Below are 72,089 nucleotides of genomic sequence, written 5' to 3' on the forward strand. Positions count from 1 at the left end.
AACTAGAAAATGTATTAAACTTTATGATACCTTATATATTCCTGAAATTACTCGGAATCTTGTATCAGGACCAAAGTTAGACATTGATGGTTTTTATGTTTCCCATGATCATGACAAACTTACTATTTCTTTAAATTTTCAATTGTTTGGTACTGGTTTTCTGGATAACGGTCTCTATAAGTTAGAACTAGATGATAACTTCTCCAAATCTTTGTTATCATATAATATTAATGAGAACTTAACAAAGACCAAGAGAAAACGAGACTTAGAAACTTCATCCATGTTGTGGCATCAACGTTTAGGCCACATTTCACAAGATCGCTTATCTCGACTTGTGAAGGATGAAGTCTTACCATCTCTCGATTTCACTGATTTTGGAACATGTGTCAAATGCCTCAAAGGCAAAATGACATCCACGACTAAGAAAGGTGCCACTAGGAGTTCAAAATTATTAGAACTTATTCATACTGACATTAGTGGCCCTTACAGCATCGTTGGAATAACAGGACATAATTCATTTATCACTTTTATAGATGATTATTCTCGTTACATGTACTTGTATCTCATTAAGGAAAAATATGAATCACTTACAACTTTTAAACATTATAAAAATGAAGTTGAAAAACAACTTGATCTTCAAATAAAAGTTGTGCGATCAGATAGAGGAGGTGAATACTATGGTAGACATACTGATTTGGGACAAGCCCCTGGTCCATTTTATGAATTTTGTAAAAGCCAGGGGATTGTGAACCAATACACCATGCCCGGTACTCCTCAACAAAACGGTGTTGCTGAAAGGAGAAACAAGACCCTAATGAACATGGTGCGTAGTATGTTAGCCAACTCCAATTTGCCCTTATTCCTCTGGATCGAGGCATTAAAAGCAGCAGTTCATATACTCAATAGAGTTCCTTCCAAATCTGTCCCTAAAACTCCTTATGAACTTTGGACTGGAAGGAAACCGAGTCTTAGATATATGAAAGTATGGGGCTGCCTTGCTGAAGCTAAAGTTTATAACCCTTTCTTAAAGAAGCTTGACATGAAAACAGTAACTTGTCACTTCATCGGGTATCCCGATCACTTAAAGGGTTATAGATTTTATTGTCCTTCCCACGTCACCCGCATTGTAGAAACCAAGCATGCTCATTTCCTAGAGGATTTCAAGATCAGTGGGAGCAGTGACAATCCTTACCTGGATTTACTATAAGTACAAGAGGCGGGGGGAGAGATCTACATCGACTACTAATTTGCCTCTGATCACTCCTCTTGTACCCACCCCGCGCGTCACTGCACCACCTACTCCACACTCTGAACCTGATGTTACTCTGAATCCATCCGAGAATGAAGGCACCCTGAACGACAAACATCAGTACAATGCAGAACCCGTTAATCAGCTCAGGAGGTCATCTAGAACTAAAACTGCTACTAATTTTGATGATTATGTAACCTACCTGACTAAAGCAGAAATGGATGTCAGAAGGTATACTAATCCTACCTCTTACAATGAAGCCATTACTAGTGATCAATCTTCTGAATGGAATAATGCCATGCTCGATGAGCTTGACTCCATGAAGAAAAAACAATGTTTGGGATCTAGTAGAATTACCCGACGGAGTAAAACCCGTAGGATCTAAATGGGTGTTCAAAACCAAGCTAGATCATAATGGAAACATTGAACGCTTCAAAACAAGATTGATTGCAAAAAGGTTCACTCAGAAAGAGGGAATTGATTATCAAGAGACCTTTTCACCTGTCTCTCGAAAAGATTCCTTAAGGATCATAATGGCCCTCGTAGCTCACTTTGATCTAGAGCTACATCAGATGGACGTCAAGACCGCTTTCCTTAAGGACGACTTGTATGAAGACGTGTACATGCAACAACCAGAAGGTTTTAAACCTGAAGGTCAAGAACACCTAGTCTGCAAGTTGAAGAAATCCATTTACGGGCTGAAGCAAGCCTCACGGCAGTGATACATAAAGTTTGATGAAGTCATGAAGAAACAAGGTTTTCTTAAAGAATCAAGTGGATCAATGCACCTACCTCAAGATGAGTGGGAGCAACTTTACTATATTTGTCCTTTACGTAGATGACATTCTATTGACAAGTAATAGTATAGACATGTTGCATGAGTCAAAGCGCATACTTTCGCATAACTTTGACATGAAGGATCTCGGAGAGGCCGCTTATGTTATTGACATCGAAATATACCGAGATAGAGCTAAGGGGATTTTGGGATTATCCCAAAGGGCCTACCTTGACCGTGTCCTCACTCGTTATAACATGCAACATTGCTCTCCTTCTGTGGCTCCAGTAATTAAGGGATCTCCTTCTGTGGCTCCAGTAATTAAGGGAGATGTTTTCGGTTCTTTTCAATGTCTGAAAACAGAGGCTGAAAAAGAGCAAATGGCGATGATACCTTATGCATTTGTAGTTGGAAGAATTATGTATGCTCAAGTCTGTACTCGTCCGGATATCGCGTACATTGCTGGAATGCTAGGCCGGTATCAATCTAATCCTGGTCTAGATCACTGGAAAGCAGCTAAGAAAGTACTTCGATATCTACAAGGCACAAAAGACTATAAGTTGACCTATAGGAGAAGTGACAGTTTAGAAGTGGTGGGTTATTCTGACTCTGATTTTGCAAAATGCAAAGATGACAAGAAATCCACTTCTGGGTATATCTTTATGTTAGCAGGCGGGCCTATCTCATGGAAGAGTCATAAGCAGCAATTAACAACAACCTCAACAATGATGGCAGAATATGTTGCAGTGTACAATGCAACTTGTCATGGAATGTTGTTGCGAAATCTTATCGCTGGACTCAAAGTCATTAACTCCATTTCCATGCCATTGAAGCTTTATTGTGATAACTCAGCTGCCGTTAGTTTTTCGAACAATAACAGTTCGAGTGGCGCTGGATTATATCTTGATACAAAGTACTTGTTCGTACGTGAGCGAGTTGAGGAAAATAAGCTTTGTGTTGAGTATATTAGTACTAAAAATATGCTTGTGGATCCGATGACTAAAGGTCTCCCACCTAAAGTATTCGAAGAACATGTTTCGAAGATGGAATTATCTAAAGACCTTATTTAGCATATTTGTACCTACTTATGTTTAATAAAATTTCCTCATTTACCTTGATTTGTGTGTCCTTAAATATGTTTATGCATGCCTAAATATACATAGACATTAACTGTACAAATCAAAGTCTAAAGGGCTTACTTATCAATTATAAATCAAAGTTTTAAATTTGTATTGTAGTATGATTAATGGGGGTCTTGAGTTGAATATTGATTCAAAGACTGTATTTCTCTGCTACAATTACAGTTTAGGACTAAAATGAGTATTAAAATCTGGCCAGACTTATCTAATGCTCATAATAAATAATCCTTTGGCCAAGTGGGAGAATGTAAGAATATTATGTGGCACCTCACGATTATTTATCTTATTAATTGATCAATTACCATAATTATCCTATTATATTATTGGTAATTACTTGATGGACGTAATTACTATTACCATAAATAATTAGGGTTTCCCCTTGGGTGTATTATAAATAGAGATTACCAGACAACTAAAGAGACACTCTCATATTCTAACATCACACGGCCGAAACTCATTCCCTAAAGGGATTTTCGAGCCTCTCATCTCTTTGTCTCTCTAATCACATAATTCCATTCTAAGCAATACGCCCTAAAGGGGAACCCGATCAAGATCATGTCTTCGTCCCTCAGCCATACAATCACGGACCAGGTATTATCTAATCATTATTCTCGTTTCATTATATGATTGAGGAATCCTAATCCAACAAAACATAGTAAAACTCTCTGTGTTGTTTGGTTACAAAAGTTTTCTAAAAATTCTGCTGCATATCTATGTTTTCTTTTACGTATGGGGAGCCATTTTTTTTTTCTTTATGACTATTCAGGTACGAGAGATCTGCCAATTTTTTGAAAAACAAGGTTTGAGTGAATGTGAATACATTGTATGCATGTGGGACCCGTGGCTGATTATATGCCCAAATTGATCCATTTCCATTCAATACTTGCTTTATTTGGTAAATGTTGCATACAATAGAATGATTCATGTAGCAAAGAAAAAAATGGGTTTCATGTTTTCTTTTATTATTCTTTCCCTATCACATGTGTGTCCCACGGTTTTACTTATAATTTGATGCGTGAAGGGTCGTGATATGTTGATACATACACAGTAAAAATATGTACTTGACAAATAAATATATTAATATTTTAATTATATTCGATTTATCTTTTAATATAAAATATTATTATATTATTATAATTCTTGGATGTCAATAAAATCTTTTCCAATCCATTTGGGTGTTGATATATTAATACTTTAAGAATGAAAACACACACTTCACATTATAATAAATTAATATTTTATTTTTTTTATTTTATTTAATTTAAAATATTATATTATTATTATAAACAGTATTTTTTCATTGTTTATGGGGTTAACAAAACTTTTTTCTTTGAAAAATTGGAGGAGAGTCATTAACATGAGAGAGAGCAAAACAAATGGGGCTCACTATTTATTCTTTCATGTATCCATTGTTTCTGGGTACCTCAAGTTAATATTCCAACTCCCAGCAGTTTTACTATCCACACCTCGCTTATTATATTTGCACCAAGTTTTTAAATGCCTGGGCCCATTCGGCTCGAACAGCATTTTTGTTTTTATAAACACTCCTTTTTCATATACACACTGCGTTCTTTAAAGGCCTCGGCTTATTCGGCTCGCACTAGCAAACATTTTCAAATAGTTTTAACCTTTAGAATAATGTAAACTCTAATTTTTCGTTATGAACAGAAATACGTAGGACCAATGTTTATCATTGTCGGGTCCCAAATAAAAAATCAAGAAATATTTTTCTTTTAAGCAACATTTTTCTTTTATTACACTTATTTCACGTATTTAGTTAAGGATATCATCTTTAGACAAGTGTGGTAGGGGTGCTAATTTCATATACGTAACCAACTCCTAGACCCCAAATCTAGTTCGCAGACCATCTTTTTCAAATCAATATTTTACACCTCTCTAGTTACACAAGTATTCTTACACCTCTCCAGGTCACCAAGTATTCTACAGCTCTCCAGGTAACACGAGTATTTGACACCTCCCCAAATAAACAAGTATTCTTACACCTCTTCAGGTACACTAATTTCAATCTCTCTCTGAGATCAAAACCTCTCAAATATATGAGAAAAAATCTTTATAAAGAGAATAATGAAAGCTCACAGGGTATCCTTCATTGAGTGAATGATTTACAAAAGTTAAGTAGATAACTCAATCTCAAAACGATTCAATAACAAATACAAACTGTATAAGCCCTACTTTCTCACACAATTGTATATCACTTGATAATGGAATTTATGTACACTTTGTTTGCTTATTATTGTTTTCTTCATCTTCAAGGTCTTTATATATCCTTCATAAATATGACCGTTGAATCTTCGTGTATCTTCTATCCTCACATAGCCGTTAGACACTTAATATTTGCTATGATTGATTCTTCCGCATCTTGAACGTGAGAGAGAATTTAAATATTTTCTTTTTAGTCCTCAGATACGAACATTGTAGCTTTAATCATATTAATTCAATCACCTAATGAAATTTTCCACGTTGTTCTTCATCAATGCAGTAGATGATCGAAATGGAAATATTTTATTTGATGTAATATTTTTATATTTAACCAATATTTGCACTTCAAATTGTTTCTTTATCTACAAAAATTTTGACCATTGAGGTTTGAACATTTCGGATTTTAATCTCCTCTCTCCAGTATTATTCATTGTCTTCTTCATGATAGATGCTAGAATAGGAAACATTTTCTCTGATGCAATCATCACATCTTTAACGTATATTTGCACTTTCAAATACTTTTCTTTATCTGAATAAATTTGAACATTGTAGCTTTAACAGTTCTGGAGATGATTTTTTCCTTTTCAGCATTGTTTATTTTCTTTTACGGCAAGTGCACCGCCTTGTCAAAAGTAATAATGTGTCCTTAAGGACGGATATCAACCACCAGGAACAATTGAATATTCAAGTAAAAGATTCGCTAAATATAAACAGAATAATAAAAGTTTGTTGAGAGTTGTTATGATACCTAAGAATTAACAAGAAAACAAGTCAAAGAGTTTGTTACTTCAAATGAAAAAATAAGGATTGAGTTTCATTTTTTTCACTCTTTTGTATTTTAATTAGCATGACAATATTGCGCCCTTTGATTGATATTGATGCCCCTATAAAAATCATTTACATTGATTCCTCACATATAAAATTATTAAAATATTTCCTAAATATCGATTCCTCGCATATTTATAAAAACAACTTAATTATCTTTTAAGATTATATGTTGATAGCAATTAACATTTCAAGTTTATTCCTAACACTCAAATATGTTAAGTATTATTGTTTAGGTAAGAACCCTAAAAATACTTTCCAAACAAATTTAAGATCCTAGATCAAGAATTAGAAGCAAAACAATAATAACAATAATCAATCAAGAACATAATATTATGTTAAGATATCACCTCAATACATAAGAGTTTGAATAGATTACTCCCAATCACAAAGGGTAGAATTAGCCACACATCTTCTAACACCTTTTGTTCTACCAATTGGGTTACAGGTCACTCAATGGTGTTTTCCTCTCAATCTTCCACACCAGGCTCGAGCCTCAAGCACCCTATTTAACCTAATTTGCTAGGGTTAGGTGACTTCCTACGTCATGTTGATGGGCTTATTGATTAAAACATAAAATGGCCCAATGGGTTTGGCGCTTTCTCGCTCAAGCGAGATATATCTCGCTTTAGCGAGAAAGGCGTCGATTTTTTACACTGTCACTAGAGCATTCCCGCTCAAGCAAGAATGAGCTCGCTTGAGCGAGATTCCCTGTTGCTGAGTTGGTCTTTTTGGCGCTTTTATGCGTTCTGGGACCTTCTAGCTTTCTCTTTTTAGCTTATATAATTCCTCTTAAGCTCAATCATCTCCATTTTTCCTTAAAAATATGAAATTAACACCAAATTTGGGAATAAAATGCTCTTATTCAAATAAAGATCATAAAATATGTAAAAATATATAAATTCATAAATTAGAGATTATTTTATATGTAATTTAGAAATTAATACTCATAAGTACCTATATTTTAATATGAAATATTGTTGAAATTAGACACTTATCACCTTACCGGTATCAGTGAACATAATAATCATCGTAATAAAACATATGTATCACTGAAACAATATCTTTCAATATTTTTTAAATATTGAGATCTTCTATTATAAAAAATTTTATTGTAGATGCAATTTTAAATTGTTTCCAAGTTTAACACAAGATTTGAATGTTTAAGTATAATTAGATTTTATCCAGGATATATTTCCACAAAATATATTTTAAAAACTCTTTAAAATGGAAAATGTGTACTCTATTCTTAAAAAAAAAATCAATTAAAACACTAAGGCATAGTTGTATTAGAAACAATTTATAATCAATACAAAAGTTATTTTCCATTCACAAAACATTAAAACATGTACTATTTCATATATTTTTAGTGTGCTTTGTTTTACATTTTCAATTACAAAAACTTCCCAAACTCATTCAATCATTAATCTTATTTGAAAATTGTGTTTTGTATGAATTAATATCAGCAAGTAAAATTTGAAAAAAACCACATAATGTCATAAAGTAATCTAAGAATGTAAAAGTTAAGTATACTTGATATGATAGACCATCTGACGAGTACAAACTGAAGTGATTATATATGATGTGCAAGCTCTAGTTGTTGTCTAGTGTGTCCATGAGCACTGCATTGTTAATCTTTTCTTGTGCTTTGGAAGCATTTGCCTTGATATAAAGTTAATTGTTTAGTACATTCCAGTATTGTGAGATTGTCTGGTGTGTTTCTTCAAAATTGGTGTTTCTTATTATTGGTCATGTTTTACACTTTAAATGTTTTCTTTATAACATATACTCACTCAAAGATTATCCATTATTAAGACACAAACTAGGTTGTTTGTTGTGATTTTACAAGACTGTCTAATTTTTTTTTCATTGTGTGATCGTCTAGTGAGTCTTGCTCATTTTTATTTATTAGTATAATTACAATTTTGGTCCATACATTAAGGGCAATAGTCAATTTGATCTAGTGGTTTTTAAAAAAAAAAATCAATTTCATCCTAAGTTTTCTTAAAAATGTATGCAATTTTGTCCCTTCTATTAAATTCGCAAAGACAACATTAACTTATGATGATGTGGTAGACAAGGAGGAACACATCATAGCAAATTTGAACATGTAAATGACACTTGTTAGTGGATATCCACTAATACTTGGGTCCACCACTGCTAACACCAACACTACATCCTATGGTGGAAAGACCTCCAATCTGGTTTTGTTCATCCAACCAACGATGTCCACTCCATCTCCAAACTTCCCCACTGGCTTCCTCCCTATTATCAGTTCGAATAGTACCACCCCACTAACGCTTCATTATGTTTATGTACCTTATCTTCCCCAACATTTTTATCTGAGCCCTGAACTCATAAGATCTAGGGTCTGTTGAGCTCATTTGAGTCCTACTCTTCCTGTATTCTTCTGGTCATGGCTCTAGTGGTTGGTCCATTGGTAAGGTATCTTCCACCAAGACTTGTCTTTGGCGCGGATCATCTTGGCGAAATTCCTTGTAAAATAGAATTAAGCTTTGAGAATTCTTTATGTGTATGTTAGCTTATTTTTTTTTACACTTATCGTCTGATTATCATCAATGCTTATCAGATAAAGTGGAAGATGTGCATGGTGCTTTATTGTCTGTCAGATGAAGCACTTTCCTTTTGTGTAAGCTACCCTTTTTATACAACATTTATCAAACGAAACTTCTTCATGTTTCATGCTTTGTTGGATTAAACACTTACTTAAAATCATATGGTTGTTGTAATTTTGCTTTAACAATTTTATATAGTAATACTTAATTGTCACCCTTTGAAATTGTTTATGGTTTTAATCCCTTAACTCCTTTGGATTTGTTTCCTTTTACCTAACATTTCTCATTTTAAGGATAGGTATGGGCATGATTAAGAAGAATATGTCAAGAAGTTGCAAGAGAAATTCAAGGTCCGAATTGAGAAGAAAAAGGAAAGGCATGCAAAATATTCAAAAAAAAAGGGGTCTAAATATGTGAATTTTGACTTCGTTTTGGAATCACCAATTATGAGTTTTGTAAGATCAGATACATTCATGTCTTAGTTAGGTCTGAAACTCAATGACCTAAGGTCTCACACTCATAATTGCTACCTCAAGTAGGCCACACTTTTTTTTTTCAAAATACTCATTTCTTTACCTTAATGTCATTACAATTGCCCACACCATAAAATTTTAGCACAAATAAGTTCACATAATAACATGCCGGGGGGGAGGGGGGGTGAATGAAGAATGAACTCAATCTGTAGTAAATAAATAATGTTGGGTTCAATAGTGTCAAAGTTCAAAAGAGAGGGTGAATTGAGCTTTTAAAACTTTACCACAGATTCTGTATTTTTTGCAAAACAGAGGAAAATAATCTATTTATTTAGCAATGAACAAATTTATTTTTATTCTGCTTAGTGTATTAAGACAGTTATATCAGTTATGTGATTTTCTGATATTAATCAAGTTCATTAGCAAGCAACGTTCACATTGATTTCCATAGAATAAAATGTGAGAGCAAAAACAGTAAAATACACCCTTTGAATACAGAGTCAAACTTTTGATTGAAACTTGTCAATTAATTGAGTCAACTTTCACAGAACAATGAACTGTAATTATATTCAACAACCCATACAGATTTTCACAGAAGTTTCAAACTGATTTTCCAGAAATCAAGAACAGTATGAACAAGTCCAGAAAGAACAAATTTATTCTTAATTGAACAGATTTAATTTCTGTCAGATTAACAAACGAATCAGTAAAAAAAATTGCAGAGATGAAGAGAGATGGAACACAACGAGATTATACTGGTTCACTCAAATGAGCTACATCCAGTCTCACCTAATTCAAGGTGAAATCTACTAAAACACAGTTCAAAACAATTACACAACCACTGTTCTTGAACCCTACAAGAACATGGCACACCTTGCTGAAAAACTCTATTCCAGCACACACAACTCTTCAAGAAACCCTATCAAGAAGAGTCTTACAATCACACTTTAAAAAGAAATTAAAGATGAAATGAATACACCTGGAAAGAGAATGCAGAAATATGACTTAGACCAGTAGAACAGATTGCACACACAGTCAGCACCTCCAACCAAGCTAGAACAAGCACAGCTTCTGATTTTCAAAAATCTTTTAAGAACACGTACTGATTCTTTGAAAATGCTCAATCTCAGTTATAAAACTTGTTTTTTCAACTCTCTTTAAGTTAGAACCAACTCTCCTTTTTTATAAGAAACATTTTATAACAGACCTTTAAGAAACAGTTAAAGCAGTTATAAAAAAAACATATTGAAAATAAAATGAATAGATTTATTTTCAAAAACAAAGGTAGTTTTTGAAAGGATGTAGCTTGGTTACAAGAGATTTAAGTCAAGCTTCTTGGTGCAAAGATAAAGATGTGGAAAACTCTTAAGAGTCAGGCACAAGACTAAAAACAATTTGTTCATTTAAGGAAGAACAGATTCATTTTCAAAACGATAACTAGAGATATTTGAATAGATGAAACTTAGTTGTTTTGATAGAATCAAGACTGAGTTAACCTTCAAGAACATGAACATTGAAGCTTGAATCTGCAAGACTTGAAGACTACACTGATTTTGCACTCTAGCTTCTTCATTTTTTGATTAGACACTCCAAAAGGAAACTTTTGCTATGATATATTTGTGCATCTAGAGAATCTACTTGTGAAAACATTTCAAATATGATTGACATATATAGTATTTAAAACAAAAAAATTAAGTTCGATCAAAATCAGTTAGACTTAAAATCATAATCAGTATTTGAAAACCTTCTATATTAGATTAGAAAGCTACTGGTAACATAAAAACTTATCATCTGAGTATAAATTTCAAATGTTGAAGTACACCAACCTTTTACATAGATTTAATTTAACTAAACATAATATTGAATTTGAATAATCTTTGTAAACAAGAAAATCTCTGTTTTCAAAACCTTACTATACTAACCTTACTATTTAAGTATGTGTTATTGAAAACCTTATATTTATGTTTGCATTTTTTAAAACTTTTTATTCTTTGCGTGATTTTCCAAATGTTGATACATATCCATGTTTTAAATAAGATATATTCCATTAAGAAGATATATTTCATTAAGATAGAATAAAGAATGTGAATTAACTTATATTTTCGAAAACCTCTATTAATCATTCTAGTTTCGAAAACTTTCCATAATATCTTATTGAAAACATTGAATAAAAAGTGTGGTTAAAAAGATTTAAAAGAATCAATACAAGTTTTGTAACCATCCAAAGATCTAGAAAACAGTTTCAGAGCACAATGATTGAGTTTAGAAATTCTCTAATGTGTTAGATTTTGTATCACGAAAATGAAGACTTGACCGTCTAACGTTTTGATGTCTTTGAGACTATCTAACACATTTTTCTCCTTGAGATAATCTAGTAAGTTGAACTCCACTAAGATTGTCTAGCAAATCTTATATTGTTTAACATGTTTAACATAATGAGATCGTCTAACATGTTTTGCATAATGAGATTTTCTAACAGGTTAATCATCGGGATACCGTTAAAACTATAGACTTGTCTAACTATTTGAATCTAAAGAGACTGTATAACGAGTTTAACTCTAAGAGACCTTCTAACAAGTGTAACACTACTTGATCATCTAACAACTGTAACACTACTCGACCGTCTAACATGTTTTAATCTGAATAGATAATCTAATGAGTTTATTTTAAGTTTTGCACATGAAATAGCTTTGTTATAAAATTTACACATCTTCTAGTATTTGTTTTCATCAAAACCTCATAGACTCTCTTATTATGAGACTGTCTGGTGAGGTATTAGACTATCTAACAATGATTAGACTATCTAATGTCTTAACAAAATTTAATCAATCGTAAGGTTAAGACAATCAACCCAAAGTTGATACTCCAAAATTGAAATCATATTCATATTTGTAAGTTGTCTAGCCTATGGTTTTTCATGTAAATAGTTTCTTATCACATCTACCATAGATTGCAATATAAATTGATCCTGCCTGTTGACCAAAACGCTGGAGCCTTGCCTCGTCAAACCTGGATCGACTTCTGCGCCGTGTTAGCCTCCGTCCTTCACCGCGATCCACCTCAAGAACCTGCAAAAGACAGAACGGCGCCGCTGCGGCCGATCACGCTCCGACGCCCAAGTCTAGCCTATGGTTATTCATGTAAATAGTTTCTTATCACATCTACCATAGATTGCAATATAAATTGATCCTGCCTGTTGACCAAAACGCTGGAGCCTTGCCTCGTCAAACCTGGATCGACTTCTGCGCCGTGTTAGCCTCCGTCCTTCACCGCGATCCACCTCAAGAACCTGCAAAAGACAGAACGGCGCCGCTGCGGCCGATCATGCTCCGACGCCCAAGTCAGCGACTGAACCACCAATTACTAAGAGAAAACTCAAGAACTCTAAGGAACCGTGCACAAATTCTCTCTCAGCGTACTCAAGACTTGCAAGCGTAAAGAAACAATCTAAACGCGCGTACCTCAGAAGTTCGTTGGAAACTCTTATATACCTGTGCACTTTCTCTCTCCAGACAGTTACACTTCTGGACACGTGGCTCGCATCCAGCTGTACGCGTGTCACCATCTGGAGCATCCTTGACTTGGGCGCCACTTCTTGCTCTTCAGGTTTTTTGGCTAAGTTACTTATGCATGATACAACTCAGTGCATAGCTGCCTTGGAGCGTGATCTCTTCTGGGTGACGAGTTCGGGTGCCTTCGTACACACCTTCCCTGTGGTCTCGCCGGCCGCCTTCATGATCTGCCCTACCTGCTTCACCATGTATGTTCAAGTAAGCTGTCTCCCGACCTCATCCTCTGGCCAGCTGGGAAATGACTATCTGCCTTCATCTTCGGTGATGTCCTTGTTTCGGCGATCTCTAATCACTTGGTCGCCTGGGTTCACATCTGGCGACTTCATCTTCAACCCGGTGAGCGCCGGTTTAGGTATGCTGGAGATCGGAGCACGCCAACTTAATAACTGGCGACTACACGAGCCCCCCGACTTCCTTCCCTTCCGCCAGCCAGGTGTCCCATCCAACACGCCCATATAATAGCTCGACGCCACGTCATCACTTCCGACTACCAGGGCGGTACACAAGCCCCCCAGTCTTAAGCGAAGACTTGTCCAGCGAAAAGACTAAAGAAGTCACGTCACTACCGATCTACGTGGCGCTGGCGCAGAATTACAAACGTTTGTACTTTCTGCTTTCCTGACGCTCCACCAAACATTCTCTCAATCGTTCAACACGTGGCTTCATCAACGGTCATCTTTAGTTGTCGTTTGCGCTTCCAAAAATCATTTGAAAAACCCTTAAACCCATTTCATTTCTACTGTTCCATCACCTCTTTGCCTTCCCAAACGCTCTGAGTTTCTTCTGCAAAAACCCACTACGCTCTTCAACCTTCTGAATCCTCAACTTCCTTCAGCGTTCTTCTGATCATCGAAAGGTACTCCCTTTACTTCTTCTGCTGAGTTTTTCTGCATTTTAACTGATTCGCATCATCCATTAACTGCCTGGTGCATACGCTGTGGGTTGTTTCTTCTGCTTCTCCCTTCTCGTAACTTAGGGCTTCGTCTCCATTACAACGAACTTCCGTTCGTTCGTTTTTCATCCTTCTTTCGTAATCGAGTCAGCCTCTGCAACCTTCGCTCACCTTTGCCTTTCTTTTTCCTTTGCAGTTTCCGCGATGGCTCGTTCAAAGATCACCCCAAATCCTCCTCCCTCGTCACGAAACCCTCCATCTCAAGCTCATAACCCACCGCGAGCACCTGGTGCTTCCTCCTCCCAGGCTGAGAGGCCTGCAACCTCTCATCCCAACCTTGCTCAGGCAACTCCACCCATCGCTGGAGGTGCCTCCATTCCTTCCCCAGACTACAAGAAACTGTACCCTTGGGCCACCTCGACTTTGCTGAAGGAGACCTCTTCAATAAATTCTGCTGGGGCAGTTCTTCGATTAAAGAAAGGGGACGAGCCCCACCTGTCGTTCCACAAGGAGCACGATGACAAACTGACGGTGCTGCCTTGTGCCCTCGATGTGCCGGTCTGTGCTGATGATAAAGGGAACAACGGCGAGTTGTTCTGCTTTATATACACCACCCTATTCAAGAAGGTGAAACTTAGGTTTCCCTTTACTCGTTTCGAAAGGGAGCTACTAACCGAGCTCGACATCGTCGCCGCCCAGCTCCATCCCAACAGCTGGGCATTCGTGCGGGCGTTTTAGATTATATGCGCGCACTTGGGACTACCGGCCTCGGTAGACGTGTTCCTCTTTCTATTCGAGGCCAAGAACCCTGGGGATCGCCTTTGGGTGAGCCTGAACGGGATTGCTGGGAGGTCGATCCTCTCTATCTTCCAGCAGTCCTACAAGGATTGGAAAGGCAAATTCGTCCAAGTGCGCCAGAATGATCGGGACACTTCGCTGCTCGACGGCTTTTCCTTGTACTGGGTAAACAAGGGAAATAAAGACTCCAAGGGAAGCTTTAGAAAGCAAAGAAGCCCCGACAACATGGGCGATTTGGATAAGGACCTGTGCCTTTTCTAGAAAAGCGTGGCAGACGCTAACATCACCTTCCTCACCACCGCACTCATCTCCTTCGAGTTCTTCGAAGATCAACTCGAGGCTCGCATAGGTTAGTGCTTATCTCAACGCTTAAGTCTTTGCCCCGTGTTGCACTTCTGTTAACTGTTGCTGGGCGTCTTGTCTGTTGCGCACAAAACTTGGTCTTTATTTTCCGCATCACTTGTTTGCCTCACTTGCATATCTACCCATGTATTTATCTTTCTCTTTGAGCTGACCTGTATACCTTTGTATTATGCAGATCTCATGTTGGGCAAAGGAAAACTGGCTGAATTGAGGGCGCTCGCCCGAGCTCATGGGTTAGCGTCGGGCTCCCAGACCGTGCCCAACTCGGTGGTGGAGATCGCCGCTGCCCAGGGCAGATCGCCCCCTAAAGGCCCAGCTCCTTCAGAGGCCCTGCCCGCCCCACAACGTAAAAAACTCATCCTTAGGAAGCCAAAGAGGAAAACCCCTCAGGTGGTCCATGAGGATGAAGAAGAAGACGATGAGGCGACTGAGGACGGCCTCATCACCAAGAGAAGAAGGGTGGCGCCTTCTTCACCACCTGCTCCACCTCCTCCTCCAACATCAACACCGCCCCGACCACCAGCTCCCACTCCGATACCGACTTCTCCGCCAGCTGCAACACCGCCGGTTCAAGCAGTTCCCTTGGTGGCTGCACTCCCCGTGATTGAGGCTACTGAGCCTAACTTCATGGAGAACCCCCCAAGCGCCTCCACGCCATTTGTATCTGCTGGAGGGGGTCCCCCTTCAACAGCCTCAACTGCGGAAGCTGCACCAGGCAGGGATGAAGGGGCTCGCAACTCACCCATCATCATCACCGAGTCCCCCTCGTCACCACCACGCCAAGAAGCTCCAACCCACCAACCAATTCAAGAAGGTGGTGGCGAGAACCAGCAAAAGGCTCCCCAGTGCTTCCACAAGCAAACCTTTCCCTTGCGGTCAAAAGGGTGTGGGAACCCTTCTTAGCAAAACTCAAGATGATGGCAGAGGACTTCCCCTCCATCATATCAAAAGCTGTGGAGAGTTCCAGCAAGAAACTCCAGGATGACATCTCCGTGCTCCAGGAGGAGAATCGCCTAATAAGGATTGAGGCGGAGAAGTTGTCCTGCAACCTTATGCTGGCGGAGATCGACCACTCGCGGGTGGAGGATGCTATGAGCACCGAGCTGCGGGTGGCGCGCAAGGAAGCCACCGATCTACGCCATAGGGTGCACCTCTTAGCTCAAGAGAAAATTGAGCTGGAAAGCAAGCTGGTCCCCTATCGTCTCAAGGTGGCTGACTTGGAGGCGTCGATTAAAGCAGATGCCGCCAAGGTAGAAAGCCTTGAGAAGAGGTTCGTAGATCGGGAGGTCCTCTTAGGTAAAACCGAAAAAGAGAGGGATGACACCATGGCTAAGCTCGCCGAGGCCAAAAAGGAAAAAGAAGGGATTGCTGCAGAGCTGGTCCAAGCGCAGGCGGAGAACAAGAGGGTTACTGAAGACCTTCTTCAAGCTCGGGAGAGGGCTGAAGAACTGAAACAGCAGAACGAGGGGCTCAAGAAGCAGATTGAAGAACTCGAGCTGAGCTCTGCCCAAATCCTCGCTGCTGGGTTTGACGCCGCCCTGGAGCAGTTCGCCTGTCAATACCCTGATCTGGACCTCACCATGGTGTCATTAAACAATGAAGTGGTGGATGGGAAGATCATTCCTTCTAAAGACTAGCTGATTCCCTCCATTCACTTATTCATCTGTTTTCTTTTGCACAACATTATTGTAATAACTTTCCTCCTTTGTATATGTAATTTGAACTGATACACTTTATTATAAAGTTTTTCCGCCTCTTCTTACAATTCCTCTGTTTGCCTTATCTCTTCTTGTACAACTCGCTTCAAACGAAATTGACTTAGCAATTCTGCGGGCGCAACTTGTTTACTTGCTGCTTAAACTATCAACCCGATCTGTTCCATCAAATGGGCCTTTGCTCATGCCACCGCCCGAATCTGATCGCTAGAGGGTCTTGGCGATGTAGGCCTCCTCTTGCCCTCACAACTTGGCCATTGTTCCCTCATCTGGGGGTAGAGGCGCCTTTCGGATCCTTCTCTACCTCCCTGAGCTTCAGAACAAGGAACCGGGTGACTGGGCGTTCTCTTCGAACCTACCTTAGCCACCCTCTGAACTTCTTCCACCCTTTACACCATACCTGAACTCGTTCGAGACGAGAAGGATTTTATCTTGCCTGAACTCGCTCGACGGCGAGAAGGTCTTTAACTCGCCTGAACTCGCTCATCGGCGAGAAGGTCTTTAACTCGCCTGAACTCGCTCATCGGCGAGAAGGTCTTTAACTCGTGCCTCTACATTGCCCCAGGGGCTACATCTTCTCTCCCCTAGAAACACTGAGGACTTTTCACTGGTTCCTCTACATTGCCCCAGAGGTTACATCTTCTCTCCCCTGGAAGCACTGAGGACTTCTTACTCTAACTCGCCTGCACTCGCTCGACGGCGAGGAGGTCTTTATCTCTTTCTCGCCTCAGGACGCGCGAGGGCGTTGAGGTCTTTAACTGGTGCCTCCGATCGCCTAAAAACGATGAGGACTTTAAACTTTAACTGATGCCGCCAATCGCCGAAAAGTGATGGGGACTTAGAAACTTTTTTAGAAAGCATGCGACATATCTTCAAAACTCGCCTTAAATCACATATAAGCGACAAGGTATTTTCTTCAAAACTTTCGCAATAACGACAAGCATGCAATCTAAACAACTTTAAACTTCGAAAACTCTTCTTTATTGGGTGGCCTCATTAAAAACCCTCCTTAGGGAAAAAAGAGTGCCACCTTCAAACTGTTTTAACAGAAAGCTTGCAAACTCTACGTGTTTGTTTTTACTTACAAAGCTTTTAACTGTAATATAACTTGAGGTGCGTGGCGTTCCAAGTGCGAGGAATCGTCCCTCCTTCCAACGTTTCTAAGCGGTAGGCACCGTTCCCGAGCGCCTCGGTTATCCTGAACGGTCCCGTCCACTTAGGCGACAACTTGTTCTCCATCTCGTGCTGGTGGGCCTTCCTCATCACCAAGTCGCCTTCTCTGAACTGCCTTGGTACCACCTTCGAGTTATACCTTCGTTCGATCCTTCTTTTCACCGCCTCAGCCTTTACTCTCGCCTCCTCCCTGACCTCATCCAGCAAATCCAGATTCAGCCTTCTTTCCTCATTCGAGTCTTCCACTACAAAGTTCTGGAATCTCGGCGAGCTCTCCTGGATCTCCACTGGAATCATCGCGTCGCATCCATAGACCAGGCTAAACGAGGTCTCATGGGTTCCTGACTGCTCAGTGGTGTGGTACGCCCAGACTATACGGGGTACCTCCTCAGCCCAACTTCCTTTGGCTTTCTCTAGCCTTCTCTTCAAACCTCTCAGCAATACCCGATTGGCTGACTCTACTTGGCCATTCGTCTGAGGGTGCTCGACGGATGCAAATACTTGTTGAATTCCCACCCCTTCGCACAGCTTCTTCAACAGGTGACTTACAAACTGAGTTCCGTTATCTGACACCAGGCGCTTGGGCACACCAAACCGGCACACGATGTTCTTCCACACAAAGCTCTCGATCTTGTGCGCGGTGATCTGGGCCACTGGTTCTGCTTCGATCCACTTGGTGAAATATTCAATCGCCACCACCAAGTACTTCATCTGCCTGATCGCCAATGGAAAAGGTCTCAGAATGTCGATCCCCCATGTATGAAACGGCCAAGGGCTATAAATCGACTTCAACTCCTCGGGAGGCGCCTTGTGCCAATCGGCGTGCTGCTGACATTGCTTGCAACATTGTGCATACTTCTTGCAGTCTTCTCTCATTGTTGGCCAGTAGTAACCTGCACGGAGAGTCCTTGCAGCCAGAGCTCGACCCCCGACGTGGCTTCCGCATATCCCTTCATGGAGCTCGGCCATGATTCTTGTACATTTTTCCCCGTGCACACATTCCAGGAGTGGGTGAGTGAACCCAAACCTATACAGCTCGCCATCAATCATTGTGAACTTGCTAGAACTCTTCTTTATCTTCCTAGCCTCAGTCGGATCCAGCGGGAGAAGGCCATCCGCCAGGCATCGCTTGTACTGTGTTACCCAGGTGTCTGGCTCATGGGTCGTGCAGACCTGCGTCATGTTCACCTTCTCTCCCCGACATGCTCTTATTCTTGGTGACCTCAAGGTCTCTTGAGTCAAAGACCTGTGACTCCTCGCCGTTTTCTCCGTCGATTTGCTTATCTGAAGAACCAGGTGATCTGCCACAAATGCTCTGGGTGTCTTCAGAGTTTCTTGGATCACCGTCCTCTGCCTACCCCCCTTGCCTGAACTGGCGAGCTTCGCTAGCAAGTCAGCTCGGGCATTCTGCTCCCTGGGCACATGCATCACCTCGAAGGAGACAAAGGAACTCTTCAGCTCCTGCACATACTCCAGGTAAGCCGCCATTTGTGGATCTTTAGCCTGGAACTCGCCTGTTACTTGTCCCGTGACCAACAGCGAGTCACTCTTAGCCATTAACACCCTAGCTCCCATCTCCTTGGCCAGCAAGATTCCGGCGATCAGCGCCTCATACTCTGCTTGGTTGTTGCTGGCTTTGAAGGCAAACCTCAGGGACTGTTCAATCAGCACGCCGTTGGGCCCTTCCAAGATGACTCCAACACCGCTACCTTGCTGGTTCGACGATCCGTCCACTGAAAGCACCCAACGAAAGTCATCCCCCTCAACTCGTGTTGCTTCTGACGAGAGCTCGACCACGAAATCTGCGAAAATCTGCCCCTTAATCGGACCTCGGGGCTCATACTTGATGTCGAACTCTGACAGCTCCACCGCCCACTTTACCATCCTCCCGGCGACGTCGGGCTTCTTCAGGACTTTCTGGATGGGCAAGTCGGTCATCACCAGTATTGTGAAGCTGTGAAAATAGTGGCGTAACCTTCTCGCCGAAAAAACCACTGCCAGCGCAGCTTTCTCCAAGGCCTGATATCTCACTTCGGGGCCCTGCAGCACCTTGCTGACAAAATAAATAGGCCTCTGGGCCTGATCTTGGTCTTGGGCGAGCACCGCGCTTACCGCCCTCTCAGTCACAGCGAAGTATAACCTGAGAGGGGTCCCCATCAGCGGCTTGCACAAAACCGGCGGGCTCGCCAGGTACTCTTTAAGCTTGACGAAGGCTTCTTCACACTCCTTCGTCCAGGAAAATTTGTTATTCCGCCTTAAACACTGGAAATACGGATGGCCCTTCTCTCCGCTAGCCGACACGAAACGAGACAGGGCGGCCATCCAACCCGTGAGCTGTTGTACCTCCTTCACAGTCGTCGGGCTCCTCATCGCCAAGATGGCGGCACACTTATCAGGGTTGGCTTCTATTCCTCTCTCAATTAAGAGGAACCCCAAGAACTTCCCAGCCTCCACGCCAAAGATGCACTTCTCGGGATTCAGCTTTAACCTGAACTTGGCGATCGTAGTAAACAACTCCTCCAAGTCCACAACGTGCTTGCTCTTCTCTGGCGAGGTCACGACCATGTCATCCACGTAGGCTTGCACATTCCTTCCCAGCATTGGTGCAAGTACCCGATCCATCAACCTCTGGTACGTGGCTCCCGCGTTCTTCAGCCCGAAGGGCATCACCTTATAGCAGTAGCACGACCTCTCGGTCATGAAGGCGGTCTTCTCTTCATCCCTAGGATGCATCTTTATCTGGTTATACCCCGAGAAGGCATCCAGGAAGCTCAGCAACTTACACCCCGCAGCATTGTCGACCAGGGCATCTATACTTGGCAAAGGATATGAATCCTTCGGGCAGGCCTTGTTCAGATCAATGAAGTCGACACACATGCGCCACTTCCCATTGCTCTTCTTCACCAGCACGACGTTGGCCAGCCACTCAGGGTACTGCACCTCCCTGATATGGCCTGCAGCGAGGAGCTTCTGGGTTTCGTCTCTAATCCCCTGCCTCCTCTCCTCGTTGAACTTCCTTCTCCTCTGTCGTACTGGTCTAACTTGGTTGTCCATCGCCAAATGATGGCACAAGAAGTCGGGATCGATCCCGGGCATGTCCGAAGCGGACCATGCGAACGCATCCAGATGCCGCTCTATCACCTTGGCGATCTGGTCCTGGAGCTCAGCCTCCAGAGATCTTCCCAGCTTGAAGATCTTTCCCCCGATCTCCCTTTCGAGCCACTGCTCGACGGGTTTTGGTCTGGTTTCTCTGGCGATCACCGCCCTGGCGATTCCCAGCTCCCTCGCTTCCTCAGGGCGATTCCTCGCCTCTTCTTCCTCTAGACCGGCGTTCTCCTCCCCCAACTCAGCATCCACCATCACCACGTCGCTTCCGGCGGTCTCCTCTATTACCGTCGGCCTGGGCTTCACACCGGGAGGCGGGGTGGTTGTCACGTAACTCACGGACCTCTTATTCTTCAGGCTATTCTCATAGCACTTCTTTGCTTCTTTCTGGTCGGATTTGATGGTGATCACCACCCCCTCCATAGATGGCAGCTTCACCTTCATGTGCCGGGTCGAGGGTATAGCGCCTATTCTGTTAAGCGTGGGTCTTCCCTACAGAATGTTGTATGCTGAAGGAGCGTTCACAACAAGGTACTTGATTTTCTCTATTCTGGAGCCCACCTCATCCGTAAACGTAGTCCTTAACTCAATGTACCCCCTGACCTCCACCCGGTCGCCAGCGAAACCATACAAACACCCTCCATAGGGCCTCAGCTGGTCAAGGGGTAGCTCCAACTGCGTGAAAGTCGGCCAGAACATCACGTCTGCCGAGCTTCCTTGGTCCACCAGCACCCTGTGGACCTTCCTTCCTGCCGTAATCAACGAGATGACTATGGGGTCGTTGTCATGAGGCACAACGTCCCGAAGATCTTGCTTTGTGAATGTAATGTCCACATCCGGCGAGTGGTCTTCGAACATGTCCACCGTCATCACAGACCTCGCATACTTCTTCCTCTGTGACGCGGTGCATCCACCACCCGAGAAACCTCCTGCAATGGTGTGGATCTCTCCGTGAGTGAGCATCTCGTGCTGTTGAGCCTCACCACCTGCGGGCTGGGAGCTCGACGCGCCCCCCATCCTTCTATCCAGCAAGTAGTCGTTTAGGAACCCGCTCTTGACCAGGTCGTCGAGTTGGTATCCTAAAGCCAAACATGAGTCCACGGTGTGGCCAAAGCCCTGGTGGAACTCACACCAAGCGTCTGGCTTTGGTCCCAACACCTTGTCGCCCACCTTCTCGGGCGCCTTCAGCCTAGCTGATATATTGGGAATGGCGATCAGATCCGCCAACCCCATGACAAACTTATGCTTTGGTAGGCGATTGTACTCCCGACGTGCTGGTTGAGAGCGCCCTGGGCCCCTGCCCTTGTTCTTCCTTGGATCATAAGGATGGCGAGTCCTCTGATCCCTCTTGGCCGCCACTGTCTCCAGCACCCTCTGTGGCTGGATCCTGGTCTGGGCACGTGGCCTAGCGGGGGTCACGCTTCCCCTCTTCTCGGCGACCTCACTTTCGTCGGCGATGTGGGCCATCGCAAGTCGCCTAACCTCAGCAAACGTGGCGGGGTGAGCCCTGATCAACGCCTCACAGAAGGGTCCCGGCAGCACGCCCTTCTTGAACGCGTAGACCAGCATCTCTTCGCCCTTGGCTGGCGAGCGGACCATCTGTGCCCCAAAACGATTCAAGTAGTCCCTGAGGGACTCTCCCTGGTACTGCCTTATGTCGAAAAGATCATAAGACACCCTAGGCGGCACCTTGTTCACTATGTACTGCTCGACGAAGATCTTCGAAAACTGTTGGAAGTTGGTTATGTGGCCTGTAGGCAGGCTCACAAACCATTCCAGCGTCGTTCCCTGGAGTGTGCTCACGAACATCTTGCAGTACACGGCATCCGATCCTCCTGACAGCATCATTTGCGTGTGAAACGTGGTGAGATGTGCCTCAGGATCCTCCACGCCGGTAAAAACAGCCTTCACAGGTACCACACTCGCAGGGATAGGCGTGTCTGTAATCGCCTGAGCGAAAGGCATGGGAAAAACACGAGGCGGCGTTGACGGCGCAACCTCTTCAGCGACTGGGCGCCCTCGCTGCTCCTGAAGAGCTTGGCGCAATTCCTCAGTAACTCTGCTGAGCTCTTCATTCCTGGCCTGAGAGGCGACCAGGTCCTCGTGCATTTTTGCCTGCTCTATGCGTGAGGCTTCCACATTCGCCTGCAGCGAACGCATGATTTCCACCATCTGCGCCATAGTCATGGCGCCTTCAGCAGCAACGGGCGCAGCTGGACTTGAACGGTTGCTCCTCATCTTTCTCATGAAAACTTGACAGACCACAAAGAGCGATGAACAACACCTTCTTCAGCAACGATCGATTCAGCGATCAATCGGTCAGAACTTCGCAGAACTCTGAAGAACTCCAAGAACACAACCTCAACAGCAAACCTTCACAGGAACTCACGACTCCACCTCAAACCTCCGCTTCCTCCGCGAAAATCCAAACGAGCGGCGAAACTTAGATCTTCACCGAACAAGAAGTCAAACGAACGGTAGAAAACGCGAAACTACCGAACAAAACTTAGATGAACAGCGGAAAATGGTTGCACCAGCACACAACCACACAGAAACCGCAGAAACTTCCAAGAACTCACGCTGTGGATGGGAACAGGTTTTACACGGCCCCACGGTGGGCGCCTGATGATCCTGCCTGTTGACCAAAACGCTGGAGCCTTGCCTCGTCAAACCTGGATCGACTTCTGCGCCATGTTAGCCTTCGTCCTTCACCGCGATCCACCTCAAGAACCTGCAAAAGACAGAACGGCGCCGCTGCGGCCGATCACGCTCCGACGCCCAAGTCAGCGACTGAACCACCAATTACTAAGAGAAAACTCAAGAACTCTAAGGAACCGTGCACAAATTCTCTCTCAGCGTACTCAAGACTTGCAAGCGTAAAGAAACAATCTAAACGCGCGTACCTCAGAAGTTCGTTGGAAACTCTTATATACCTGTGCACTTTCTCTCTCCAGACAGTTACACTTCTGGACACGTGGCTCGCATCCAGCTGTACGCGTGTCACCATCTGGAGCATCCTTGACTTGGGCGCCACTTCTTGCTCTTCAGGTTTTTTGGCTAAGTTACTTATGCATGATACAACTCAGTGCATAGCTGCCTTGGAGCGTGATCTCTTCTGGGTGGCGAGTTCGGGTGCCTTCGTACACACCTTCCCTGTGGTCTCGCCGGCCGCCTTCATGATCTGCCCTACCTACTTCACCATGTATGTTCAAGTAAGCTGTCTTTCGACCTCATCCTCTGGCCAGCTGGGAAATGACTATCTGCCTTCATCTTCGGCGATGTCCTTGTTTCGGCGATCTCTAATCACTTGGTCGCCTGGGTTCACATCTGGCGACTTCATCTTCAACCCGGTGAGCGCCGGTTTAGGTATGCTGGAGATCGGAGCACGCCAACTTAATAACTGGCGACTACACGAGCCCCCCGACTTCCTTCCCTTCCGCCAGCCAGATGTCCCATCCAACACGTCCATATAATAGCTCGACGCCACGTCATCACTTCCGACTACCAGGACGGTACATAAATAAAAGGTTCATCTGATTAAATCAAATAGGGGACGTCTTGGATTTTTCAACAACTCTCACTTTTTCAACATATTCTTTTATAATTTTTGGTACACGACTCCACTTTAAGTGATTTTTTTAACTTAACCTAGATTCTCATATCAAGGAATCCATTTCTTAAAATCTACGTTACCAAATTCTAAGTATACAGAACTATGTAAGTGCAGGGCTGCTAAAAATTAATTAATATAAGTTAATGATTTTAATGATGATAGAAAGTTCCTCTTACCTCAAAGAATTCTTCAATAAAAAAAAAGCAAGATGCAAAGATGTCAAAAAATTATCTCACTATGAAAATGGAAATGTAGAAACTCCAGGAATAACAAAATGAAATTATTAAATTATAGCAAATAGAAGAAAGAAGAAGAACAAAAATTCTTTTAACCCTCACAACTCAATCATAAACCTATACACTAAAAAAAAAACCATGAAATAGAAATCAATTTTTAAAACTAAAATAATTAGTTGCAATAGTAACTAAATTAGAGATCATTTTAAAAACTAAAAAAAAATTAGTTTCTAAATTAATTTTTATTATTGTTAAATAGTTTATAAATTGGTATCTAATTAGTAACCGAGGTTTTTGCCACCAAATTTAGAAACTAAATAATTGGTAGTTAAAACTTTGATTGTTAATTAGATACCAATTTAGAAACTATTTAACAATAATAGAAACTAATTTAGAAATCAATTTTTTTAGTTTCTAAAATGGTCTCTAATTTAGTTATTATTGCAACTAATTATTTTAGTATCAAATATTGGTTTCTATTTTATGATTTTCTTGTAGTGATATGATACTCAACCCTAGACAAAGAAGAAAAGATGAAGTGAAAAAAAGAAAGAGTAAAACTATTCTGAGACATGAGATCCTAAAGGACAACAATAACTGAGAAAAAAAAAAATACTCACCAAAAGGGCATTCATGCATACTCTCACATTGATGACTATTATTTTGGTTGAATATTTTTTCTCTCCTTCTCTCTTAGATTGGCCAAGAATCACACAACAACATCGGGATGTTATGGTTGCTTTTCCTTTTTCTAATAGTGGTCCAAATGGTCCAACTAGTGATCTAGCTTGTTCTACAAATGTCATGACTTATTTCATTTATAAATTAATTTTTAGAAAATTTTAAGAAACTAATATTTTTATTTGTCACTTTTGTGCTCGTAATTATTATTATAATCTATTTTTCATTTTTAAATAAATTTTTTACTTAATTATACTTAGACTTCAAGATTTGCTCTAAAAAGAAAGAAGAATATATTTCAAGACAATAAGAAAGTTAACCACACCATTGAAACGATTAAAATAAAATAAAATTATATTACTAAAAAAAATTAATTAAATAATAACTAAATTTAGAGACAAAAAATAATTTCTCACTATATTGATTAAATTAGATAATAATTTAAAGACTACAAAATTATTCATATTTAAAATAGTTTTTATTATTAATAAAAAAATTAAAATAATTTTTTCTAAATTAGCTACCTATGTTTTAGCTACCTAAATTAATATTTTAGATTCTAAATTAATTTCTAAAAGACTAATAGAGATTAATTTAATATATAAAATAATAAGTAGTTAAAATTTTAATAATTAATAATTAGATACTAATTTAAAAATTATTTTAGAATTTTTTATTAATAATAAAAATTATTTTAAGATATTAATAATTTTTTTAGTTTATAAAATAATTTTAATTTAATCAAATAATAACTAATTATTTTAGTTTCTAAAATTAATTTTTATTTAATAAATTTTTTTACTGTATATTATAATTCAATACTAAATGATACAAGTTCCGGAGAGAGAGACAATGATCTACAAGGTTATACTTCAAACACACTTCCATCACATCTGAAATAGTGCTTATGTTGAGTAATTTTTCTCACTTGCTCTCGCTTTGTGTGTTGGCTATTTTCCAACAGTAATGGACCTAGCCAAGTTGTTTTCCATTTGCTAAAACACTTAATACAAACATTTATCATTATTATCACATCACTTAATAAAAACGTTTATAATTCTATTAGTGACAGATTTAACAACCAAATTACCAACACAATCTAGAGATATAGTGGCAAAACTTTAGTTATTATATATGTATTTATCAAATTCATGCTAGAATCACTCAAACAATGTTTATTGCAAGTTTGGTAGTTATAAATCAAATAATTAATTTACATTGAGATTTTAGTATGTTTACAAAGATTAACTTAATTAGTTTCCAAACACATAACTGTAGTTATTAAATATTTAGGATTTAGTTAATTATTTTTTTATTTACAATTATTAATAAACTTTTTTGTTATTATTTTACTATTATTTTAACCGCTAATTTAAATTATTATATCCAAATTCAGGTGTTACAAGTAATGTTTATTTTTACAAGTCCAGAGTTGTGATTATTATTAAAATATAAAAAAAAAAGTTTGAAGACATGCTTTTGTCGGGTCAATATTTTCGAAAATTATCTTTCTCACATAGAAGTTGCAAAGAGAAGAAAACTCATTAATGTATTTTATTTGGACCTGATGGAATTCCTATAATATTAATTACTTAATTTTGATTTTATTATAATAATAAAAACTATTTATTGGTTTATACGTGGAATAACATATTATGATAGCGGGTGGTCTGATAAGACCACCAAACACTCATTAGGATAAGGTTTAAATGACTCTAATACTATATTACGAAGTAAATTTTAAACTTAACTCAATCTTATAAAACCGGCTCATGGAGTGAGGTTTGCACCCACTTATATACAATGAAATGTCATAATCTCTAGTCGAGGTGGGATCTCCAACATTATTATTTTTTTATAGTTAATTCTCCTATCAACATATTGTTTTCTACTTAATTTGGATTTTATTTTAATTGGAAAATGTTTTTAAATTTAACTTTTTTTATTAATAAAAAATTAAATAAATAAAACCGAACATTTCATAAATGTTTCGACCATTATAAAAAATAGACAAAAAAATTTACAATATCAAATACAATTCCCCTACTAGATTATATGCTTTTCAACCAAAGCTTGTAATTTAATGCCCAGCATAAGCTAGAAAAGCAAAAACGTAAATCTGCTAGATAATGCATAGGCACTAACTTTATCTAATTCATTTTGTGGCACTCAGAGCTGCAATATAAGGTGTTGGAAAATCACAACATTTACACAAGAATGGGGAACAGAGCAGCTGGGAAAAGATCATCTGCATTGATTGTTAGAACTTTCACATCACTTGCAACTCCTCTGCCAATTCTGCTGTATATTTGTCATTGAAAACTGTCATTGAAACACTCCTCTGCTTTTAAATCTATAATGTTGGGATAAACAACAAATTATAATTAATTAGAATCTACCAACTTAGAGATTCAATTGTTTAAATAATTAAAAATTGAATAATTTTATGAGTTCATGAGACATATTAGTATTTAATAAGTAACTAATATTATAGCTAGTTTTGAGAAATTTGGCTGTAAGACTGCCTTCCACCTATCATGTCTCTTTAATCTACAATCCAACATTCAATAATCTTTTCAATGTTTTATTATCTTTTTGTATTTACTTTTTCTATTCTCATTTTTGTGTGTGTGATATCTCCTTTTTTTTTATCTTTTAAAATTTATTTTCATATCTTTATTTTATATAATATACGAAAAGATAAAATAAAGAAAGGTGAAAAAAATATGAGATATAATTAGTGATCTGACTTAGAAAAATAAAAAAAATATATCATTTAATAAGTTATTATATATGATTTGATATTATAACAACTCTTTTGAAATCTAATTACAAGAAAATAATTAAATATAAATTAGATACTATTTTTAAATACTAAAAAAAATATATTAGTATTTAAACTAGTTCTATTATTAACCAAATTTATAAACTAACTTCCACTACAAGAAATAATAATATTAGTCTCTCCAAAAATTTTACACAAAAAGTAAAAGGGGAACACTAAATGATACTTAGAGTGAGTTTAGTGTCCCATTAGAAGTTGACACTAATCCAAAGGTTGCTAATGAATTAGTGAGAACTAGGGGGACACAACTATTTTTTTTTTTATAATTTTAGTGTCCGTTTAAAACATCTTTGTCCACACTATAATTAATATTTAATTTTGTGTCTCAATTGTATAGGATTTGGGGACACTAATAATGTCCTTTACTTGACCCTCACTTTTTTTGGCAGCTAATTATAACTTTTTTTTGAAGTAATTCTAAGTTGGTTCTAAATAGATATATAATTAACTATTAATATTTTAGTTACCAATACCAATTTTAAAATTTAAAGTAGTTAATAACTAAAATCTTGATACTTAATTAGATATATCAATTTAAAAATTACTTAATTTATAAATTTTATTAATAATAAAAATTATTTTATATACCAATAATTTTTTTAATCTATAAAATAGTATATAATATAATCAATATATAATAATTAATTATTTTTTATTTTTAAAATTAATTTTTATTTAATAATTTTCTTCCTGTTTATACATAACAGAACTTGAAAGTATTCACTTAACATTCTTTGAGAATTTTCTTATTTTGCAATTTATGTCTACTCTAATTCATGAAACACATCACCGAAAGAATTAATGAAACCGCATTAAATTTGATAAGCTAGTGTTCACAAAGGAACAACCATAAGTTCATGAAGGTAGATGCACATTAACTAGAATACTTTAAAGACCGACTTTTTAGATATACTATAGGTTATATCTTTATACCATAACTTTATTTATAAGTATTTTTTACAAGTTAATTTATTTACAAGTTAGTTTTAGTTTATAGAGAAATTTACGTCTTTTTTTTATACAAAATATTTATAGATAATTTTCTTTTATTTTATGAGTGAGTATATAATAATAAATTGTTTATATTTTTTTGAGTTTTTAGTTATATATTATAAATTATAGATTTTTATATACTTGTGTTATTGTTCGTTCTCGTATGCCTGTTTGATTTATATTTGAACATGTGAAAAATATTGTTTTTATTTTTTTTTATGTGAAGTGTGTTATTATAAGTGTTAGGGAAAAATATTAGTGTTTTAAATCGAAAAATTAAAAAATAAAAAGAGTTTATTGCAGTTATAATTAAAAGGTGTAATTAATTTAAAAATTCATATCATGACATTATTATAGTTAGTTGTCAAGTTATTAAAGTGAAAAGATGGATTAATTTGAAATCATAACAAAAACAATATTTTTATAAAAAAGAGATTTCAACTTATTAAATAACAAGTTTTAATAGATTAAAGATACATCCTACACAAAGTTATGAATAGTTAGAAACTATTTTAAAACATAATTTTTGGAGTTTCATATATTATTTACCTTAATAGACAAAAATAAATAGACAAAAAAGCACAAAGACACATTTAAGGACAACTTCAAAAAATTTGATCTTCATTCTTTAATTGGGTTGGATTCATCAATTACAAGCTTCAACTTCACCTATCTTCAACAAACTCCTCTTGTGTACTAGAGTTTACTAGGTCCGCTTGTTGAGAAGTAACCAAAGAACAACTTTGTGTTCACTATAGCAAACTAGAAAATAATTTTTTATCCTTATAAACGTTGAAAGATGCAACCCCGCTCTAGTGAGCAATCTTCGTGATCCTTTTATCATAACCTTTTTTTTTCTTTCTCTTAGTCAGGAGTGTCTTGTTCTTAAAATGTATTTGTGTTATCCAAAAGTGGTTTGTTATCAAACAATACTCATATTATCTAGAAGCAACTTGTTGTAAATGTTGTAAACAATACTTATACGTGTTAGTCAAGAGTGACTACAAGCCAAAATAATACTCTTGTATTTTACAACGTTAATATGCTAGTAGAACTTAAACAGTTGTTTGAGAACTCGACATAGTTTGTGTTATTAGATGAACCAATATGAAAATTTCTTAAGTTATTTCTTCTCTTCTTTATCTTGTTACATTGCATGTTATAACTATCAATCTAACTTAAGAAGGAGATGTTTTAAAATTTAGTTTATGAAAATATTTGTTAGTTCATCTAACTAACAAAATATATTATTTGACTGCACTTATTCAGGCAATATTAATTGCGAAAAATTTAAAAACACAATTCAACCATCCCTTGTGTATTTTCTTTTTTTCATAGAAGATATAAAGAATTGTAGATTGTAGTAGTGTATTCTTCTGATTTGTTTGGAGTCCTTTATATAGACTTCATTAATTCAGATTACTTAGATATAGTGATTCTACAATTGTGTAATTTCTTAACTGCTTGTCATATTAAAGCTTTCCAAACTCATATATGTAAATGTTGAAGTTATAGTTCAAAAAATTTGAAAACATTTGTCTTTATGTATATAAAGCTTTGATTGTTATGACTTGGTTATGGATTTAATTCAAATTAAAAACATATAAGGAATGTTAGACTGTTTGTCATGAATTTGGTGATACAATTGGATGGTCTAGATCTCATTCAACTAGCACAAAATGCACATTGTAATGTTTAGATAGTAAATTCATAATTAGACAACTAGGTCACATTAAGTGTTTGTTATCATCAAAACTTAATGATTTGTTGATATTAGACCGACTACTTGGGCTTTATGGATTAGACGTCTAAGGTCTCCACAATTGCATGTTCAAAGAATACTTGAACTGAGTGATTGTGTTCTAAATAATACTTAATGTTTAGCTAAGAATGACTATAGTCCAAAGATTACTCATTTTGTATCTTGAAACATTAGTCTGGTAGTGGAACTTGATTGTGTTGACGAAGAACTTAACATAGTCTTTTAGACGAACTAGTATAGAAATGCCTAGTGTAAATCTATCTTTACCTTTATCTCTTTTGAATTGCATAGTATTGATATTCAGCTAACTGAAGAAGAAGAGTTTTTACTTAAATGAGACTTAAAAAGTATTTTTGACAATATATTTGTCAACTTGAAATTGTGTCTGATGATATATTTCATCAAACGTTACTCTTACGAAAATTTCTTCAATGTGTCTATCAAGTTAAAAATTTGATTCATCGCTTTTTCTCGGATGTTGATTTGTTAAAGCTTTGAAAAGTTTTTAAACACACAATTAATCCTACTTTCCTTTATATTTTTCCCTTTTTTTTCAGATCTTTGATCTAATTGGAAAAGTTCTACTTGTTTGTTTGAATCTAATCTATTTGATATGATATTAAGCTTGTCAAGGACTCAATGACATTCACAATGTGTTTTGCTAAGAAGATTTTTTTCTCAACCAAAAGGGAAATGGTTGATATTTGGTCAATAAACAAGTATATTGAAAGTTGCTTTAATTTCTATTTATGGAACATGTCTAATAAAAAACGTCTGATGCATTTATTCGTGAAAATCATATAGTGTAGACCGTCTGATGCATACTATATATACTACCAACCACAAGCATAATCTATATTTTAAATAATTCAATTAGTGTGAAAAAGATGTCATATGCCACGTATATTTGGTTGAAGTCATTCATAAAGTTAGTTATAATTATTTCTTATATATAGGTACCTTGTATAACATGCAATTTGATGTTGATCAATTGCCACAATTAAAAATATGCAGAGTTGAAATTCTTCTACAATCAAAAGACTCTCGTCAAAGCTAATCCCACCATAAATAGTCATTCAATTATTTATTAAGCCTCCTTTCTTTTTTTTTATAATGCATTGTAAAAGTATTGATTAATGACAACTGTACTCTACTTATAACCCAACAAATATTAATATTTTAATTATTTATAAAAATTTATAACTTTTTGTTAATTTTAAAAAATATTCTAACTTCTTACGTTTTATATGTATTTTTATTAAAAGATTTTTTTTATATAAATATTAATATTTATTATGGTTATATTTTGACTGATAAACGCAGTCTTCACCGTTTGAATTTTCTTGACCGTGTCCATCATATGTAGCATTCCTAGGAACAGTTTGTTTCCTTTTTAATTGTTTTTTAAAATTACCAACTAGCCATCACCCAGTTCAGACCCAACCACTTGGTTTATGATAGAAACCGTACCAAAATCAATGGAGAGCTTTGACATGCTTGGTGTGTGCGTTTTGTTCCTCTCTTTGATAACCATGTCCTCCACTTTGGAGATGATTACTCCGACCCAACCCCTCAGAGATCCTGTGAATGAGAATGTAACTCTTGTCTCAACAAACGGAACCTTCGAAGCAGGATTCTTCAGCCTTGAAAATTCCGGTAGCCGTTACCTAGGAATTTGGTACAGAAACATATCCCCCAGAACAGTTGTTTGGGTGGCCAACAAAGAAACACCACTTCAAGACCACTCTGGAGTCTTGGAAGTAGACGGTGATGAAGGGTTTCTCAGTATCAAAGATGGGACAGGAGCCAAAATTTGGTTCTCAAATGCATCATCACACACACCAAGAAAACCAGTTGCGGTGGAGTTGTTGGAATCAGGAAACATGGTTGTGAAAGATGGTGACAACAACTTTTTATGGCAAAGCTTTGATTACCCTGATGATACTTTTCTTCCGGGAATGAAACTTGGAATGAACTTCAAAACTGGTCATCATCGAGCTCTAAGATCATGGAAATCCTTCACAGATCCTACTCCAGGTGAATTTGCATTTGGTGTTGATACTCGTGGCCTTCCTCAGCTAGTCATCACAAAGGAGCCTAGTGATTACATAGTTTATAGACCAGGTTCTTGGAATGGTCTTAGTATCACAGGACTACCTGGAGAGATAACTGACCCATTAATCAAATCCCTTTTTGTTATGAATGAAGATGAAATCTTCTATCAGATTCAGCTCTTGAACAGTTCAACTAAGCTGAGAAGCAGATTGATCCCAGAAGGGTATCAAGTGCGTTTAATATGGTCAGATGAGACAAAAAGATGGGACACGAAATACCCTGGTTCATTTGATGAGTGTGAGAGATATGGCATGTGTGGTGCAAATACTATATGCAATGTGAGTGGAGCACATCAACACTGTGAATGCTTGAGTGGGTTTCAATCCAACTTTGCAGATTCAACTTGTGATCGAACTAGACCTCTGGGTTGTAACAAGGGAGATAAATTTCAGAAGTACGAGGGAATGAAATTGCCAGACACATCATCGTCTTGGTATGATAAGAGTATTAGTCTTGGGGAATGCGAGAAATTGTGCTTGAGCAACTGCTCTTGTACTGCATATGCTCAACTGAATATCAGTGTCCAGGGAAGTGGCTGCTTGCATTGGTTTCATGAGATTGTTGACATCAGGGTACTAGCGCAGGGTGGACAAGATTTTTATCTGCGAATTACAACTTCAAAACTTCAAGGTACTTTTAATTTTACAATTCATTCTTAACAAAAATCTATCGTCTTTTCGTGAAGATCTACCGTGCTTGTAGTGGTATTTAATTGGTTTATCAGGTTACTTCACTGAAATACAAAACGAAAAATGATATTTTGAACGAAAAATATATTTTGAACATTGCTTCATCAACATCTCATTAAATATTAATATTTTTATTATTTTTATTTTTTTAATTTTAAAAATTATTTTAATATTTTGTATTTTATTTATATTTTCATTAAGAATATATATTTTTTAATTTTTTTATTATAAATATTAATATTTTGTTGGGATAAAGTAAAGCAAAATATCAAAACAATAGTCACCAATACAAAGCTATGTATGTCGGTGCAGTAAGCGTACGGCAATTTTTTTTAAATGAAAAGATATACAGAGTGGGTACGTTACAAGATATACAGAGGGTGTGCTAATTTAATATTTTAGCAGTATATGCAAATGAGAAATATCAAATATTTGTAGATTTTATTGAAACTAATTATTTATTTATCTATAACAATATAAACAAAGGGATTTCCTTTATTTTGGTGTATATATTTCGTTTTTTAAATTATCCTTTATAATATTAAAATAGAATAAATTTAATAATTATTTATTTAAATTGAAAATTTGAATTTTAAATTTTTTTCAAAAGTTTAAATTTGAAAAAAAAAACAAAGAATTCAATTTCTTACAATTTTATACTTTAAATATTTTTTTTTTAAAATTCAAATAATCCTTTCCAATAAAAAATCACCTACACAATAAAATATTTGCATACAACAAAATTAAAAAAATATTTATTTTATAATAATTTTAAAAAAATATTTTTATAATAACATGATAACAAATATAATAATATATTTTTATTTCAATAGTTATTATAATAATAATAATAATATATTTTTTCAAAAGAAAAAAAGGTGTAGTTATTCATCTTTAAATAAAAAAATATTTATTCATTTATTTAATAAAATAAATAATTTATTTTATTTTAAACTAATTAATCTCTTTTTAAAAATAACGGTTATAAGATTATTAACTTTAAATTTAAGTCATATATTAATTCTATAATAAAATTAGAATTATTATAAACTTCTAAGGACAATAAGCCTTTTAAAATATATTTAAGACATTTCACGTTGGTAAATAAGTTTCAATTAAATTGAGAAACACATCCGCTGAAATCGAACAAGGGACACAAAAAAATCTAAAATAACTATAAAAAAGGAAGAAGAAAAGTAGAGGAGTAGAAAAATAATAGAAATTAAGTGTGATGATTTTGAAATTATTTTCTAAGAAAACAAAACAAAATAAAATATACATGTAAATAAAACAAATATATTAAATAAAAATTATAAACAGCTTAAATCGGTATATTTCTATCATTTTCTTTTAAAACTCTTTTTTTTTTCTTTCAATTTGGAAGGACACATATCCCTTAAAAAGGTTTCACTTCCACAAAGGAGGAAATATATATATATATATATATATATATATATATATATATATATATATTTTAAATGTAAACCTATTTCTGCAAAATGGGTAGATCCCACAATCCGAAAAGTTTATCACTCGTAACCCAATTTCTTAAAAAAAATAATTAAATAAGTAATACCCCCAATATACAATAGAGAATAGGTTTGACAAAAATAAGTATTTTCCATTAAGATACAAATAATATTGTTATTACCAAAAATGATTTGGAATCGTGAATGTACAAGCTATACTATTTTGTTGACCTTTCGTTGAAGCGCTACATAGCTTCAATGATGAAGTCGAACGATAGTTTAATGATAGAAAATTCTCTAATGCTCAAGTCACTAAGAGCTTAGAGATAGATAATAAAGTGAATAATAAGTGTTGAGAATCTCTTCGTCATAATTAATAAATCTTGGTAATTGATTTATTGAATATATTCAATGATGACATTCCAATGTCTAGAAATTATATATGTGAGAAGCATTAACTATCTATTATCTCTTTGTGATGAAGCTTTTTTCTCCTTCTCTATATAAAGGGAACTTGTGAGGAAGAGAAATGCAAGCAAGTGAGAAGAGCAACATAGATATTAAATGAGAGAATTGATATCCACCATAGCGTGAGATTAAAAATCCTAGTGAGAGCCTAGAGAGATATTATATTCCATCCTTGTTGGGTGAGATTAAGTGTTACCCTCATAGAGTGAGAGAAACCCACTGACGACATTTTTTGGACTAGGTCTCGTGGGTTTTTACTTCTCAAGTTGAGGAGGTTTTCCCACATTACAAATACTTGTTATTACTATATTTTGTTCTATTTTCTTATTTTTTGCTTATTGTTTTTGCAAGTGCCGATTTTGTATCTACACAAAGGAGGGATAATTACTTATGATTTTCCCAACAAGTCACTAGTACAAAAGTTTAAAACAACGACCCATTATTTAATGCGTTTTTGAAACTAACTTGATTTAAGAAGGCATCTATTTGTAATAGCCTCATTCTTAAAACTTTTTTTACCCTAATTCAGAAGCGTGCCACTTACGTTTTCATACTCTCCTTTCTCTCGAGCTTCGTTTCTCTTTTGTGCTTCCTCCATTAACTGTGCTTCCTCTTTTCTTTCTCTCTTCTTTGCATTGTCTTCATGCCATTAGTAAGCATTGTCTTCCTCTCTTCCTCTTCACCATTGATTTTTGTATGTTTTCCGTTTCTCTTATGTTTTCTCTTATGCCATTGCTAAGGTCACTATTTCATTGGGAAGGTTTTTGTTTGCTCTCTACTATGCCTTCCTCGTCGTCGTTGTCGCCTTGCTCCGTCGTGTATTTGCGTTTCATTTGGGAAATTTTTATTTGCATTTTTTGGACTTCTATTTATGTTCCTGGTTATCAAGCCTTCCAATATCAATCCATTATTTGTATTTTTTTTATTTAGAACATGTCAGATTTAGATTCAGATTGGGATGAAACACTAAGAATGTGAAGAGGTATGATATGGATGCACCAAGAGATCAAAATAAATACTAAAATAATGACCTGTTCTTCGGAAAAGATCAAAGTTGAGAACTTTGATTAGAAACCCAAATAACAGCAAAAAAGAAAAGAAACCCTAAATGTCATTCGTAAATGTGATTTATAAATTCAACTATGGTAAATGGCCGCATTTATAAATCAAATTTATGAATGCGGCTAAATAGTCGCCTTCTCATCTCTTCGATTTAAGACTACGTGTACATCAAATGCGGCTATATAGCCGCCGTTTTAAATTGAAAATAGTCGTCGTTGTTTTTCCTTTCTGCACCCATGAGTGGTATCAGAGGTCTGATACAAGATGGAAGGATTCTTTACTAATGGATACATGTTCAAGTTGACAACAAACAACTATTCCTATTGGAAGCCCATGATGGAGGATCATTTACACCGTAAGGATATGCACGAGTCCATTTCTTGAAAAGACAAGCCAGAAGGTAAGAATGACAAAGTTTAAGAACTTTTGAATCGAAAATATGTTGCAATGATTCGAAAGTATATTGATAGAAGTTTGTTTGAGCATGTGTCCACATACACAAATGCTTATTAGTTGTGGTCAAAACTTGAATGTATGATTCAAAAGAAACTCCAAGAAATAAAGTATCTCTTATCAGAAGATTGATGAAACTTGACTACAAGGATGGTCAAAGTATGATGGAGCACTTAAATTCATTAAAGGATCTTGCTAATCAATTTACAACGATAGATATAGAGATTGATGATGAGTTGCAAGTACTTTTGTTACTTAGTTCGTTGCCTCAAATTTGGGACACGCTAGTGGTCACGCTCAACAACTCAGTCCCAGATGGGAAAATCTCAATGGACACTATTTCAGACAATCTGTTGAATGAAGAATCTAGAAGGAAAGAAAGAAGTACAAATTTCCAATTTGAAGCAAATGTTATAGAGAAACAAGGAAGAAGTGAAACCCAAAGAAATCTCATGTAAGAAATAAAAACAAAGTCAAATGTCGATCACAATCTCACAAGAACAATAATATGTTATTATTGTAACAAAGAAGGTCACAAGAGACCTGCAAAAGACAACAAACATAAGAAGAATGCAAATGAATATAAGTGGATAGATGTAGAAACCGAAAACAAAAAATAGTATTTTGTATGGTACCTTTATGATAGTTCTTATTACCTAAAGCAGGTAAGGGAACACCATATGAAAAGGAGAAAATAATGTAGAAGAAGAAGAACTAGAGTAGGAAGAAGAATTTCCTCGATTAAGGGACACAAACATGCAAAATATTGTCTGGGTTGAGGTAATATGGTCATCTGATTTATGTGGTTTTTGAATTTTAATATTTTCTTGATCAAGTTTTGTTTTTCGTTTAATAGTATCCTCTCAAATTTATTTGTGGTTAAGAGATATAAAGTAAAAATTTGTTGTTTTGTCTAGGGTTAAAAATGTCCCTATAAAAACAATAAAAAATTAACATGAAAGAAATATGACAATAAAAGGAAGAAGAAAAATGGAAAACATGTCCTTTGGTTCAATGGTAAGGTACTTCTTTCTTGATAGGTTGATAGAATAGATGTAAGGAGTACTTTTTTTTTATTTTGATTTTTCAGTTTTGCTATCTCATGAAATTGCCTAAACTTTTGATCGTCTTATTTTATTACTAGCAAGTCTTCACAAGATGTTTGAACAAAATATTGGCTAGCTTTAGACAAAAGATTTTCAAAAGGAAAACTAGTCACAAAGATATTTCATTTGTTAGTGAAAGTAATTTTAGGAAAACAACCCTTGTAAAAAAAATTGTACTTGAAAAATTCCCAGGGTTGTCTAATAAAAACTCACAAGCTTCTATAAGGATAATGGGACTTAAAACATTTTTATCATAATGTCTTAAAGAAGGTTTGACTTTCACTTGTTGAGTCACAACGAAATCCCCATCATTTTGAAAGGCCAATATCAATGGAATTGTTATCATCATGATGTGTGGAACAAACTGTGTCAGTGGAAGAACATTCAAAAAATTGTTGTTCCCGGCTGTAATCAGAAAAATTCAAAGGATATGGAGATATAGGTAAAATATCTTTATTAGATATAAGAGAGGGAGAAGGAAAAGAAGTTTCAAGTGTTTAAGATGGTACAATAGGATCAACAAAAGAAACATTTTGAGAAGTCTTCTCCCTAAAGTGTGATTTGGGTGATTAACCTTCCCTTTTGTAATTCGTCCTAGAGTAGGAGGAGTTAGAATATTGATTCACGATATAAGAATTATAGGATACCTCTTTACATGGAGAATAGGGTTGCTTAAAGGTTTAGTGTTTGGATAATACCCTTCCCCGTGTCCACTCCTAGGTCGATGTGAAGTGTCTCCATATATACTCCTAGACCTATGTGTTTGACTTTCTTGAGGTTGTTTATATTGTATAAGGAGTTCTGTTATCTCAGAAAGATTTTGAGTTTGTTGGTTTAGTCGTGAACGGATATCTATTGGAGTTTGAGCATTTATAGTGCCATGAACACCAAATTGATAAAATGGTCTAGTCATGGTTGATTGTAAATAAAATTTTCACAACTGTTTGAAAGAAATCAATTAGAGTGATTTTGTTTAAAACAATTTTATGGGTGAAGTTTAGTAAAGGAAGCAAAAGTGATAAAGATTCAAGTTCATTCACAGGAAAGCGAGGTAAGTCATCTGGACTTCTTAAGTACCAAGGCTTTCCTTGCCCGAGCTTACCTTAAAGGTATCTCACAAAAGTTTCCAAAAGAAAACTTCAAAACAATTTTGGAAAACAGGAAAAAAAATATGTAGATATGGAAATGCTCTTAAAAACCAAAGAAAGGTATATCTAGTCACAAGAAAAGAAAACCCTATAGTATCACAGAGACGTAGAAAACAAGAAAAGAAAAAAAAGAAGGAAATTGTAAAGATAGCAAGAATAAATGCAAATGCTAGTCAAGACCTATGGTGATAATGCAGAGAACACTGAGAGTTCACTAACACACTACCACACTAATGCACGAATACTATTACAAAGTTTAGTGAGATTGCTTAATAAAGCATTTTCCCAAACAAAGAAATGAAAACTAATACTCGAGGCAAAAAGTAAATGCAACATAAAATTAGGTGATACACAAGTTACAAGGAAAAGTAAAAGTGTATAGTAAAACGGTAAATGACATGTTTTGATTTGTGTCCTTTGAACTGAAGTATGCTGAAAATTTCTCTGGGATCCATCTTTCTCTTCTTGATAGTAAGTCTAGATAACAAAGGTGAAGCCTCAAGGGATTGGGGTCACCCCACTTCTTGAAGCACCTTTCAAGCATCACCAACTTACCAAACACAAAAGTAGGAATCCAAGAAAGAAAGCAAGAAAAACTAAATTTTTGGAAAAGCTAAACTCAAAGGAGATCAGTTGTAACAAACCAGAACAGAGATCCAAGAGAAGACAATAGAAAAATTAAGCCAACCAAGAAAAGGGAGCACCATCAAAAGGACCTAAGAAAAATTCTAGAAAAGATTAAAATCCAAAAATCTAGAGGAATTGACAGGGACAGTTCCAAAATTTATATAAATTGATTTACAAAGCAGTTGTCTGAAATTTTTATGGTAAAACTACACTCAATGATGAACAATATGACACAAACTTGAGGCCAATTGGTTCAGTAATCACGGAGAAATAAATGCAACAAGGGCGCACAAATCGCAAGCAAAGTGGACTAAAAGTGAAAGTAGGTTTTAGGACTGGCCACCAAAAGTGTAAGAATTATGGTAATTTTGATACAATGAATTTGAAGTTGAAAATTTAACTGGAGATTGGTAACATAGGAAACAAGATATTGTAAAAGGTTCAGGCTAAATCATCAAGGGAATTAGGTGCAAAAAATTTAAAACCAAGAGCAAAACTAGCACTCAAACAGGTTGTCAAACAGAAAAACATCCTAACTTTTGAAATTTATAATTTTTTTGTAGGTACAATTTGGACGTTCCTTTTTTACTGAATACAGGTAACATGTTAATGGTGTTACACAAAAAATTTCACAAGTTTTGGTGATAATATTAGATCAAGATAAATTGTGCAAACTGAAAGTAAATCATAAAATTCTGGAAAACTGAATGAAAACCGAAAGGAAGCAAGAATACATGACAAAATTGCAAGAAATAGTAGGAAACAATGCAAAGAATTACCAAGGAATCAATGGCAAGGTATGACACTTAGATGTAGGCAACACAAACAGATTACACACAAAAAATTGATGCAAAAAGCAACAAAACTTTGAGCAAACAGTTGATGTGCACTAAACCAAATATCAAACAACTTGCATGCAACAACAATACATAATGAAATTTGACAAGATTAAACAAAATTGGAATGTGACAGTGGGCATGCGACTAGTAGAAACACAAGAGAACACCTAAGTGTGCACAAAAATGGATTAAAACACAAGATTTATCAAGAAATACAAGTATAAGTAAAGAAAACAACAAGAACACCCCTGGTTTTGACAGATTTTGGTGCAGATGGTGTGTGAACAAATTGGCCCAAATTGAACCGAACAAACAATAAGGAAATCAAAGGAAAGGCACACAAGAATGAGATAAACGATGTAACACAACAATGAGACAAAACTAACCAATTAAAACAAAGAAATCAACTAGAAAACGGAAGAACAATAAACAACACATTAGGTTATGCAACGAAACAACAAAGGAAACTTTGGATGCAAGTTGTACTCAAATTAAACGGTGAAAAATGGATTTTAATCGGTGGAAACTGTAAATAAAACAATGGAAACAAAAGTAAACGGTAGAAGATAAAGATACAAAGACAAACAATCAATAACAAATGGAAACTGTGACAAACAGAAAGTTGAACAAATTTTTTTTTGCAAAAACTTGGCTTAGCTTGGCCAGATCTTGGTGTGCTTTGATCCACCTGATGCAATCCAAGTTCTTAACTATTGATTGGAATGGAATGAGGCAGCGAAAGGCTTTGGAAAAGGAAGAGAACCGTGAGGCAATGGTGAGGCTAGGGTTTCGGCAATGATGAGTGCAATGGAGGGGAAAAAGGTGTGACCAACCTTCCAAGGTTCACTAGGCCTTCTAGGCTCACTAGCAAAGAGAGATTTAGGAGATAATGAGTTTTTTAATTAAGAATACTTCATTCAATATATGTCAAATTTGCATACAAAAGTTTTATGTAAGGTATTATAAATGACAAGAGTGAGGGTAGCTTGCTCCTTAAGCTACCATAACCCTAGTTAAGTAAGCTTAAATATGGTGAGATTTGGTGGCTTAAGGAGAGGCGTGTATGTCCTCTTAAGATGCTCTAGGGACCCTTGCTTGTGTGATAAGTGAGGGCTTTTAGAGTGTCTTTAATTCATCTACAAAATACTTTTGAAAGTAATTGAAAATACAAGTCCTATACATGAGTATTCTACTATTTACATAGATAGTTCTTTTGCCTTTATTCTTGTGTAAAGTGCCTTGGATGGTCCTCCATCACCTTGGGTCTCCAAAAGATGAATTTGGGTACAGACTGTGGGATCCTATAAATAAGCAAAAATGTTGTGTTCTTTGAGGATCACACGGTCAAAGATATTCAAAAGACAAAGTAGTGCACGTCCAAAGTTCACATTTATTTAAGGGGGGAAATTCATTAACATATAGATCCTGATCAGATTGACCAATAGACAAATTCTTCTCAGCGAGTTCCTGACCAGACTGATGAACAACCAGATCATGATTAGATAATTTCAGACCCTCAAATACAACAAGAACTCGAGCCATTAGAGCAACAAATGCAAGTTAAATTGAGACGCTATGAAAGAAGAAGAATGCCATCATCAAAGTATCCTGAAGAAGATTATATTACTTTTAACATATAATGGTGAACCTCAAAACTTCTCAGAGGCTTGGAGTCAACTGAGAGAGGAGATTGGATTAAAGTCATGGAAGAAGAGATGAACTCTTTACATAAGAACCATACTTATGATCTGGTCTAGCTACCTAAAGGAAGAAAAGCCTTGAATAACAAGTGGGTGTACAAGCTTAAAATGAAGAAGGAAGCTCGAGATCAAGGTACAAAGCTCAAATTGTTGTGAAAGGGTGCAATCCACCTAGCTAAGAATCCTACATTTCATTCTCAGATAAAACACATTGATTATCGTTATCATTGGATATGAAATGCTTTGGAGGATGGAGAGTTCCAATTAGAGAAGGATCATACAAATGACAACTGGTCTGACATGTTGACCAAGGCAATTTCAGTTAAAAAGATAACAAACTGTTGTAGGAGAGCTGAATTAGTGATACCCTTAAATTAAGTCATGAAAGGGGAGATTTTTAGGGAATCCATCCTTAATTAAATTGGAGACAATGACCAATGAATCTTGGTAATTAATCCATTGAATATATTCAATGATGGACATTCCAATGTCTTGGAATTATATACTTCTTGAAGACTATGAAGTTCAACCTAGAAAGTTGAAGATAGTTTTTCAAGGTAACTTGAAAATGTGAGAAACATTAATTATCATTATCTCTTTTTGGTGAAACCTTTCTCTCATTCTCTATATAAAGGGAACTTGTGAGGAAGAGAAATGTAATAGCAAGTAAGAAGAGAAACATAGAGAATAAATGAGAGAATTGATATCCACCATAGTGTGAGATTATAAATCCTAGTGAGAGGCTACAAAGACATTGTATTTCATCATTGTTGGGTGAGATTAGGTGTTACCTTCATAGAGTGAGAGAGAAAAAAATATTGTAATTCTACTTTCAGAGTGAAAACATTTTATGAACTAAGTCCCATGGTTTATAGTTCTCAAGTTGAGAAGGTTTTCTCACGTAAAAAATTCTATATGTTATTACTATGTTTTTTTTCTATTTTCTTTTGTCCACTTAAGTGCCCATTTTGTTTTTTTTGTCAGCAATGAATAAAATAAATAAAAAGAAACACTTTAAAGGTGTCCCAACCCTTTATAAACTTTTGTTTTCCTACTCTTACACATACCAGACTAGGCAATGCCTATATTACTTAGCTTAAACAAAAGCTACAACTGCATAAATCATATAAACAGACCCCTTCACAAGACTATGCACAACAAGTAATGCAAAGCATTGGTTTGCATCGTTATAACACCACAAAACTAAAAACAGAATTTGAATTCTCTTTAATAAGAAGAATTTGACAAAAAAACGCATTCCTACAACCACATATAAACTTTTGCAGCATTAGAAAAAAGATGTGACAACTTACTGGTATATGTTGCCTCCCACTATTTTTTCTTTTTTGCAGAATAACCTTCCAACTTCTATGTTACCATCACCTTGTCAACATGGCTGCTTTGTTGGCTTTGTTTCCCATTCCTTGCTCTCCCATATACACATATTCTCCCCATATGGATGTCTTGCTTTCTTACAAAGTAACTTCTTTCATATCTTTTTGGCCTTTCTTCTTTCTGCACCACTGAAAATTTGTTCTGCATAACATCACATTTGGTCTTCTGCTGCATAAAACCTAGCTTCTCCATCACATGACTAAACCATTCTCATACTTTCAAACAATACTTCCTCTATTTCAGCTGCTTATAGTGTGCCTTCATACTTTCCTTCATAGCAATTCCAATTTGCTCCCTACCCATACCACAAGCCCATCCCCTCTATAGCTTTAGAACATTTTTCCTCAACCTATTAAAACCAAACAATAACCACCAAAACAGAAAAAACAACCTTGGCCTTATTGTTAGACAAATAGATTACAAACAACAAAGCTATTTGGTTTTTATATTGATACAAGTGATGGGAGGTTGAATCCAAGCCCAATAGGAGAAGCTAGCCTTATTTACCTTATGTTTCAACCAAGTCCAAGACTTCACCTGTGTCATAGTTAAAATCTCCATTGCGTTAATCCTATCTTGATTAAAAACTGAACCATTCCTATGTTTCCATATGCACCAAATGATGGAAGCCCACACACATTTCCATAATCTGTTACCTTCTTTATTAAAACACATACAAGAAAAATGGTCAAAATTATTAATCATATCGTTTTGATTCACAAAACTTACCCCAAGCCATTTGTAACACATATTCCAAACAACATTTGATATGTTACAAGATATAAGGATGTCGGATGTTGTTTCCTCTTTCCTCCCACAAAGAGCACACAAAGTATCCCCCAACTGAACACCTCTTTTAAACAGTTTTTGCTTGGTTGCTATCCTTTTCAACATAGCCCTCCATGCAAAGAACTGGGCTGAAGGCATCACCTTTTAACCCCATAGTGAATCTATAGCTTCAGATGGTTGTCCATAATCATTATTAGCTAACATTTTATCCTTACTGTCACGGTGCAATGTTTCTAGTGATAAACATTCCATGAAATCTGTTAGCATTGACCTTTTTCCCATTCAAATCAAACCCTTCTCCAGCTAAACACCCATTCCCAACCCTTTGATGACCATCTTCCAAAATTCTCTATTGTTTTGTCTTTGATCAAAGAGTTATTAAAAATTCTAGGATATTTTTCTTTTAGCTTAATATTATCTATCCACTCGTCTTCCCACCATTTAAACTTTGACCCAAACCCACTTCCATACCACATTTGAGTCAAACCACAAGTCCCCTTGTTCAGGGTGCAAACTTTGCTTAAATTAGACCACCACCTTGTGTAAGACTATTTAGGCCAAAATTGTTTACATTCAACATCATCCATGACCCATACTTTGATTCTACTACACCTTCCAAAGACTTTCCTTTGAGGACCTCATCCTCCATTTTCATTTTGTATCTACACAAAGGAAGAAGGGAAAATTAGTTTTGATTTTTTCAATGATAAGTATTGAGTTAAGATGAGTATTCTCTTATGTTGTATTTATAGACCTTTGAGCTTGCTAAAATATTCAATTATCTGATATCGGTTAATAAGTATAAAGTTGATTTACACGATAATCAAAGTTAATTTTTAAAATATTTGTGTAAGTTGTTAAGGTCCACTATCTCAATTGAGTACTTAGTATTACTGAATAGTATAAGTAGAATTTATCGCTACTAACTATGCTGCAAACAAAATAGTTTCTTTATGTACTTCTATACATATTTGGTCAGATTCACTAGAACTAATCTGTGATTCGTTTCAATTCATTACTTAAACAAAGAAGATGGTGCCTATTGAATACTTCCCCCTCCCATATTATGCCCTGTTTCCTTTTTCCCTTTTCTGCCCTAATTTATTGATTTTTAATTCAACTATAAAATATTGACATTTATTATGTTTCCAAGGTTAAGTTGTACTAAAATTTCTGCATATTTATGTTTTTATGTTTTGTAAATGATCCAAAGTTTGATTGTGTGACTGTTGATTATTACTTGATTGAGTTCTTAATCTTTTAGATCACGCCTTCAATAGAAAGATAGGAGGAATTGTAGTTGGCTGCACTATATTCATCATTGCCGTTGCAGTATTTGGAATCATATTTTGTATTAAGAGGAAGAATCTCAAGAATTCAGGTGAGCTCATGATAATTAAATATTGCTGCACTAATTTGTGTTATATTTTACTTTAAACTGAGCAATAATGAACCAATCTTCATTTCAATGTTCTGATTCTTGTTACAATTTCCACAATTATTTTCTATTGTATTTTTGTTTTGCATAGCATCTGATAGATTTTTAAGTAGCAGAAACAAATAACTGGAAGGAGAAGAATGAGAAGGATGACATTGATTTACCCATATTCGACTTTTTATCCATCTCCAATGCCACAAATAACTTTTCTGAGAGTAACATATTGGGACAAGGGGGATTTGGACCAGTGTACAAGGTATGAAAATAGATTTTACTTACCATTCATCTTCTTCACAGAAATAACTTCAATGTTTTCAAAATTATTGGCAGGGTATATTATCAGATGGGCAAGAAATTGCAGTTAAGAGGCTTTCCAAAACCTCGGGACAAGGTTTAGAAGAGTTCAAAAATGAAGTAATGTTGATTGCAAAACTTCAACACCGCAATCTTGTAAAGCTTCTTGGTTGTTCTATTCAGCAAGATGAAAAGATGCTAATTTATGAATTCATGCCAAATAGAAGCTTGGATTATTTTATTTTTGGTGGGGCTTTTGTCAGAATCTAGTTTTTCCAATTTTGTGAAATTTTCCATCAAACTGTCATGCTAACTTGGTAGTGAACTTTCTCATCAGATTCAACAAGAAGTACATTAATTGGTTGGGCTACGAGATTTGAAATTATTGGTGGAATTGCTAAAGGACTTCTTTATCTTCATCAAGATTCTAGACTAAAAATCATTCATAGGGATCTAAAGACCAGTAACATTCTTCTTGACAGTAATATGAAACCAAAAATATCAGATTTTGGTATGGCTAGAACTTTTGGCCTGGATCAAGATGAAGCAAACACAAATAAAGTGATGGGAACATAGTAAGTTTTCTATACTTAGTTTTTTTCTTTCTCCTAACAATTCTAAATTCTCATGTTGACTCATGTTTTTGTTTTCAGTGGCTATATGCCTCCTGAATATGCTGTGCATGGTTCATTTTCAGTCAAATCAGACGTATTCAGCTTTGGGGTGATTGTATTGGAGATAATCAGTGGGAGGAAGAATAGAGGATTTCGTGACCCAAACAATCAGCTAAATCTTCTTGGACATGTAAGTTAAGAATCGAAATATGTAAGTGAATAATAAAACTCTGATCCTTCTTGAAAAAATGAACATTCTTGGAGTCGCAAAACACACTCTATACCTATATTTATTTTCTTTCTGTAATTTTCTTATTTTTGTCTTCCTATTAAAGACTAAACCTTTCTGGTGTAATTTTTGCAATGAATTTTGAAACAATGAACATTATTTGGTTAGTAGTTTCCAATATGGAAAATGAAATGATCTATTAATGGGTTTTATGCATTTGTCTTTTCATAGGCATGGAGACTATGGATTGAAAAAAGGCCAATGGAACTAATGGATGACTCAGTGGACACTGCAGTTGTTCCATCTGAAATATTAAGACATATTCATATTGGTTTGTTATGCGTACAACAAAGACCAGAGGATAGGCCAAACATGTCTTCAGTAGTTTTCATGTTGAACAGTGAAAATTTATTGCCTGAGCCAACTCAACCTGGATTTTACACAGGAAGAAATAATTCGACCACGACAGATTCTTCCTCAAGAAATTGTGATGCGTATTCCCTCAACGAAATGTCTGAGACATTGGTTGAGGCAAGATAGATGATTTAAAACAAAATAAATGATATGGGAAATACAAAAGATTTTCGAACCATAAATCTCTGCAAGTACTACCATATATCTGGAAGATTATTCAACTTGAGTGTGAGATAAGAATTTTAGAATCATGCCATGCTACTATTTGTTGATAATTTTCATAATCAGTGTGTATGATATTTGGACAAATACTTCTGCTACATTATATTTTTCAGAGTCAAGAGCTTCCTTATTAGTTGCTTATTTTGGAATATAAAAATTAATTTTCTCAGTATTCTTATTTTAATTCAGAGTATATATATTCGTACCTATTTACAGTGTAAACAGTTACTTGTGGATAAGTATGTATAATTGTTGGACACTCCCTCTTAGGAAATGGAAATGTATAAGAAAAAGGAGGAAGGAAATATATCTTTAGAGAAAAAATATGAGAAATTGAAAAAAAGAGAAAAATGAAAATGAAAAAAGAAATCGAAAAATGAAAATAGCAAGTGAAATGTGTTCCGTGATTATTATTTTTTTATCACTACTTGTTCTATAATGGTACATTCTCTTAATTGTTTTATGATTGCCATGTTTTTAAAAAAAGTTAATTTTAGTATTATTATAACTCTAATAAAGCACATATAAGTAGAGGTTTTTAAAAGCTCTGTTAAGTGTCAATGATTTTTTCCTAAATGAATCTGTCAAGTACTAGAGTATGTGAATGTGAACCTTATATATAACACCACATATACTTTGATTGTATATATCTCTGTCGAAAATTGCATACTCTTATTTGGCAGAAAGGATAGATCATGCAGATAAACTTGGTGGCAATTGTCAAGTTGCCAATCTAAATTATTATATTTTTTTATTCATTTTCTCATGTTATGTAACTGAGTAAAACTGTTTGGCTCTATTACTTTAATAAACTTCTATAATGTATTTAAAGAAATGCATCAAGTTATTAATGATGCTATCCATGCCTTTTTACTTTTGGGGGTTTCCTTAAATAAATGATAATTAAAATTGTTCTTTCCCAGGAGGTCCTGGTAGTGGGAAAGGTACACAATGTGCAAAAATTGTTGAAACCTTTGGATTTAAGCATCTGAGTGCTGGAGACCTTTTGAGAAGGAAGATATGGATGATGTTGTCTTATTCTATTTTTTTTTTTGTTGGTGCATCTTTGTGATTTTAGCATTAAAAATAAGAACTCCAAAGCAATTATGATTCTGAATACAATTAGTGAAGGAAAATTATTTGTGATAGGGAATAGGTGACGTTGTCTTATCCCAGAATTTTTTATTGATGGTTTCCCTACAAGCAAGCGAACCGTATAGCTTTTAAACAAATTGTAAGTTTGACTTTTAACCATGCTCCTCTTCAGTTTGAGCTTAAGGAAGTTTAGTCCCCCTCCTTCTACCTCTTCTTTCTAGTTATAATTGATATATATGCATTGCCTCATATCTTGTGCATTGAATATATTTCCAAATGGCAATATCTATGGATGAACAAAGTAAATTGTCATAGTTGTAAACTGTATTAGAGGGTATTAGAAAATCTTGAAGTTATGCATCTTTCTTGATCAAAAAGAAAAGGGGCAAGATGGAGAAGGTGAGAAATGGTGCACAAAAATCAATTAGAAAAGTGGAAAAACATAATTTTATTTCATATGCTGATGCCATAGTTTTATATTACAAAAGGGAAAAAAGCTCTAATGGACTTTGGTAAATAAAAACCAACAAAGCCCAAACTAAGAAAAAAAACAAAAGGACAAAAACACTTAAATCCCCCCTCAAGTTGGTGGATGAATATTGCAGACACCAAGCTTGGAGAGTAGTTTATGAAACCTTTCTTTGTCAAGTGCTTTCGTAAGAAGGCCCGCTGGTTGATTTTCAGAACTGATTGGAAGTAACCGGAAGAGACCTTGTTGTAGCTACTCCCTCTCCACATGACAATCAATGTCTATGTGTTTAGTTCTTTCATGAAAACTATTGTTGTGTGCAATGTGACGTGCAAATTGGCTATCACAGAAAAGGCTTGCATTGTTGTTGGTTACCACATGAAGATCTTCAAGAAGATAGCTGAGCCATTGTACTTCACAACAGGTAGTTGCAAGAGCTCTATATTCAGCTTCAGAAGAAGATCTTGACATTGTACTTTGCTTCTTGGTTCTCCATGACAACAACGATTCCCCAAGGTAAACAAGGAATCCAGTGGTGGATCGATGTGTTGTAATGCATGAGGCCTAGTCAGAATCATAAAAAGCTTTAATCTGAATATTATTATTTTTTGGGATAGTAAATACCTTGCGCTGGCGATGCCTTTATATATCTGAGTATCCTTTGAACAACTTGGTGATGCAATTTTGAAGATGCTTGAACAAACTGACTTAAGAATTGTACAGAAAAACTGATATTTGGTTTGTATGAACCAAATATAGTAGCCTTCCAATAATCCTTCGGTATGTACCAATGTCATGCACGGTTGAATTTTGATAAAAAAAACTTTTCATTATTTTTAGTCATGGGTGTGACTGCTAGCTTTGCATTCAACATACCTGCATCAGCTAAAATTTCGAGTGCATATTTCCTTTGACAGATATGGATGCCATTCTTGGTTCTAGCAATTTCTAATCCTAAGAAAAACTTTGAATGACCAAGATCTTTTATTTTAAAAGCCATATTTAAGGAATTTTTAACATCCTCTATATCTTTCTTGTTGTTACCAGCAACTAATATATCATCAACATACATGAGAAGAGCAATTAAAGATGTTCCAACAACTTTAATAAAAAGAATTATCTGCCTTTGAACAAGCAAAATTAATACTAAGAAAAGTAGCGAGTTTGTCATACCTTTGCTTACTTGTCTACTTTAACCCATATAAGGATTTGGTTAGGTGACAGATTGGTTGGGTTCTTTTACTGGTTACACCATGGAGCAACTCCATATAGACCTCCACTTGCAAATCACCATGCAAGAATGCATTATTCACATCCAGTTGTTCAAGGTGTCAGTCCATGGCAACAACTACAACAATGATAGTTCGAATAGTAGTGAGCCTGGCCACAGGTGAATAAGTTTCCATGTAATCTATGCCTTCGCGCTGTGTATACCCTTTGGCAACAAGTCTTGCCTTGTACCTCTTGATTTCTCCATCAGCTTTGCGTTTACTCTTATAAACCCACTTACAGCCGATAGGTACTTTGTTAGGAGGAAGATCCATTATTTCCCAAGTTTTGTTGACTTCAAGAGCTTTTATTTCTGCCTTCATGGCTTCTACCCATTCAGGAATTGTTTTGCTTCTTCGTAACTTTGTGGCTCAGTTTGCGAGTAGTTTTGTTGTTTTTCCAAAAGATTTTTGTAGGATAAAACAGAGCTAAGTGGATAACGCCCCTTTCTATTTTCTTTTAGTTTCTTGCTACATGGTGACATCATGATCTGGTGATGATAGTCCTCCAAGAATGCTGGTGTTTTCCTGATTCTAGTTGAATGTCTCAATTCTTCATGTTGAGTACAAGTTTCAGCTTCATTTTGTAGAGGAAGATCATCATATATTTGTCCCGTGAAGTCACTGTTTTCTTGGATAGTTTCCTGCTCATCTCTATCACTTATGTTATAAAAGAAAGTTTCATAATAAACTACATTTCTATATACAAAAATCTCTCTAGAGTTAACATCTAAAACAACATACCCCTTAGTACCTTGTTTGAAGCCAAGGAAAATGCACTTTCGTGCTCTAGGATCAAGCTTGTGTCTGTTTTGTTCAAGAGTAGAAGCAAAACATAAACACCCAAAAATTCTCATATCAGAGATGTCAAACATACATTCATACAGTAGCTCATAAGGACATTTGTTTTGTATAAAAGGAGTTTTGCTGATCATTCTTGGAGGAACTTTCTTGTGTCGCAGCCATGAAGAAGAAGAAGCCAAAAAAGGGGAAAAGAAAACGAGGAGAAGTTCGTAGGAGGAGAAAAAAAATAGAGGCAGCGGAGGAGAGCGAATATCTGATACCATCTTGAAGTTTTGCATCTTTCTTGATCAAAAGGGACAAGATGGAGAAAGTGAGAAGCGGTGCACAGATATCAATTAGAAAAGTGGAAAAACGGAATTTTATTTCATATGATCTGCGCATCTGCTAATGCCATGATTTTATATTACAAAAGGGAAAAAAAACTTAATGGGCTTTGGTAAACAAAAATCAACAAAGCCCAAACTAAGAAAAAAACAAAAGCAAAAAAACACTAAAAGAAAAAATAGTAATTCCATGTAAATTCTTTCGTGTATTCTTTTGACTAAATAAACACGCTCTTCATTATGCAGATTGGAGCATAACCACGTTTTGTACTTTTCTTTGATTACCCTGAAGAAGATTGCTATTAAATCCGTGGAGATTTAACTTCAGCACCTTATTACAAACTATTGTCTTACATATTTTTATTGCATGGTCGAATTGATAACAACATAGAAACAATGAGGAATCGTCTTAAAGTGTTTAAGGCGTTAAATCTTCCAGTTATTGATTATTATGCTAAGAAGGGGAATATTTACAGGGTAACTATATTTAGTTTCAATGTTCAATTGAATCTAGGAGAACTGGCCTTATTTAGAGAATTGCACCATGACAACTTACACACAAAAATTGCCTCTTTATGGTCATGCTTACACATTATGCTTCTTAGTTCAAGAAACCATATAAAATTATAGTGGTAATCATAACATCTCACAATGTTATCTCTGTATCGTGGAAATTTCAATGTACCTTGTTCGTGTTTTTTATCCTAATCTTAGAAGAGAAGGAACTACATCATGTGGGGGAATGTTTACTATAAATCTAATAACAAGGTCTCCAATTCGCTGAATGTTTACTAGTAAATTTGTTAGAAAGGTGTTTTTTCTAATCACAACATATAATTTGTTAGTAAATTTGTTATTTTATTTATATTTTTAAAAGAATGTCATTAAAATATAATGAGAAAAAGCTCACGTTGGAAGCCGCCAGATATACAAAGGGTTTACAAACCTCCAAAAATACCAGAGATTTGAGTCGCTCAACTCCATGAGATAAGCAAGATGATGATTTCATACTTGTGACCTAGCCTGCGGAAGAAGAATCAAGAATGATAAGAATTATGAATAACCTTCAAGCACTCGACTCTATGACATAAGAATGTATGGAGAATTTTCACTTGTGACCTAACTCACAATATAAGAAACCCTAAGGGAGAAAATTCTCTAATTCACGAACTTTGGTTAACTCTAATGCGCTACACAGGAAATAAGCTAAGAAACACCACTCTAGGATAAAAAAAAGGGGAGAATGGTGTTGGACTTCAAGAGTAGACACAAGCTTCCAGTGAAGTTATTTTGATGTTGATTTTTTGTATATGTAGAAGTTGAACCTATTTTAAGAATGTCAAACTTTCATCATATGTGGTTGAGAGTCTTTAGTACAAGTTATTCACAAGGTTTAGAGTTCATCACACAACCTATACTAAAATTAATTAAAAGAAAATTGTTTTTGAAAAGTTAAAAATAAGAGAAAAGGATTTTATGGTTATGTTAATAGATTAAGTTGTTAAGTAATCGATAAAATTGTCCTTAAGAAGTTTCAAAATAGGATATTTATCACCAATTTAGTTAACCGATTAAAAATAGAGAGTAGATTTATGTGTTTTCAATATTCTTAGAAATTAATCAATTAAAAATCTTGCATAATTGATTAACATTGTTTTTGTTAAGTCGTTAGACGGTCTATGACCAGCTAGACATTTTAATATCAGACAGTCTCGTAATAAAAGAGATAATAAGTTTTGATGATAACAAACACTATAAGGTATCCTAAGTTAACTAATGAAGTTACTAAGTATGCAAATTTAGTAAAAGACTTAGTAGACGCTTTAAGTTGATCAAGTAATCCAGTAGTATTATAAGTATCAAATGCTTATGATAAATACGACAGACCAGACAATCTATTAAGTTATTCCTATAAAGTCAACATTTTAAATAATGTATCTTGGTAAATATACTGGATGGATTCAATTCTGTCAACAAGATGTTTCAATAGTAAAAGATAAAGACAAAAGATCTCATCAGACGATCTCTGAAGAGTTTACTGTTGGGTTTAATAGTGCCAAAGTTCAAGAGGGGGGGTGAATTGACCTTTTAAAACTTTCTCGCAGAAACAGTGTTTAACACAGTTTACAGAAAATAAATCGATTTATGTGAAAATGAACAGATTTATTTCAGCACTATTTTTGTTTGAAAAGCGTTTATACAGCAAGGTTAATCACAAGATTATGCAGATAGATTTTCCAGAAGCACACACACTGATATTAGATTTGAAAAACAGTGAAACACAAAACAACAAACTTCAATTTCAAGCAAGTGATTAAGGTTCGATTGATAGCATGCCAATTAATTGAGTAACCTTTACAAACAACCTGTTCCAGTGACTTTTAACAAATTATAAGTGTTCTTCTTGAAACACACAGTTTTCCAGAAATTAAGAACAGTGAATCACAGAACAGCAAGCTTCAATTTTAAGCAATTGTTTAAGGTTCAATTAATAGCTTTGACAATTTCTTGAGCAACCTATCACAATCAATCTGTTCCAGTGGCTTTTAACAAATTTTATATGTTCTTATCTGACTCAAACAACTTTTCCAGAAATTAAGAACAGGATGAAACGAGCCCAGAAAAAACAGATTTTTTAATGAATGAACATATTTATTTCTTTGCTGTTTTATCAATTATGCAGAAACTTAATTGCAGAGTTTGAGAGAGAATGAACACAGGGCAGTTATACTGGTTCACCCAACTGAGCTACATCCAGTCTTCACCTAAAACCAAGGTGAAATTCACTAAATCACAATACAAACAAACACAATTCCCACTGTTCTTGAAAGCTACAAGAACTTAGGTACTCTTGCTGAAAAAACCTATTTCAGCTCACACACACTCTTCAAGAAAACCTATCAAGAAGAGTGTTCAACCAAACTGTTACAAGAAATGAAAAGTGAAACGACTACACCTGATTGAGGTTACAAAGATCTGCCTTAAACCAGTAGGCAAGATTGCTAGAACAGTAGCAGAACCTCACACCAAGCTTTTGGAACCAAACCAAGAACAAACACTTTGTGATTTTCGAAATCTTTGAAGAACAAATGTTAATCCTTTGTAAACTCTTAATTCTCTGTTGTCAAAACTTGTTTTTGCAAATGTATGAACGATGTTTAAACTCAGAAACAAGTTTTCGTTTTATAGAAAACCAACTTATAACAGAATTTTGAAAAACAGTTAAAGCTGTTATAAAATGAACAGATTGAAAATAAAATGAACAGATTTATTTTCAAAAGCAGTTAGAGAATTTGTTAAGTGAGGAGACTTAGTCAACCATTCTGGTGCTGAGATAAAACTGAAAATCGTTTAAGCTGACATGGCACCAGAGACAAAAAGAATCTATTCATTTACAGATGAACAAATTTATTTTTCAAAACGAAAACAGAAAAGCTTAACTGTTTGAAACACAATCGTTTTGAAAGATAAAAGGCTTAGTAAAAATACATGATGCACAAAATCTAATTTTCACAAGACTTAGCCAAGGCATCAGTGTAAAAATGAATTTGTTTATTTAGAAAAGAACAGATTTATTTGTATGCAGTAAACGTGTTTTTTGTAAAACATGTGAAAAACAGTTTAAGAAAACTTATGCTTGTTCTTATCACATGGCCAGTGGTTATGAGGTGAGTTACTCAACAAAAAGCCCTCTTAAACAACCTCTAAGCACTACCTAAGACACACTTAAGGCAAAACAAAAATACACATGAAATGTACATAAAAGTCTTCATCAAACACAATCTTGAAGGGGCAACAACCATCTTCAACATTTACTACAGATAATCCCGTGTTACATGTTAGAAGTTCTAAAGTACATATCATATCATTAAAGAAGATGAACAAGACTCACCAAATAAGTCAAGAGTGGAAAGTCTCATTAGAAGATCTTAATGAAGAAGATGAGCAAGACTCACTAGATGATCTTACAATGAAAAGATCCATTGAGATAATCTAGTAAAGATACATCAGATGGTGCAAACACTTTGTCTTAGCATTGGAAAATTGTTAAAGTGATAAGGATAACATTCAAAATGAGGAACAATGTCCAAAATGATAATTCAATGATGTAGCGACGTGTTAGACGGTCTTATAGGATTGTGTTAGAATGTATGGCCAAAATAAGAGGGGGTGGGATGAATTGTTTTTACAAAATTTCCGCAAAGATTGGAAGTAGAGTGAAAAGATTTGTAAAATTAATCAATTAATTTTCTGTTCAACTGGATGAGTTATTAAATTAATAGTTCTTTATGAAAAATCAATCAGTTGTTTTATCAAAACAACTGTCTGTTTAATGCAGTAGAATAAAGAATAAAATATAAAGCAGTATATCATAGTAGAGAAAGAGAGATTCACATAGAGAGGTTTATACTGGTTCACTCTTAATCAAAAGTTATATTTAGTCCTCAGCTAACCACTGAGAATTCATTATGCAATCAAAACTAGATTACTAAACACACACCAAGAATGATGATCTTAAACCCCTCAAGAACACACAACACTTCTTGACAACATCACAGTTTCTAGAAACCCTTTCTGAAATTAACTTACACACAATTACAGTATTCAAAGAAGGAAATAGAATACACTTGGGTTTTCAAAGCAGTAGCACAATTGAATAGAAAACCCAGATCTTACTTCACACACAAGCAATGATCCAAAAGCTTTTGATCTTCTCTTGAAAATGTTTTTGACGAAACTCTCTTTCTTGTTATTTTTCAAATGATTACAAAACAATCTTTATATAGACTTAAAGAAGTGGTTAAAATTGTTAGATCATTAATTGAAAAAAATTAGAAACATTTAAAATCAGTTTGGAATTCATAACAGAATTCTATTAGAAAAACAATTGATTGATTTTAAAATGAACTGATTGAATTCTTTTTCTGTTAAAGATTTCACACAAAACAACCAATTCCTTTATCGAAATAACCGACTGTTTTGCCTCACAGAAAAGACTAAATATTTTCACATCCTTTTGAAAAATATTAAGTGCAATTCAATCGGTTGTCACGATAAATCAACTAGATGAACAATTTGTTGTAATCACCAGACTTTGAACAAAAACTTTTTTAACTAATTGAAAGTTCAAAACAAATGACTAAAATTCACATAGCGTTTTAGAAAACACTTCTTTCAAAAGAGAGTAAGAATTAAGTGAACTTGGATCAATACTAGATGTGAATTGACAACTCAAAATCTACTAAATAACACACACAAACATAGCAGTAGATTCTTCAAGTCTTCAAAGCACATTTGGAAGCATCAAAGCACCTTGTTCAACTGACCGGATCATACATTCTTGCTAGAAGGTCTTGTCAGACGATCCTATTTCTCATGGATACATAAGAAGATCTTGTCACACAGTCTCCAAAGGAAAATTAGTAAGACGATCTCAAGGCACATGAAAGCTCAATCATACAGTGCATGATAATCTCATCAGATGGTCACTAAAGATTACACGCGAGAGATGATCATCACGTCTTGTACACATTAGATGATCTGCTATATCAATGAGTGTTTATATTTAACTCATACATTCTTGAAATAATTTATGACACTACTCTTATGTTTTTAAATCTTATTTGACATTCTTAAATCATATAAAACAAAGTTTTCAAATAAGATTAATGATAAAATGATTTTGGAAAGTTTTCGTACTTGAGAATGTAACACAAAGCTTACTAAAAATCTCAAATATTATATGCTTCAATGATTTTTGAAGGAAAAACTATTTTCATATTAATTATATACGCTTTTCAAAATAATTGTGTATTTATGATTTTGTTTAAAACTATATTGGAAATATTTTTAATGAACAATATTATTACTGGAAAGTTTTCGAAAAATAAAACATGTGCATATTCCATATCAAAGAGTTTTTCCAAATATATTTTGTGAAAAGATATCCAAGTTAAAATTTGATTATACTTCAACCTTCAAATTTTGTATTAACTTTGAAAGTATTTGAAAAAGGATTTACAGTTAAATATCTGAGAAAAGAAAGTCTTGATAATTCGTAGAATATAAAAGATATTGTTTCAATGATGTCCATGATTTATTATATTGATTATAATGTTCACGAATACTTATATTGTTTCAATAAATTATCAAAGGATCATAAATACGCATATAAAGCCAATAGCCAAAGTTTCCTTATCAAATGTCTTACAGGAAAACGATGAAGTCAGAGAGCAAGATTCGCTTAGATGAAGATTAAAGAGATGTCAAGTCACTCTGAATGAAGATATACAAAGAGAAGGAATATTCAAAGTATAAACAAGTGATATGATGCAATGAAGGCTCATACCTGAACATTCCATTTAGAGCGTCTTATACGAAGAAGACAATGAACAGTGCAGTAAAGGAAAGATTCGTGCACAAAGATAAATCAAGCTTCAACGTTCGACTTTATAAAGATAAAAAAAAAACTATTTGAAGAGTAAGTAATTGTTCAAAGATGTGAAGAAAGCATCAAAGCTAAAGTTCCATTTCTAGCATCCAATGCATTGAAGATGAAGATGAAAGTGGCAGATTTTTGAAGTTAAGAGGATTAAAGTTATAACGTTCATATATGAGGAATATAAACAAAGAATTCAAAATGCTTCACACGTAAAGAACACGCAAAGATCAATTAGAGCAAAAGTTTATATATTAAGCATCTAATGGCTATAATGAGGAATGAAGAATACAAAACTTCAACGTTCATATTTTGAAGGCTATTTAAAGACCTTAAAGATGAAGAGCACAATAATGAATGTGCATAGAATGAAAAAGAAACATTGTCATCAAGTGATATTCAATTGCGTGTTGGAATAGAACTTATGCAATTTACTTATGCTTTGAAAAGTGATTGTGAGATTGAGTTGTGTGCTTAACCTTTGTAAAGTCTTCAAACTATGAAGTATACCCTTGGAGCTTTCATTGTTCTCTCTATAAAGAGGTTTATCATATTGTGGTCTTGATCTCAGGGGGAGATTAGGATTGGTTTCTTGGAGAGGTAAAGATGATCTGAAGAGGTGTAAGAGTACTTGTGTGTACCTAGAGATGTAGAGAATACTTGGTATACATGGAGAGGTAGATAATACTTGGTGACCTGAAGAGGTGTAAGAATACTTGTGTACCTGGAGAGGTGGAGAATGTTAAAGATAGATGAAGCTTCTTATCTGCTGTCCTAGTGTGTGTTTGATGAAGAAAATAGCAAGTTTGTTTTGAAGGTTGTTGTGATGTAATTAGGTGATCTTGTATATATGTTAGAGTGAGTTTAAGGTAGCTGTTTGCTTCATGACCTACCTTATATGCCTAATCAAGATGGTAAGATCAAACACAAGAAGTGATTCAATGTTTTTCCTAAAAACCTCTTTAAGTTTTCTTAAATTTAGGTTACTTCACAAAAATAAATCTGTTGATTTGTAAAACAATAGATTTATTTCTGAACTGCTTAAATGTTTTTTCAAAATTCTGTTAGGGCACCAAAAATTTTGTTCCAGCTCGTTATTACTGTTAAGATGAGCTGGAAGTGTTTTCAGAAAAACAATCTGTTTATTTTGGATTTAACCTGTTCTTTTTATAACAGCTTTTAACTATTTTTTGAAAAGTTGTTATAAACTGTTTTCTATATAAAGAGAGGAACATCTCACATGAAAAAGTTGTTGAGCAATCACGTTTTTAACAGAGTGCTTGATCTTTGTGTGCCTTGATCTTGGTGGAGGTGTTGTTACTGTTGTGCTACAATCTAGGCTATTGGTTTTCAGTTTCTTGCATCTTCTTTTAGGTTTTTTCCTTCCTTAATTCATTCTTGTGTAAAGGTGTTTGTGTAAGACACTTCTTGATAGGGTTTCTTGAAGTGCAAGTAGTGCTGAAATAGGGTTTTTCAACTTTGAGTGCCTTGTTCTTGTAGGGTTCAAGAACTGCAAGTTGTTGTATTTGTTTTGAACAGTTTTTAGTGAATTTCACCTTGATGTGAGGTGAAACTGGATGTAGCTCTTTATGAGTGAACCAATATAAATTGTGTTTGCATCATTCTTCTCAATCCCTACACTCTTTTCTACTTAATTGGATAATCTGTCAGGAAATAAATTTGTTCATTTAAAATTGAATCTGTTATTTCTGGGCTTGTTCATACTGTTCTTCTTTGTTTTGGAACAATCTTTTAATCACAAATAAACTTTCTCAATCTGAGTGTTGACTAGTTTAAGAACAAACAAATTCTTTATAATAACTTTGTTAAAGATTCACTTTCTTTAAAGAATTGTATCAAAAGAACTTGTGTTGATCTCTTTATGTAAACCTTGTTCTTATTGTTGCTGTAAAGATAACTCATCTTGTTCTAGAAAATTTCTCTGTTTGATCTCAATGCTAATCTGAAATGCTCTAGTTTTGATAAAGTGTGTTGAAAAATAACTTTGTTCTTTTCAAAATCAATTTGTTCATTTTCTAAACCAGTTTGCGTTTGCGAAAATTTTATAACTTCAATTCACCCTTCCCTTCTTGAACTTGGACATTATTAGACCCAACAGAGAATACTTAGTGAAAGGTTATTAAGAAACTTGCTTGAGGGGACTAGATGTGACCCTTGTTGTTTGATGAACTAGTATAAATCTATGTCTACTTTTCTCACTCTATTGTTATTTAGACACTTCTTTCAATTGGTTGATACTCGACGAATTGAGTTTAGGCTCCACTCAACACCCTACCCCTCTTCCAGTGCCAATTGCACTTTCAATTGATATCAAAGCTAACCTCAGGATTAGTCTTAACAGGATGATGGAGTACTATCCAACCACTACAACTTGGATTGAGAAGATTGGAGACTTCATTCGGGAGGGTCCTCTTGTTGACAAATATTTTCATTCTTCTTACCTTTAAAATGTAAATATTAGAGGTAGAAAAAAAATGTATAAGATTAGGATTTTCTTTGTGTAAAAAAAATAAATGCATGCGCGGGGTCAATTTGGAACTAATAAGGGTTGACTTGGGAAGTAAAAGTCCAAGTAAAGGTCAACTTTGAGGTCAGCACACTACCCTCTGCATTAGAGAAGTCAAACCTTAATTGAAGAGGCATGGAGAGAGTTAACCATCACCTCCCACAAGTCCATATGGTTATGCATTCATCTAAAGAGCATTGGAGTTTGTTGCAACCAGGGTCACGACGGCGGGATGACAAACCAGAAAGAATAAATTTATAAATGAAAAAATAGATTATTGGAGTCACCACCATAGTTTATTGCGAAAAACTATGGAAAACCGAAAATATGGTCTACAAACAAAATTTGAGGTTTGGGAGTGGGTTACGTGTACGAAAGGTATTAGCACCCCTACAACACTCGTTTGAAGACGACCCTTAATTAAATATACAAAATGAGTGTGGTTTTTTCATAATGTTTATTTTCCCCAAAATTAGAAACAGAAAATGTTTAAAAATAAACAAAATAATTTTGAAATTTTTTATTTGGGGTTCGACAAGGATAAACCTTGATCTTACATATTTTCGTTCATAATAGGAAATAAGGGTTTATGTAATTCTAAAGGTTAAACTATTTAAAAAAAAGTTGTTCTGGTGTGAGCTGGACTTTTGAGAAAAAGTGAAACTGAAATTTTGAAAAAGTGAACCTAAGAAAGATGGACCTTTGATACGACCCAAATCCATAAAAAGATGACCATGAATGCCAACCTTGAAGGGTCATCTAAACAAGAAAAAGAAAATGCAATCAATAGGAAGAATGGTCAAGGACCAAAACACTTGAAGTTCTTCCTATTAGTGTTCTTAACATTGAGGCCCAAGTCCAACAAAAGCCCAAGCCCATACTGAGGCCCAAGCCCAACACATGTTTTTCATCATCCAACATGCCTCAAAAGATTACTAAGAGCAAAGGCACAAGAATTAATATATGAGCATCAATTGGTGTCTCTTTTTTGTAATTTCTTTAGAGTAGATTTAAATAGAACATAAAAGGGAGGTGTGGATAGGAGTTTTAGGGCTTATGAAAAGAAGTAGTAAAGTCACACTTCCCATGTGACTAGTTTTGGGCGGCATTTTCAAATGGTTTCCATTTGAATTTTCCACCTATTTCCTTCATGAAAATCGAACCTATGTCACTCTAAATAGGGATGCATGGTTCATATAAAGATACATTGAAATTGAAGTAAAGTTACTATACTCAAATTGAGTGAGAATTTGTGAGACTTGTTTCTCCTTTCCTAATCTTATCTTGTGAGTCTTTGGGAGCTTTCAAGTGGCGGCAACCTCACTCATCTTGGAGTCTATTCACCTTCCAAGTGGCGTGAAACATCTCCCTAGCTTCAACCACATAAGTTCTTCCTATCATTCATCTTTTAATTCCATTTCCATTCCATTTGAATTCCAGAATATGTTGTGTTGCTTTGTTCTTCATTCCAATCGGTTCATATGCCTTCTTTGTTCATTCTAATCGATTTAATTGTGATGTTTGCTGTTTTAATTGGTTAATTTGTTCTTGTTATTGTGTTCTTGATTCCGCACCATGTTTAACATTTATTCATCACCTATACTTGTGTTTTTCCTTTAATCTCTGGAAATGAACATTCACATCTACTTAACACCTGTTAAGTTAATATCTAGTGGGGATTTTCCTTAGGTTTCTCACCTTAATTGCTTAAGAATTTTGATCCTAATTCTAAAAAGTGTCATCTAATGAATCAACCTAAAATCAACTCACATCATGTGGTATCATGAGCTATGGTTGTGTTCATCTTTTTGAGTTGATTTGGCACTTTTAATTCAAGCAATTTCAATTCAAGTACTTTTACTTTCTTGTCATTACAGTCTTGTTTTTAATTTTTCCAGCACCTTTAATTCATTGCAGAATTTTTTTTAGCCTTGTTATATTCATTGCATTTTTCGTTTTGAATATGCTCCTTGTTATGCCTTTCTTTGATCTTGTTTTTTACTTTGAGTCATGTGTTCTTTAGTGTTCTAGGTGTCCTTTACTTTAATTCTTCTTGCTTACTTTTAATTGTGAAATTTACATTTCAATTAGAAACTTGTTTTAGTACAAGTTGATGTTAAGTTCCAACATATGATTGCAAGTGTTCAATTATATTGAATCCACCAATTTTTTTTTGTGGAAAAATGAATGTTCTTGACACTTCGCATGATGCAATTAGGATATAAAAAAAAACAGCAAGCTATTGTTTTAGTAATTCCAAAACAGTACCTCTTTATCTAAAACAGTACCTATTGACATTAAAAAAACAGTGAGCAATTGTTTCTAAAGGCATCTTGCTTATCAATTGGTTTAGAAATTCATTTTTCACACCTTTGGATTCAACTTTGCGGAATTTTGTATCATTTTGCTTTAGCAATTTTCTAGTTCAAAAAGTTTCATAGTAAAAAGTTTAGTAAGGTTCTTTGAGTTTTCTTTTGTGCCTTTTCTTGATTGTCTTCTATTCAAAGTTCTGTCATATCTCTTTTCTAACTTTGGTTTAGCCTTTCTTGTTTTAAACTTTTCTTGGTTGTCTTTTATTCTTTCCTAAAGTTTTGTGGTGATATTACTTTGGGCAAGTGTTGTTTACTTTGGCATCTTTCACTTGAGAGTTATCCAATCCACAAGTGAGACTTTGGTTAAGGAAAGAAATATTTTGTTTTGAGTGATTACTTCTTTTTCTGCCTATTGTCGTTAGCAATTGTTTCCTTCTAACTTGTTTTCTCTAGTTGTTTGTTTTTTGTGTTTTGTGTTTGCTTGTTGATATGGATCATCTTTCTAGTGGTGAATCATCTAAACCTCATTTTCCTCAAAAAGCTTTTATAATTGGAGAATTGAAGGAAGATAAAAGAACCATTGCACAAAAAGAGGAAGAAATGATACAAATGGAGGAAAGACTCCAAAGATGGGAAATGATTAATGAAAGACCCCAAAGACAAAGGAGGCACCATCATAGATATGAATCAAGAAGTTCTCAAAATTATCAAGGATATGAAGAAGAAGCCGAATGGAGGAGACAACCATATGAAGATAGGCGCCAAAATGTGGCAAAACCTTTTCTACCTTATGTAAAATTTCCTAGTTTTAGTGGAGAAGATGATCCTAATGTGTATTTAGGTTGGAAGGCTAAAGTAGAGAAAATTTTTAATGTACATGAGGTCCAAAAGGACCAAAAAGAAGGTTAGCCTCCTTAGAATTTATGGACTATGCCATGCAATGATGGCACAAAACTCTCATGGACATTGGTTTAAACAAGAGACCAACTGTGGTCTCTTGGGAGGATTTAAAAGAATGCATGCGCGCTAGATTTGTGCCTCCACACTATAAGAAATACCTTTTGTTGAAACTCCAAATGTTTCATCAAGACACGCTAAATGTGGATGCTTATTTTAAGGAACTTGAAACTCTTTTAACTAATATTAACATGCATGAAAGTGAGGAGTACAAAATGGCTCGCTTTGTAAGTGGTCTAAAGAGGGACGTCCAAGATGTGGTAGAATTATATGAGTATACTTCTTTAGAAAAATTGGTTCACCTTGCCATCAAGGTAGAATCCCAACTTTCCAAGAGAAACTCTTTTAAAAATTCTCATAATGATAGCTTTTACCACACATCTTGGACAAATAAACAAAAATCTACTTCAACTTTTCCCTCTAATTTTAAAAAGGAGTCCACTTACAAAACAAAGGATTCAAAACCCTCACCTTCAACTCCTATATCACCCACCAAAACCTCAAGTAAAAAATGTTTTAAATGTTTAGGTTTTGGTCATATAGCCGCAATTTGTCCAACCAAACGTACCATGATGCTAAAGGGGGATCAAGTAGTAAGTGAACATAGTGATAACTCTTCTACATTTTGTTGAACCAAGTGGTGTTCAAACTTTGAAGAATCCAAACCCTTTGAAGGATGTTGAAGGTTTGGCTGTGCTTGTTGTTGCTGAGCTGTCTTAGATAGGATCTGAGGTAGATTGTTTATGTAATCCACTCTTGATTGAATCCAAAGCATAGGCATTCTCAATCTTTTAAAAAGAAAAGTGTTTTTCTAAGTGAAAAACAACCGATTGTTTTATACTTAGATGCTTTTAGAAAAGACTGAAAACTGTTTTTCAAATGGTTGAGCTGTTAAAACCAAAACAACCGATTGATTCGAGGAAACAACTGATTGTTTGTTTTGGTACCATAACAGAAAAGTGGTTTTATCAGTTTTCTTTTTGCTGCTTTTGTTGTTTAATTTTGATGTATTCAAAACAATTATCTTGTTTTATCTCTTCTCTTTGTCTATTTGTGAAGACAAATAAGGGGAGATATATGCTGTGTTTGATTTCAGTTTTTATTGTTTTCTGCAAATTAGTTTGGATGAGTGAAACCTTATAGGTTTTTGCTCCTATATTTGTTTGTTGATTACTCTGATATTATGCTCTGAATTTCTATACTTGTTTCTGTGCTAACCAAATATCAGAAGTTCTATGCTTTGCTTAAAACTGTGCTATGCAGGAACTGCTTCAAATTCAATCAAGTACAACACAAGCATCAGGGATTTGTCTTCATCAAATAGGGGGAGATTGTTGAACCAAGTGGTGTTCAAGCTTTGAAGAATCCAAACTCTTTGAAGGATGTTGAAGGCTTGGTTGTGCTTGCTATTGCTGAGCTGTCTTAGATAAGATATGGGGTAGATTGTTTATGTAATCCACTCTTGATTGAATCCAAAGCATAAGCATTCTCAATCTTTTTAAAAAGAAAAGTATTTTTCAAACTAAGTGAAAAACAACCGATTGTTTTGTCGAAACAACCGATTGTTTTATACTTAGAAGCTTTTAGAAAAGACTGAAAACTGTTTTTCAAATGGTTGAGCTGTTAAAACCCAAACAACCGATTGATTCGAGGAAACAATCGATTGTTTGTTTTGGTACCATAACAGAAAAGTAGTTTTTGTCTTTGACTGAACTTTAAATGTTTTAACTGATTACGCTTCAGTCTTTAATGCTTTGACCAATCTATTAAATGCAATGAATAAGTTTGTTAAGATTTGATAACAAACAACATCTTTGAATATATTCAGAAAAACAGATTTGAGTATTAAGAATTAACACAAGTTTTTAAGTTTTTCAAAGAGTTGAGATTGCTTAGAGATTGAGATTGATTAAAGAGTGTGAGATAGGATTTCTGCTTGTATTGATTTCAGATTTGCTTCTGTAACAAGTGTAATCCTTGTATCTGTTGAACAAGTTTCTTCTATGTGTTTGCTGAGAAGTGTTGTGTGTTCTTGAGGGGATCAAGATCAGCATTCTTAATGTTGGTGTGTTGGCCAAGAGAAGTGTGTGTCTTGAGGGGATCAAGGTCACTTTCTTGGTTGTGTTGTAAGTGATCTAGGTTTGATTGCTTAGTGGAATTCCTCAGTGGTCTCTGAGAAGACTGGATGTAGCTCTGGGTTTAGAGTGAACCAGTATAAACATCTGTGTGCATTCTCTCTATCTTTAACTCTTTAAATTCAGTTTTGATATTTGTAAACTGGTATAAACAACCGATTGTTTCTGCGAAACAACCGATTGTTTTTCTGGTGCTGTTGTTTTTGCTTATTGTTTTGGCAAACTGGATTCCTTATCAACTATTTCTTGAGATAATTTCATTCTTGACTTAAAAGTTTTTGAAATCTCTCTTTAAACCATTCACCCTCCCTCTAGTTTAAAGTCATCCATTCTAACAGTTTTAACTCCCCTTCCCCTTCAAAAACCCTTAGTGATAATGAATGTGAAATACATTGTGAAGGTGACTTATTGATGATAAGGTGAATGTTGGGAACAATTCCAAAACCTTCCGATGATACCCAAAGAGAAAATATTTTCCACACTCGCTGTCTTATCACCAACAAGTTATGTTCCTTGATTATAGATGGGGGTAGTTGTACTAATGTGGCTAGTACAAGAGTTTTGGAGAAGTTAGCCTTACCCACTATCTATCATACCATGCCCTATAAATTACAATGGCTTAGTGCCGAAGGTGAAATCATGGTAAATAAACAATTCCTCATAAACTTTACCATAGGAAAGTATAAAGATGAGGTTTTATGTGATGTTGTGCCCATGGAAGCAACTCATCTTCTTTTATGAAGGCCTTGGCAATATGATCGCCACGTTTTACGTGATGGCCTCACAAATATAATGTCTTTTTCCTTCCAAGCCCATACTGAGGCCCAAGCCCAACACATGTTTTTCATCATCCAACATGCCTCAAGAGATTATTAAGAGCAAGGGCACAAGAATTAATAGATGAGCATCAATTGGTGTCTCTTTTTTGTAATTTCTTTAGAGTAGATTTCAATAGAACATAAAAGGGAGGTGTGGATAGGAGTTTTAGGGCTTATGAAAACAAGTAGCAAAGTCACACCTTCAATGTGACTAGTTTTGGGCGGCATTTTCAAATGGTTTCCATTTGAATTTTCCACCTATTTCCTTCATGAAAATTGAACCTATGTCACTCTAAATAAGGATGCTTGGTTCATGTAAAGATACATTGAAATTGAAGTAAAGTTACTATACTCAAATTGAGTGAGAATTTGTGAGACTTGTCTCCTTTCCTAATCTTATCTTGTGAGTCTTTGGGAGCTTTCAAGTGGCGGCAACCTCACTCATCTTGGAGTCTATTCACCTTCCATGTGGCGTGAAACATAGCTTCAACCACATAAGTTTTTCCTATCATTCATCTTTTAATTCCATTTCCATTCCATTTGAATTCCAAAATGTATTGTGTTGCTTTGTTCTTCATTCCAATCGGTTCATATGCCTTCCTTGTTCATTCTAATCGGTTTATTTGTGATGTTTGCTGTTTTAATTGGTTAATTTGTTCTTGTTATTGTGTTCTTGATTTCGCACCATGTTTAGCATTCATTCATCACCTATACTTGTGTTTTTCCTTTGATCTTTGGAAATGAACCTTCACATCTACTTAACACTTGTTAAGTTAATGTCCAGTGGGGATTTTTCTTAGGTTTCTCACCTTAATTGCTTAAGAATTTCGATCCTAGTTCTAAAAGGTGGCATCTAATGAATCAACCTAAAATCAACTCAAATCAACCTTGCTCCTACATATTCTAGAGGTTAAAACTGTTTGTTTTTTTAGAATTGAAAGTCAAGAGATCACATAGTTCTGAAAGTCAAGAAAGGTCATATAGTTAATTTTTTAAATTTATATATATATATATATATATATATATATATATATATATATATATATATGAAATAAGAGTTGGTGGGTTATAAAATTAAAAAGGAGTAGCAGATAGCCAAAGTATTGCGCCAGCTGAATGGGTCCAGGCTTTCTAACGCAATGTAGATATAAATCGCATGCTGGAAATAGTAAAATGTTGGGGTTAACATGAGGGCTCTAAAAGCAATTGATACATGAAGGAATAAAGCCCAATTCTCCATGCACCTCCATACATTCTTCCTACACCTCCATGTATTATTTTTTAATTCCAATCCTATCCTATTGAGTATATGTTAAGTTTTTCCGCTTATTTTCTTTAATTTCTCTTTGTGTATAACATATTGTAAAGTTTGTAACACCCTCTACCACAATATGTATTTTGAATTATACAATATGCAAGATATTATTAGATTTGGAAATACCTTCTAAATTATACAATCCATAATACATTTTAAAATTATATTTTAGATTATAGAATTTAAAAGATATTTTCATATCCAAAAATACTTTTTGAATTGTACAATCCGTAGCACGTCTTACCATAATATGTATTTTGTAATGTAGAATCCAGAAAAAAAAATTAAATCCAAAAAATACCTTCCAGATTTTATAATCTAATAGGTGTAAAAGAAAAAATAAAATTTCTTAAGAAAAAATACTGTTTAAAGACAATATGATCTTTTTCTTCTAACATGTACGTCTAAAAAAAACTATGGAGGTGGAAGAAGAAACAGACAAATAAAAAGAGAGGAATAAAACGTACCCAAAACTGTGGGCCTCGTTTTTGCTCTTTGGCCCTTTTGTATGATGTGTACTTCCTTTCCATTTTGCATGCAATTTCAATGTAGCAATTTCAATGTACCAATTCACGCACAACGATGGGCCCCACCTCCTTTTCCAAAATTGGTAACAAATGGTGCCCCACATGTAAACCAAATATCTGAACATGATATTTTCTGTTTGCTTTCCGTAGCCTCATTTTTTCAAATCTCATGCACACTTTAATTCACCAACAAAAGAAGAGTGTCCCATCAACACTTTAATTTCTGTTTGCTTTCATGTAATATTCAAATGAAAATTTGTCTCTCTCATCAAGAGTGGCCCGCACCTGAATCGAAATATAAAACCAACAACACAGTATGCAAAAAAACGTGAATGGACTAGCAAGTAAACCAAAAAAAAAAAAAAACTACACTAGTATAAAAATACTGACACTCCCTCCATAGATGGAATGAATACGAGTTATTTATTTAAACATTGTGATATTTTTGAAATTATTGTGAACGGTTATATATAAAATCGTTGTTTGTATATAAAAAAAAAAATCATAGACGATGTTCATTAAGGAGACTCGCCGCCTAAAATATTATAATAGGCTACAACTTTTTTTGGTAAATGTAGTAATACAATCATAACTTGCATCTTCATTTGTAAATTTTATTCTTTATTGTTTTGAATTGAATATTTTCTACGGTTGATGAATGATATTGTGAAAAGATGAAGAATTGTAGAATTTTGGAAGATATGAAAAATATGAGGGTGAATTTAAGTGAGGTTAGGTTAGGTCAACACTTAGTTTCTAGAGTGAGGTTGGTCCAAACTATTAGGAAGAGTCTAGAAAGTTATCTAACAAGAAGACAACTTTAGAGAAAACTTTGAACAAGTAAAAGTGTCTCACAAATTTGAGAACATTTCACTACTCAAATCAAAGTTAAAAAACATGTACAAAAGACTCCTATTTATAGAAAAAGTCTCTCAAAATCTCACAAATGAGAGTGTGACAAGTGTCACCACCTTAGTGGTGCAAATTCTGTCCATTGGGAGAGTGACAAGTGGCAAGCTTTCATTGGAATCCTTCCTTGCCTACATTTCTATTTGCACCATTCTTTTACTATTTTACCCTTTACTTTCTTTTTTATTTACATCTTACTCTACTTTGGTACAAAATACACGGGTCAATACTTCCTAACTACTCTATACAATTTTTACAAGGCTAACTAGAAGAAAAAGACTTTACAATCTCTTCAGTAAGACTCGATCTTTGTTTGTCTTCTTAGCCTAAAGTTTCGAGGCCTATATAAAAGGAAAACATAGATAATAGTCATTAAGGAGATTCATCACCTAAAATGTTGCAATATGCTATGGTTTTTGGTTAAACAAAGTCTAAAATGTTAACATTTGAGATAGACGATGGTTATTTACGAGAATCGACGCCTATATTGCTTTTTAGAAACCCAAAATACTTCCCATGCCTCACTTCTGCATTTATCTCCTTCGAGCTCTCTCTTCTTTATTTGTGCCTCACTTTTGCATTTCCTTCGCTCCATTTTCTCCCTTTCTCCATTGCTCTTCATTGCTTCTTTTCGAACTTTTAGGCAAGCTTCTTTTGTAGAGGTCTCATAAAAAAAACAATTTATTGGGGGGCTTTGATACTTTATTTCAAAAGTCACTCATTTTATTGTTGAATATTGCTCCCCAATGATAATTTTTTAAGTAGTTTATTTTTGTGTTGTACCATTTTAAAATGCATGGTGAAAATTGTATTAAATATTAGATATTAATGAATGGATGATGTTTCAAATTTCTCAAAATTTTGTTTTAATGACTTTCCAAACTGGTTGATGATATCATTTTTTCTTGGAGTTCTTAAGCATGTTTTTTTATTTTGTTTCTTTTGGTTATTTATTACTTTCCCTTTTATGAATTTGGTCTGTTATTCAGGACCTTCGAATCTGTTTGCTTTTTTTTTTTCATGATTGATTATAGTGTCTTTTATAATTATAATTTTGTTTTTTATTTTATAATTATAAACATTCAAAATCATTAACTTAAAATTATTTATTTCAGGTATCAGATACTCGAAGTGGTGCTTCATCACCTAATCAACTAATAGGATCAAGTGCTGGAAGCAAAACTAAATAGGGATGAATAATGTTTGTTTTAATTTTAAATTATGTACCAACTTTTGAACAATTATGTGTGTTTTAATTTTATGTTATGTGTCAACTTTTGAATAATTATTTGTGTTTTAATTTTCAATTATGTATCAACTTTTGAACAATATTACGTGTGTTTTAATTTTCAATGCAATGAATGGATGCTTATAAATTTATACATTATTTCATTTTATTAGTATTTTATTTTTTTATTATGAAAATATATTATGCTTAGTTTAATTGAGCAAACCAGACTATAAAAAAGTGGTGGTTAAATTTCATTTATTTAAAATTAAAATTACGTCAATTGAAACCGACATATTATTTTTACAATTTCATTATAATACTGACAGTTAAAAACGCCACGTTATACCCTATGTAATGGTGCTAAAATATTTTTCAATGAATTAAACTGCGATAGTTATAATTGACACTACTTACATATAAAAATTGTCACTTTAAACATAGTGTTAAAGTGACGCGTGTTGCGGTGGGTAGCGTAAAACCGCCACATTAAAATTTGTGTCAGCCAGTTCAATGGTGGTTTGGGAAACCGTTACACGCGTATATTGTGCGCGGTTATAAACACCAGTTTATACGAAAATAATTGTCACATTATACACGATTTTTTGTAGTGGTTTTAATTTTAAATTATGTATCAACTTTGAACAATTATTTGTGTTTTAATTTTCAATTATGTATCAACTTTTGAACAATATTATGTGTGCTTCAATTTTTAATGTAATGAATGAATGCTTATAACTTTATATATTATTTCATTTTATTAGTATTTTATTTTTTATTATGAAAATACATTATGTTTAGTTTAATTGTGCACACCAGATTATAAAAGAATGGTGGGTAAATTTCATTTATTTAGAATTAAAATTACACCAGTTAAAAACAACCTA

General features: G+C 35.0%; 1 protein-coding gene and 1 pseudogene across 2 annotated transcripts; both read left to right on the top strand.

Annotated features, from left to right (window-relative positions):
* The first annotated feature begins 32,413 nt into the window (after nucleotides 1–32,413).
* On the top strand, nucleotides 32,414–48,245 carry LOC137829708 (G-type lectin S-receptor-like serine/threonine-protein kinase At4g27290). 2 transcript variants are annotated; one of them, XM_068636594.1, is made up of 7 exons: nucleotides 32,414–33,750; nucleotides 46,130–46,246; nucleotides 46,417–46,559; nucleotides 46,634–46,844; nucleotides 46,935–47,172; nucleotides 47,251–47,401; nucleotides 47,672–48,245. In XM_068636594.1, the coding sequence occupies exons 1-7, from the start codon at nucleotides 32,460–32,462 to the stop codon at nucleotides 47,978–47,980; spliced, it is 2,460 nt and encodes an 819-aa protein (XP_068492695.1). In that variant the 5' UTR covers nucleotides 32,414–32,459; the 3' UTR covers nucleotides 47,981–48,245. The 2 variants fall into 2 exon arrangements, with proteins under 2 accessions (XP_068492695.1, XP_068492703.1); XM_068636602.1 differs by having other exon boundaries at nucleotides 32,415–33,750; nucleotides 46,420–46,559.
* Nucleotides 48,246–48,651: 406 nt separating this feature from the next.
* Nucleotides 48,652–52,665, top strand: LOC137808007 (probable UMP-CMP kinase 2; annotated as a pseudogene).
* The last annotated feature ends 19,424 nt before the right edge of the window (nucleotides 52,666–72,089 follow it).

Source organism: Phaseolus vulgaris, chromosome 11 (genome assembly GCF_000499845.2).
Source record: "Phaseolus vulgaris cultivar G19833 chromosome 11, P. vulgaris v2.0, whole genome shotgun sequence".
NCBI lineage: Eukaryota > Viridiplantae > Streptophyta > Magnoliopsida > Fabales > Fabaceae > Phaseolus > Phaseolus vulgaris.

What these genes read in the sequence shown, in the direction of transcription:
- LOC137829708 (XM_068636594.1), top strand. Translation starts at nt 32,460, where the DNA reads ATGATAGAAACCGTACCAAAATCAATGGAGAGCTTTGACATGCTTGGT. An exon ending in GATTTGGACCAGTGTACAAG is followed by an intron (nt 46,560 to 46,633) that starts GTATGAAAATAG and finishes AATTATTGGCAG; the next exon opens with GGTATATTATCAGATGGGCA. An exon ending in CTTGGATTATTTTATTTTTG is followed by an intron (nt 46,845 to 46,934) that starts GTGGGGCTTTTG and finishes CTTTCTCATCAG; the next exon opens with ATTCAACAAGAAGTACATTA.